This window comes from Dromiciops gliroides, chromosome 1 (assembly GCF_019393635.1).
Source record: "Dromiciops gliroides isolate mDroGli1 chromosome 1, mDroGli1.pri, whole genome shotgun sequence".
Classification (NCBI taxonomy): domain Eukaryota; kingdom Metazoa; phylum Chordata; class Mammalia; order Microbiotheria; family Microbiotheriidae; genus Dromiciops; species Dromiciops gliroides.
The window spans coordinates 260,661,034-260,733,122 of NC_057861.1; the positions used below are offsets into that span (position 1 = coordinate 260,661,034).

The window sequence follows — 72,089 nt, forward strand, 5'->3', positions numbered from 1 at the left end:
TACTAAAATATCCATATACTTTGACCCAGATATTTCATACTAGACTTATAACCCCAAGAAGGCCATTGATAAGAAGAAAGTCTCTATATACACCAAAATATTTATTAGCAGCACTTTTTGTGAAAGCAAACAATTGCATCCAAAGTAGATACCCATCAGTTTGAGAATAACTAAACAAATTATGGCACATGAATGTAATTGAATATTACTGTGTTATAAGAAAGAATTATGTGTGTGATGAATACAGGGAAACATAGAAAAATCCAAATGAGGGAATTAAGCAGAGGAAAAAAAATAGTACACACAATGGCTACAGTAATGTCAATTGAAAGAGCAACCACATACACACAAAAAGAAATCAAAGGTGAATGCAGCAAAATTTTTAAAGATCAAACGTGGCTTGAATGAAGAACTATGAGCAGGCACTCCCTCTCCACCCCTTTTAGAGATGGGAAGTTCACAAATGTTGCACATTACACATATTTTCAGACTTTTTCATTTCATTGAGTGGTTCAGTTGATTTTTTTCTCTTCTCTTTCTTTTGTTGCAGAAAATACTATAGTTATCCTTTCCACATTGCAATTTTCCCATCGTGGTTTTGATATATCACAAGTCAGCATAAGAAATTAAGTGGGAATTTCGGGGGAGTTTTGCAGAAGCCACCGATAACATGCAAAAACCAGAAGATGACAAAGAGCCTATGACCAAATAACCCAAATTTTACAATAAGGTACTATAAACACTCCATAAAAGAAAAAGAAAAAAAAATCAGACTTCTCTGCAGGGAAGGTCAAAAAAAATGTATGTGGTCTTCCAGGCTGCCAGAGTGCTACACCCCTAGCCCCTGTGATATAGAAGAGATAAGTGTAGTTCTTATCTGGGATGGCTCTTTGGGAAAGGTAGTGGTCTTCCATATTACAAGAAATTTTGTATTTGGTGACTATGTATTCCTTCAAGAGATGTTAGAGGCCATTTGTGGTGGGAGCTAGAGGGACCAAGTCTATAACTGTTGAGAAGGGAGCCCAAGTCTGGGAGTGAAGCAGAGTCTCTGGAGTGGAGATGGGGACTGTGAAGGTGAAGAGAGGGAGAATGAAGTATTCGACCAAGAGGGGAAAAGAGCAACATTGATAAGAAGGTTGGGGGAGGTGTTTCCTGTAGGGCTTTCTCCATTGGGCCCTCCTACATTTCCTGGGATCTGAGTATTGAGAGGCCTGGAATAGAGGAAGGAAGAGCATGATAACAGACTTCAAAGACATCTGGGCTTGAAACAGAACCTCAGTAGAGGATTCTCCAGTTTGGGAGGAAGAGGAGGGGAGAAGTGCTCAGAACCCTTTATGATGTATCTTATTTTGTATTTGCTGAAACATTTGTCTCCCTATTATTTTAAGCCCGTCTGACTCAGCAACGGTTACAACAGTGACCAGTGAGGTCATGTCTCTGCTGACAGGCATAATCTATAAAATGAAATTAGTGTTTTCCAAATACTATTTTAGGCCCCAACAAACATTTGGGGATGAATTGTATTATTTGTTTTCCTAATGTAAAATGTCAGTTTTCCTGAACTGTTTTACTGACTCATTGTTTAGGTCTTACTCTCAATTTAAAAGTGCCATTAATTACATTAGACTTTGTTTTTCAGCAAATTACTCACTGGGCATTAAACAGATATGATTTCATCAGTGGGAGCATCTGTGATATCATCAGAATCAAGGATATCCAATGTAAGAACTTTTTTGGGGGGGCGGGGCAATGGGGGTTAAGTGACTTGCCCAGGGTCACACCACAGCTAGTAAGTGCCAAGTGTCTGAGACCGAATTTGAACTCAGGTCCTCCAGAATCCAGGGCTGGTGCTTTATCCACTGTGCCACCTAGCTACCTCCCAATGTAAGAACTTATTCCAGTTCACCAAAACCAACTATCATCTAATAAGTCTTTGACTCAGTCCATAGGTAAATCCGAGTCAAACAGCAGCTCCTTGAAGACAGAGACTTTCTCACTTTTGTATTTGTATCTCCAGCACCTGACATGGTGCTCAGTACAAAGCAGGCACTTCATAAATATTTGCTGATTGATTGGTCTTCATGAGCTGAGGCACACAGAGACTAAGTGACTTTTTCCCTATTACCTTCAGTATTAAATATAAAAGCTTGTTTGGCATCTTTCACAACCTAGTCTCTTCCTACCTTTCCAGTCTTCTAATACTTTACTCTTCCTCACATGGTTTATGATCCAACTGCACTGCCCTACTTGCTTTTCCTTACATAGCACACAATGACCAGACTCTGTGTATCTGCACTGGCTGTCCCTCATAGCTGGAATGCTCTCCCTCCACATCTGACTCCTGGTTTTTCTGATTTCACTCAAGACTTAGCTCAAGGGGGCAGCTAGGGAGCACAGTGGATAAAGCACCAGCCCTGGATTCAGGAGGACCTGAGTTCAAATGTGGCTTCAGACAGTTGACACTTACTAGCTGTGTGACCCTGGGCAAGTCCCTTAACCCTCATTGTCCTGCAAAAAAAAAAAAAAAAAAAAAAAAAAAAGACAGCTCAAACTCCACCTTATTCAGAAGGTCTTTCCTATCCACCTCAACCCACTTCCTCCAGTTCCTGCTCTCTAAAAATAACATTGCATTTTTGGTGTGTGTGGGTGTGTGTAATGTATATAGTTATTTGCATGTTGTCTCCCCCATAACAGTATGAGCTCCATGAGGGAAAGGGTGTGGACCTTTATGCTTTTGTTAGTATCACCATTGCTTAGTATAGTGAGTGGCATAGAGTAAGTGCTTAATAAATGCTTATTAACTGACTGGTGAGGAGAGCTCAGGTCTTCCTGACTCCAGCCTTTTAGTCATTGGCCCTACGGTCTTGGTTAAACAGATATCTAAGTGGAAATGGTGCTAAACCTATGTCACCATACAAAGGAGAGATCTTTCAATCACTGTTTTGGCATCTAAATGAGACTCACTGGCACTAGGGTAATAATAATGATGATGATCACAAAAACCTCTATCTACATAGCACTTAAAGGTTTATAAAGTGCTTTGCCATGCACCAGACACCTTAATTCCCATTGCTTTAATCAGAGCAATTGGAGGGTAGGCTAACTGTTGTAATGTCTCATATTAAGCTGTCTATATAGATAGCTGCTCAGTTATATTAAAGGGATTGTTTGGATAATGTTCCCCCCAAGTGCTCTTTGATTGGCTACAAAAATTTCATTTGGTTTCTTGCCAAGCTTCAAAGATTGGGCCTGGGGAATTTGGTACAGAGCCAAACTATAACATTCTCAGTATGACATATAATCTTATTTCTTGTGTATACATAAGAGCTGGGTCTCAGTAGGCAAGAATTAAGGACTTGGTGGCTATCAAGATAGCATTATTCACTGCTGAATTAATATTTTTATTTGATTTAATCATTTTGGTAAGATGGAAGTTTTACTTCTTAAATATCTTTAATTGTTAAGCAAATCCTTGGTTTTCTAACTAATCAACAGATATTTTAAATATATATTTCATACTGGATAGCAAACTAGGTACTTTAAAGAATAAGTGGGACACAGCCACTACCCTCAAGATGCTTAAATCTTGCCCTTTGGGGGAGAAATGGTGTGATGGAAAAACTGCTGGATTGGAAGGCAGAACATCTGGGCTCAAATACTTATTCCGTATCTCAGTGTCTATGTGAATTTGGTCAAACTACTGTGAGAATCAGAGTGCCCCCCCCCCCGTCCCTGCTGAGAAAGGCATTGTGAGAACCAGGGCAGCGCCACCCTGAGGAGAAAGCATATGACTAGTGTCCAGAAGTGACATCTATTCATAGAACCACCTGTAAGTCATGTCAATCAATGCTACCAACCGATTAGCTTGGAGCTGTGGGGCAGGGAGGTGGGGGGGGGGGACCACACCTGGGCGGTCCTTCAGGGAGCTTTTGCTCTAGGAGAATGGAGGATCTTTCTTTCCATTGGAGGTCTCGGCAGAAAAAGCAGGCCAAGGGAGATAGCCCTTTTCTTAAACTCTCTGAACTCCATGTGTCTTTCCTCTCTCTTTTGCTAACTTCTCATATACTTTAATAAATGCTTAATGCCCAAAGACTGGTGCTATAAGTTTCTAATTTAAGGTGACCACACATTAGATTTCAGTCATAACAGTTAGATTTTAAATATCACACTACTTAATCTCTAGACATTTCAGTTTCTATATCTATAAAATTAAGAGACTATACCAGTTGGTCTTGAAGGATAACTTGGGGGGAAAACTAATTTAGCTAAATTACTTAAGTGACTACTGTTGAATACATGACATGATTTATCTGACTTTATGTACCCTATAGTAAACATTATTGTCCTTACCTATTATTGTTTTTCATAAACATTTTTAAAGTTTTGAGTTCCAAATTATATCCTTCCTTGAGATAGTAAGGAATCACATATAGATAATATATGTGCAATCATGTAAATCAGTACAATATTAAACATTTTATATAAGAAACCTCAAATGCAAGAAAAAATGAAAGAAAGTGGAAAAATAGCGTGTTTCAGTCTGTGTTCAATCAATATCAGTTCTTTCTTTGGAGTGGCTAGAATGTTTCATCATTAGTCCTTTGGGGTTGTCTTGGATCATTGTATTGCTGAGAATAGTTGTCAGTCACAGTTCTTCATCAAACAATATTGCTGTCACTGTGCACAATGTTCTGCTCTCTTCACTATACATAGTTCATACAAGTCTTTCCAGGCCTTTCTGAAATCATCCTGCTCAACATTTCTTACAGCACAATAATATTCAATCACATAGCCCAATAATATTCAATTACAATCATATGCCACAGTTTGTTTAGCCATTCCCCAATTGATGGGCATTCCTTTGATTTCCAATTCTTAGCCACCACAAAAAGAGCTGTTATAAATATTTTTATACAAATAGTTCTTTTTCTCTTGTTTTTGTATGTCTTTGGCATACAACCCCAGCAGCCTCACCTATTATTGTTGTTTAAACTATGAGATTGTTTTTTTCAACAGACAATTAAAATGACCTCTATGCTAAGACTAAGTTAAAATTATACTTCACAAATCTTTTGATCACTTATCTACTCATGAGAAAGAATTTTCTCTTTGGGAACAAATAGTCTTTTATTATCATTGAACATGCTTCATTATATAGTTGAGATTAATAATATAATATCATTTAGTGAATTAAATTATATATAGAGAGAGAGAATTACTATAAAAGAATCCTGATAATTGATTTCAAACACAGAATCTCTAAGTTGGAAGCTATCTTGATGGCCATCGTACTCACACATACAAGAATCCAATTTTACAACATATCTGACATAGACATAGCTTTTACAATGAATACTTCCATCCAGGGAAAACTTATTAACTGCAAAGCAAGTCATTAACTTTTTGGACAGATCTAATGAAATTTTTTTCTAGTCATCAAGCCTAATTATTTTTACAACTTCTACTCTTTACTTTTAGTTGTGCTTTCAGGGGCCAAGTAGAACAATTTTATACCTCTTCTAAAAGACTTAAATATGTGATGAGTTCCCCAAATAATCCTTCATGTTATCTCCCTACCCTCTATCTCACAAAGATTTTACTTCTCCAGGATAAACATTCCCAGTCCTTACAATAAATCTTCATATAGAAAGAACTCAAGGCTCTCAAGATAGTGAATATACTGGTTGCCTTTCTCTTCTCACATTCCATTTTCTCAATGACTTTCCTCAAATGCATCATCTAAAACAGAACACAATAATGCAGATGTGTTTTGAACAGAGCAGATGATTGCATGACTATAATTTTTTTATTCCTGAAAGTGATATCTATCTTAATGCAATCCAAGTTCATATAAGGTTTCTTAGCTACAATATCACACTGTTAACATATTAACATATGTTGGCATATGTAAATCTCTATGCTCTACAGATCTTTGTCAGATTGCTGTTTAATCGTGCTTCTCTTATCTTGTACTTGTGAAGTTGATTTTTGAACCAAAGTGTAAGATTTACATTCATCCCAATTAAATATTTTTAAAGAACATTATTAACAAAATAATGGTGTAGAATGTGAAAAAATAGTATGGGAAACAGTATAGACTAGTAGACTTTGATTCAAAAAGTCCTAAATTCAAATTCTGACTTTGACACTTACTAGCTATATAGTGATAGGTGAATGATTCAAGCTCTCTGAGCTGCAGGAAACACTCTAAGATTATGTTATAAATGTTTTAAAATCTTCCTCAAAGGATGTAGTTTTCATACTGACAAAAATCACAGGATTTTGACATTGTAACAATGTAGTATCTAATTATCTACACTTCATAAGAATTTTTAAAACTAGCTAATCCTCATAGCATACCTTCAGGTTAATAAAATTAATTTCATCATTAATATTTATACCAATAATGAAATACCTGTTGATCATTTCCTGGTTTATTATCAAATTCTCCATCCTATTTATTCCATATTTCTTCATTACAAAATTTTCCCACTAAGGTATTAGTGAAACAACTCTCTGGCACTAAATAGCTTTAAGTAAAAGTTAATTCCAATTTCCATGCAAGCTATCAAACATTATATTAAATAATTTCAAAAGTAAAATCAAGAACCAGAATCTAAAAGCAGGCTTTAAAAAATTCTTTATTTCAACAAAATTTCCAGTCTTTATCATGTATATCATTTGCAATTCTTATCTGTATGCCAGTACAAATGCAACTCATGGTTATCTAAAATAGCTTTGTAAGTATTCCTGAAAGCAAAATGCATTTCTGAACTTTTTATGCAAATTCATATATATATTGGACACATTTGACTATCTGTTAATGGAGGCAATAACTGAAATGGAAAACAGCAATAATTCAAAAGCATGTCTATGTCTTTATAATACCAACATGAACTGTGAAAGAGTGAAAAATATAGCCAATTAGGTAATTTTTCTTTGGTTATAATGGAATTGAGTAGACTGATTTGTTCATTCAATTTACTGTTTGTGTGTGTGTGTGTGTATGTGTGTGTGTGCGTGTGCCTGTCTGTTTTCTGATACTGATTAAACTAAATTTGACGAGGGGGGCATAATCTAGTTTTAGTTGTATATATGGGTGTGCTCAGACAGATATGCACATACATAGTCACACCACATTCCACACATTTTCACCTTCATAAAATAGTACTTCATTCTCCTGCAACAAACACGGGAACAAAATTACCACACTTTTAGCATTAGAGCAACAGCATGAAAGCTAATAGGCAGGGATGGCCCAGGAACATGGCAAATGGGTGCTGGTGCAACATCCACAGAAAGATATATGTCTGGGTGTGCATGGATACTTTATTCACATGCAAGCATCTCATCAAAATTTGCTAATATAAATTAGTAATATAAATATTATTCAATTTAAAAATAAACATCCTAAATTTGAGTAATAATATTATATCTAAAAATAGTGCAAATAAGAAACGTAAGAGCCTGAGAAAAAATATTTAAATAAATTGAAAGAAAGCCACAAATTACAAAAATTAATTCTTACAGGATCATAATAGTGACCAAGTATAATATTGTAAATACTGTTATACAATCCACTCAAATAATTTGCTTTAGTGCTTATATATAATTTAATTTATAAAATTAAATTGCAGATTGAGATAAATATGGAATGTTCCTCAAATAAGAAAATAAAATGTACATAGAAAAAAAAAACAAAATACAAAAAAACAAAAAAAGCCCACATGATGGCCTGGAATTTTTAGAAGACTCCATTTAGAAAGCGGAGGTTAAGGTCTATTTTAATTGACAGCAGTGTGGTATGTATACAAAGATTAAATGAGATAAAAATTTTCATTCTTTAATGCAAGTCAAATAAATTCAAAATTTCCTGCTGTCTTAACCCTATTTAATCATGGAATGAGGCCTTTCATTTTCATTACATCATATACAATTCCAAGGCACTTTTTCTTCAAATTAGGGTCATCTTTTCTGAGACAATCTGTGGGAGGAAAGAAGACAAAAATCCTATTTGACTTGATTTTCATTACTAAAAATAGCATATAAAATTTTAATTCACATATAATTTACTCTTCTTTCACATTTTAGAAAAATCCTTACTATCTTAAATTTAAAGAATTTGTGAAATCATCATCGATTGAGGAAGTAGGGGAGGAAGGAGTATTATCTCTTTTTTTAACTTGAATTTTTAATACAAAGAATAAAAACTAATATTTATTATGTGTTACCCACTCTAAAAGCTACATAATAGAAATAAGAGGGGCAGCTGGTGGCACAGTGGATAGAGCACCAGCCCTGGATTCAGGAGGACCTGAGTTCAAATCTAACTTCAGACACTTGACACTTACTCTAGCTGTGTGACCCTGGGCAAGTAACTTAACCCCAGTTGCCTCACCAAAAAAGAAAAATAAGAAAAGAAATAATAAATCACCCTTTCATGATACAGGGCATCCCAATTAAGGGAAAGATATGTAGAATTCATCATTTGAAAATTTACAAAAGACGTTAAACTAAAACACTAATGGACACTAATAGATCTAACTTAGATTTCTAAATAAGCAATTAGAAGATAGAAGACAACATAAATTCCTTTAGCAAAAAGAGAAAAGGTCTAGTATTTTAAAACAAAATATTTGACACCTCTGTCTTCTAAATGTCTAGCCTTAATAAGATGTAGTTTCATATAAGATTTCAAATTCTAGTAGAGCATATGGATTTTGTGATTTCTTCCAGTTATTTTATTTATAAATTGTTTTCCCTTAAAGCAATTTTATGTTAAAGAAGTTTTTAAAAGTAAATAACAATGGAGCTAATAAAATAATTTTACTATTAATTAATTTGGAGGAGCTTATCAAGTTCATCACAAAATTTGTCCACCTCTGCATCATCAGCAACTACTGCGTACATGTACAATTATCTTCATAGCAGTCTTTTTGTTCATTTTTTCCACAAGCATTACAAGAGAAGGTGACCAAGTAAAAGTGTACAAAGATTAATGAAGACCAATGTGTACAATGAAAGTATATTTCACTAGAAGAACTTGGCTAACAGTGTATATTATATTTTGTGTGAGGAGTAATTTTTATCATCTTTCATTTTATCTATAGGATTATTCACATATAACTAAATTTCATAATGAACCAGATTCAAAAAGTAGCCCTTTATTCTACAAATGGACCAGTTCACTTAAGAATTAACATAGACGGGCAGCTAGGTGGCACAGTGGATAGAGCACCGGCCCTGGAGTCAGGAGTACCTGGGTTCAAATCCGGCCTCAGACACTTAACACTTACTAGCTGTGCGACCCTGGGCAAGTCACTTAACCCCAATTGCCTCACTAAAAAAAAAAAGAAAGAAAGAAAAAAAGAATTAACATAGAACTTTTTTCAAAAAGTAGCCAAAAGCTTGATTTAAGGGTAGTTAGGCAAGAATTTTTATTTTAAAAGCACTTTTTGTTGGATTCAAAACAATAAAGTTAATTTCAGAAAATTTTCATTGTATTTCACCTCTTAATGAGGCCTTTACCTTTACTTGGGTAACTTCTAACTCAGTTTTCAGGATGAAACAACTTTCAAATTGATCATTTATAATAAAAGGGCCATAGAATACTTTGAATGTCTATTATAAATTGGAGTTATCTTTATTGGGATGATCTATAGGGAGGGGATAAAAAGATGCAGTATCATTTTATCTTGATTTTCAAGGTATATAAAGAAAATGAAATTTTAATTAATAAATTATTTTTTATGTACATTTTCCAAGCTTTCAAAGAAACTCTTAATTTTAGGAAGATGACATGCTGTAATATTTTTGGAACTTATAACATTTCTGCTAAAACATTTTAGGGAAGTTAGTCAGTCAAATGCCAGTATACTTGTGTATTTGTGGAAGCTGTATAAGATAAAGGCAGATTTAGTTAGCTCAACTATGTCAGAAATTGAGACTATACGATTTAGGTCCATTCTGATTCATTATACTATAATTCATATCTAAACTTTATAATATTCAGAAAATAAAGAAAAATTAATTTGGCCTGAGCTTTTAAATGTTGCTTACTAATTTTATTAATGTAGTTAATTTTTGCTTTTATATTGATTTGAATAACACCCTAATGTGTCAGCCTAAAGGTTTTCTTTAATGGACTTCTCCATGGTGCTGAAAAGTTCTAAAGACTACTAAAAAGACTATAAATTCAAAAGATCATTGACAAATTAAATATTTTATTATTTGGGAGTTATTTTTCTTGGGTGTACATATTCTATTTTAGGATAGAGCACATTTAAGTTTGCACCAATTTTCAGTAGCTAATTCAGAGTCCTACCTAAATGCAATCTCCTAAGGAAGAAAAGATATACTTTTGGGACCTTTTAAAATATCCTTTTGGATAAATTAAGCCTGCCAGATTTCAAACAGGTAGGCAAAATCTGATTCATCACTTTGCTCATGTCCAAGTGATAGGCTGACATTAAAAGGTCTTCCTTATTTCATTTTAATTTTTTCTACCACTTTTTCCTTCCTCTCAATATAGCTACCCATGTTACCTGAAGCAAATAGGCTTTTTGAGTTTAACTTTAACTTTACAACATATTTTAATAATTTACAATTTTAAATACTATTAAACATATCTGTTTTCATAATGTCTTTCTGGAACTGACCACACAAATGGTCCACATACACATACAATTTCCCAAACATAAGTAGTCTTGTCTTTGTAATGAATACTGAATCCATCTCATTCTCTATCTCTAATACCCACACAGGTGGACTACTTCAAAAGGCTACTCGTCCAACTCTATGTCACATTCTAAAAGATATGCATTCTTTATCTGTTTGTGTTTTTCCCTCTATGTGTGGATAATTAGGCTGAAGCCTTTTAATATTCTGGAGCTTGATGCAATAAATAACACTGCACCCCAAACCAGGAGAATGAAGAATACCTCACTACTCATTAAATGAAATTATATTTTTGTAAAGCATGTTGAAAGATGGCAACGCATTAAATAAATTTGTTTTGTTTTGTTTTATTATTTGTTTTTTTGTTGGACAATGAGGATTAAGTGACTTCCCTAGGGTCACACAGCTATTAAGTGTCAAGTGTCTGAGGCTGGATTTGAATTCATGTCCTCCTGAATCCAGGGCCAGTGCTTTATCCACTGCACCACCTAGCTGCCCCCCTCACTAGATAAATTTGAAGCAGTATTATACGTAGGGAATCTTTTTTTAGTTTGAATTGTGCCCATCCAAATCAAGCATATATCACCCTTTTGTGTCTCATTTCATATATAAATTATAAAATTATCATTATCATCGCCATCTAAAGCAATAATTTGATGATACTCTAAATGTGAAGATTTGACTCCCTTTCCAATGGCCTGTGAGTTGCTATGACACTAAAGGTACCAAACAGTATATCAATCAATAAGAATTTACTAAGCACCTATTCTGTTCTAAGACTAACTGACACACTGGAAACACAAAGATAGAAACAAAAAAGTCCATGTCCTCAAGGACTTTATATTCTACCCAAGAAGAAAATGTACATGTATAAGTAAATAGAATGTGATTTGGGACATGCTAACAACTGAGTGGGATTTGTTAGTAAAAATCCTCATGTAGGAAATGACATTGATCAGATCTTTGAAGGAACTCTGTATTCTAAGGGCAGAGGTGAAGTAGGAGTTAATTCCTAGCAGGGCTAACAGTCTGTGCAAAGGCATTGACATGGAAGATAAAAATGACATACAATTATCAGCAAGTAGACCAGGTTTGACTAGAACATATATTGTAGGAGTAATAGTAGTAAAAATAACTTTGAAAAGACACACTGAAGTGGGATTGTGAAGGGTTTTGAAAGCCAAAGAAAAGAGTCTATATTTTTTCCCAAGAGGCAATAGGAAGCCACGGGAACTTTTGAGATGCACAGTCCGGAAACGAATTAAGAAGCCACTGAAATGTAACGGGCAAAGGGAACAAGGGTTTAAACTATGGAGTCACTATGTGAGTAGATAGAAGAGAACAAATATAAGAGGTTCTTGCTATGAATGAAACCAAAAGATATGGGGAAGTTGTAGCTTAATGGAAGCATAGCCTCCTTGAAGAGGTAAAAAAGGTGCTGGCAGTTAGTTTCACTGTACCTCTACAGGCAACAAAAATATCTTTGCTTGACCTGGGGTCATCTTGTCATGATCAGGATGAAGATATGCAAAAACAAACCCACCTTGAAGAAAAGCATGCCTTATTAACCAGTGTCTTTTGCAGAGGCTGAAAAGATAGAAAAATTCTAGGAAGAGCTTGATAAAATCATACAAGTAAAGTCAATGGATATGTTGATATTTAGTGGCTTCACTGTAAATGTATAAGCAAAAAAGGCTGACATACATATATGTGTATACATATGTATATACACACATAATACATATGTACAGTCGAAAATTTGGTTTGAGGTTAAAAAGTGAAATATGCCAAAGGTTTGTATACTATTCAGGAGTTTGTATGTCATTAACACTTTCTGGGGAAGCTGGGTGGCACAGTTGATAAAGCACTGGCTCTGGATTTAGGAGGACCCGAGTTCAAATCCAGCACCAGACACCTGACACTTACTAGCTATGTGACCCCGGGCAAGTCACTTAATCCTCACTGTCCTGCAAAACAAAACAAAACAAAAAACACTTTCTTGGGGAACAAAAGTGTTACTGGTTTTATGTGATTTGGTCTGTGACTATCAATATCAGCATATGACAATGATTACAGCACTACATACGTTATAGGTAAATTAATTTTCCATTTCTGGCAAATGACAATTTACTTTAGTTCTTAGTTCTCCCTGGTACCAGGCAATAGAATTAGAACATTGTAAGTTAAATGAAAACTACATGTTGGATTAATTAGCTTCATGCTACTATATTAGTCACATCCTGATGATAAGCCAGGAAATGCAGCAGAAGGATGTGACAAAAATAGGTACATACTTACATGCCAGATTTTCTAAGGCTGTGTACACAGCGGGCTCAGTGCTAACCTTGTTAGCAATCTTGCACATCTTTTGTAATCTATACAAAAATAATTAGGAGAAAATGGTTCATTTGAGATAATGTACAACTAGGAAATTCAACAGTAGTTATCATTTTTCATTGTGCATAATCGTTATATTATCATATGCAACTAAATAAAAATAAATACCTTTGAAGGCAAAATGTTTGGTCTTTATTTCTTTTGTATCCCCCATTTGCAATGAATACTTGTTTCACATGTAGTTGGCACTCATCAAATTCTTGCTTAATTAAGTAACTTTGCTTGGCTTTCAAAGTGATTTTATTCATCTACATATATAATGAGCTATTCTAAAGCTGATTTAGTTCTGTAAACAGTTTTTCTTTAAGATAATATTTTATTTTCTTCAACACAAGATTATAGTTTTAGAAAAGAAAACTCTGAGACTTCTAAAAACTGCCTATTATATTACATAATAGTAAGTATGATATTTTAATGTTCATTGAAGTGGTCAACCACCACCTCATGCAGAAACTCCCTCAACAGTATTACAAATAGTAGTCATTCAACCTCTGCTTGAAATATTGGAGAGTTAGGAAATTCTTTACCTCTCAAGACATCCCTTCCCATTTATGGTTACTGAGTCAATTCTTGACAATGTGTAATGTAATATAATATAATTGAGCACAAAAAAAATCATAAAACTCCGCTCCAGTCTTCACAACACACACACAATGAATCCTCCATTTTATATAAGACCCCAAAGGACTTCTTTTGTACAGTAAAGAGAAGACATGACATCCTTTAAAGACTCTATGAGAAACCTTGATATCTATGGTATTTTGAAATCTATGAGAACCTTGATATAAATCATAAAGTGGGGATCAAAAATAAATTAAACATTGTAAGAAGATTGTGGGTGGGGTACTGAGAAGGAACACAAGCACTCAAGGATCACAAATCAAGCAGTTGCTCACAAGCAAGCATGCCTGTAGCACCCTAGCTCTTAGTCCCACAGGGAAGCATAAGTAGTGGTTCAGGCTTATGGTGAGATGAGAAACCCAAGTGAGAACACAGAGCTCTGTGTCCCTACTATTATATCTGTCTGTTGCTGCAAAGCAGATTCACAGGGACTAAGAGAAGTCCTTCAGTGGGTGCTCTGGACTGTGAACCCCTTCCTTGATCAATGGCACATTGGGATTAGAAAAGTGTTAACCTTGCATAGTCTGCATAAAGATGTCTGAACTGGGGCAGCGAGGTGGCAAAGTGAATAGAGCACTGGCCCTGAAGTCAGGAGGACCTGAGTTCAAATCCTGCCTCAGACACTTGACACTTACTAGCTGTGTGACTCTAGGAAAGTCATTTAACCCCAATTGCCTCACCAAAAAATAAAAATAATAAAAAAAAAAAAGATGTCCGAACTGGTCATTATCAGGAAAGTCTTGTATTCCTTGTCTAAACTAAGCTGGCAAAACAAATTATTGGGTACACAGTAATTTTCTGGTACATAGGCTGGCCAACCAGTGTTCAAGCACTTTTGTCAGCTAGGGCCTAGTAATAGGACAATCCTCACAAATATATGTAGTCATTCTTTTCTATTCACTCATTTTATTTTCATCAGAATACATGCTTATATGAAACTATTATATGAAGGAAGATGGAGGATATATATTTAAAATTATATCATCTTAATATTTTACTTGAAAATATCATTACTTTCAGCAACTTAGGTTTCCAGAGGAACATATTCAATATATTTTTAAAATCAGTCTTCATTACTCAGGAGAATATGCAACCATCCATTGTATGTGTGGTTTTATACTAGGAGCTATAATGATACTTCCTTTTGTTTTTCAGTTATTATTTTGTAAGGAATTTTGAACTTTTAATTCAGATAACATTTTATCATCACTTGGATAGAGCATATTTTCCTGCCAGATATTTTAAAAGATGATAAAAGACTTAAAAGCTGATGACAATCCATTTGGGTCTTGATGGAATCTGGATTTTTAAGGTTTGGGTATATTCCCATTTAGAAAATGGTACCAATCAATATATTTACAATAGGATACAGTACTCAAATTTTGTCAGTTGTATAAATAATACCACACAGTATTTAGTCTATTGCCTTTCAAGTGTCAGGAGCATGTGGTTAAAGATAATGTGCATTTATTGTTGGAAAAAGATTACATTTAAAGAAAAAGTACTTTCAGTCTTACTTACAAGCCGGTATAGTGCAATCCCTAGTATTGTGATACAGTCGATGGAAGTGTTTGCTACATTCAGCTGAAAATGTGACTGGTCCTATTTAATAGTAAAAGAATGTTTATTATAAACAGAGAGCCATTATCCAAACTACTTTGCTAGCACTTTATTGACAGGTATAATGTAGCTGCATAGTTCACAACCCTGCATTCCCTTAAAAGAGCTTGACCATTCTCCTATGCCCTTATCCCTCCACTGTGGAAAGAAGCAAATCAAGCCTTATCATAAACTATTAAAAAAAAACAAAACCTTTCCAACTTTGCTGTCCATTATTCATAGCTTACATAATGGAACATCTACTTATTTTCAGGGGGGGCTCGTTAGTATATTGGTGGGGCAAACAGTAGTGGGGCCTAAACAGAACTATACATATTGGGTCTTTATTTTCTTTATGTTTGTTTCCATGGGAATTTCTATTTATAGAAGAGAGTTATATTGTCTAAATCTAGACATTCATATTCTGTTAGGCTTTCAAATTAAGAAATAAAAAAGCAGCAAGAAACTTTAAGGTGTCTCTGGATGAACAATTGTCAAAGTGTGTGAATTTTTTAGGGAGTCTATGAAGTCAAAACAATTTTTAAAACAATACCAAGATGTTTGAATTTCTAATATAGTAAATGTTGATAGATATAGACCACATAAACAAAAGGTCTATGAGAGGTCCTCAATAATTTTTAAAAGGGATGATAAGGATTAAGACCAAAAAGTTTGTGAATCACTGCCAGGTGATTCTCAAACACCCTACTTTCAATAAAGGCCACATCTCAACCTACCATCAAATGATCATCCTTTTTCTTTCAAAAAAAAAAACTCAAAAGGAGATAACACATTTGAATATGCAACTGAATTAGTGCATTGATAAAGCATCACAGTGTTTAATATTATCAGAGAAGTCTTAATTGAACTCTTGCTGCTTTCCCAAACCACTAGTTCTCTCCTACAATTCTGATGGGTTTTTGTTGTTGTTGTTGTTGTTGTTTTGTTTTGTTTTGTTTTGGTGAGGCAATTGGGGTTAAGTGACTTGCCCAGGGTCACACAGCTAGTAAGTGTGTAAAGTGTCTGAGGCCATATTTGAACTCAGGTACTCCCAAATCCAGGGCCAGTGCTCTATCCACTGCGCCACCTAGCTGCCCCAATTCTGATGTTAATTATGTTCTCATTTAAGGTTTAAACCAGAAGATCATGGATTAGATAGGATTCTGATCTTGGAATAAGGAAGAATTACATTCAAATTCCACATCAGTCACTACTATCTGTGCAATCTTCCTCTTTGAGTCTCAGGCTTTCTATTTAAGAGATCCAGATTCAATGACCTCTAAAATTCCTTTTTTTTTTGCTCTAAATTTTTGATCCTATGGGAAGTCTGACATGATAGGAAAAAACAAGAGCTTTACTATTATCTTCCCCAATTTTTATGTGATATATAATGTATTATAAATGATGTTGAATATTACTTTTTGCTTTCTTAAGTTATGACATATTGAAATCTTATGAAGAAAACAAAGTTTTTACCTGTAAAATGCTTTATGAACTTCTCCTTTAAGTTCAAATCCCTTGGAAGTATTTCTACAAAGAAAATGTTATTTTAATTGTTTTAAAATATTTTAAATACTGAAATAAATACACAATTATATTATTAATTTTATGCAAAAATGATTTTATCCACTAAACATGCAAACTGGTGGAAATTTATTCCCACAGTTAGGACTTTTATACTGTAATGTAAATCCAAGTATACACGACCTTATTGAAATTGTTACTGTTGCATTCTTAGCCTTGTGCCTATAGGCTACTTTTTTATTTTATAAACATGTTATGGGCCCAGAGCACCCCAGAAGTTCTCTGGGTCACATCAAAGAACCTTCTCCTTGAGAAACTAATCCAAAGGATAGACACACCTAAAGAGATAAGTGGAACCAAATGGGACTGAGCTAGCTCTGAACCCCCACCCTTCATTCCAGTCTCCCTCACCCCTGGGGAGATAAATTTGGGTGTGGCTGCTGCCTTTGTGTAGAGATGGCTTGAGAGATGTACAGCCACCCCTCAACCAACTCCTCCAGCCACCACCAGTGGGGAATGGTCCTCCCTAAGGGAACTTTCCAGTCAGACAATCACCTCATCAGACCACCATCAGTCCTCTATAAAATTATCTACCTGTCTCCTGCTCAAGGAAATTGGTATCTCAGAGCTATGCTCTGTGCCATGCCTTTCTCCCCATGAAAAGTTCAATGATTTCTCTCTTGGTTTCCCTTCCCTTCCCCATCCCTAAATAAACTACTATCTTATTCTAATTGCTTTTGTGTGCAAGAGGGTATAATTCTTTAAAGAGGAATTCCCAAGGACCCAGACTCCTACCCTTACCCCAAACCCCAAACCCCTATCCCTATCCCAAACCCCCTACCTATTTTCCCCATGTCATATCATTAAAAAAATCTTAATAACAGAGCTATAATACAGAATTTGAGTCATCTTTTGGGTTTTGATTTGAGAATGGTAATTTGCACAAAAAGACCCTAGGACGTGGTAGATAGAAGTGTGAGAACCAAGAAAGCATGAGGTGAGCTTTCTGAGATTTCGAAGGTCAGATTGGAAGTTACCTCTATTCACAGACCGCCTTTAGGTCATGTCAATCAATGGACTTGAATGCGACCAGCCAATTAGCTTGGAGCTGTGTGTGGGGACTGCCACGATTCCTGTTCCACAGAGGACTTCAGGGGAACTGGCTGGAACCCTCTCTCTGACTTGGGAAGCATGAACTACTAGGTGGAGGCAGGTTTTCCTCCCTCTCTCCCATGTAGATCTGGGTTAGGGCTTTTCCATTCTTTCAGAGACATGTGCTCTCTTTCTCTCTTTATCAGCTTCTAAGATACTTTAATAGATGCTTAAAATCCTAAACTGTTGCTGAATTTATAAGTAAACCTTAGGTAGTTCTCCCCCCACACATGGGGGTGGGGGGGTGGCAGGTAAGGACACACACACATTAGATTTTAGTCATCACAGAAAGATGGCTGTGAAATCAGGTTTGGGAGGGGCAGCTAGGTGGTACAGTGGATAAAGCACCAGCCCTGTATTCAGGAGGACCTGAGTTCAAATCCAGACTCAGACACTTAACACTTACTAGCTGTGTGACCCTGGGAAAGTCACTTAACCCTCACTGCCCCTCCAAAAAAAAAAAAGAAAGAAAGAAAGAAAAAGAAAAGAAATCAGGTTTGTGTTCTGCCTCTGACATACACTAGCTCTGTGTGATCATAGACAAGTCACATCTCAGTGACCCAAGTGATTCTCTAAGACTATGAATTACAGATGTGCTATTAATCTTCATTGGTATAAGCAGACTTTGTACCCAGTATTCCTAAAATTTATGAAATCACAAGTCTGGAGGGGGAAAAAAGGAATATCATTTTACTGGACTGGAAATTAGAAAACAAGAGTTCTATTTCTGGAACTACACAGATGTACCATAATATTTCTTCCTGCCTCAAAAACAAACATTATAAAACTCTTTAAGTTCCTTAGAGACAAGCACTATATATACACAGAAACATTAAAATTCAAATTACTCCCATTATTATTATTCACAGAATAGGAAGATCTGGGTTCAAGCCCTACCTTTGACCAATACCAGCAGAGTCCTGCTGAGGAAGTAATTAAACTTCTCAGTATTTTATTTGACCCTCACGGCTCTAAGTTGCAGAGGTGATGACCTGCAATGTTAGAGGGGTTTCCTAACCTAGGAATTCCCTATACCAGTGAAAACATAGGTGTGATGTCCATCCCTATCCCCTAATTCAGTACTATGCAGTTCTTCAATGAGCTCAACTGGAATCCAGTGCATTAGGGTCAATGGGATTCCAGCACTTTTCCTTCCTTAAGGACAAATCAGTGCCATTCCAAAAAGCCCCTGCTTTGGCTGTTATGTTTAGGCAGTCAAGGGGCATGATGAATGAAGGGCTGGATTTAGAATAAGGTACACGTGAATTTGAATCCTCCCTCCCACACAATAACCACAATATCTGTATGACCTTTGGTAAGTCACTGATCTTGTTTCTTCTTGTGGAAAGTGGAAAATAGCACCTACATCACAGAATTGTTGTAAGGATCTAGCTTAGATAACACTTGTAAGGAGCTTTTCAAGCTTTAAAGGGCTATATAAATGCTAGCTTTAATTAGTCACTTCTACCACCAACACCCTAGGCTTTAGGAGAATCTTCTTGTCAGGACAATCTTAGATCTAGTTATGTAAATTAAATGTGTAATAGGAGCAGCTAGGTGGTGCAGTGGATAGAGCACCGGCCCTGGATTCAGGAGGACCTGAGTTCTAAATTGACCTCAGATACTTGACACTTAGTAGCTATGTGACACTGGGCAAGTCACTTAACCCCAATTGCCTCACTAAAAAAAGGGGGAAAAAAAGTGTAATAGCTCTCCTTGCCTCCTTACTCCAAAAGTGATTACTATAATAATGATGAAGATAGCTTGCATGTATATATCGCTCTAAGATATTAAAAGGACATTCTTCACAGCACTGTGTGGAAGGTAGTACAAGCATTATTCCTATTTTACAGATAAGAAAATGGACAGGTCAGAGATACCCTTTCATACAAAACTCTATCTTAATTTAAAATCTAGATTTTTTTACACTATATGTCACTCTGCCACAAACTTGTTACAGAATTACTTCTAGCTACCTAAAAAGGAGGTGCACATACTATACATATAATAGGGAGAGGGATATCTATTACCCATACACATTATTCTGGGCCACCATTCAGTATGGCATTACCCCAGAAGTGGGAATTCTTTCACCCAGAAGTTATTCCTGTCCTGGAGGCCAGTGAATGACAAGGGAGAATGTAGGCATTTACCCATTGTAGACGGTTTAGTAGCAACCAGTCAGCACATCTTCATAAAACAGGTATAGGCTTAACTAAAGGGAATTAATGATAGTCCTTAACTCTATTCCATTAATAATCCAACTAGCAGCTTCACATTATATGCAAGAAAGAATTAGGTTGTCAGAATACTTAGTGATTAAAAAAAACCCCGCATCTTCTTTATGTGAATCTGCTAGTGCTCTCCCATACAACCACAAATTTATTCACTAAAGTCAACCATTCCTTCATAATTCAGAAAGTATTCACAAGTATACACTATGCTACCATACACAGCAAATTGGTCTCTGTGGTGTCAATATTCTATGTGATATTTAGCAAGGTAACCGGAGTGATCCTTTCTGGGAAGCAAGCCAGCTGAATGTAGTATAAGATTTTATAAATACTTTTATTGGCTAAAAGCAATTTGAAAATGTTGTTTGTTCTATAGAAATAAATGTGTCCCACCAATAATTTAATTATATTTTCCTATAATATGATTTTTAAAATTCTGTGCTCCCTTTGACCTAGATATCCCATGTTCATTCCAGGCCCCCAGGAAGGTTTATATATATATATATATATATATATATATATATATATATATATATATATATATATATATATATATATATATATATATATATATATATATATATATATATATATATATATATATCTGTGTGAGGGGGCAGCTAGGTGGCACAGTAGATAAATCACCAGCCCTGGATTCAGGAAGACCTGAGTTCAAATTTGGCCTCAGACACTTGACACTTACTAGCTGTGTGGCCCTGGGCAAGTCACTTAGCCCTTATTGCCCCACAAAACAAAACAAAAAACAAACAATAAAAACCATGTGTGTGTGTGTGTGTGTGTGTGTATGTATGTATATGTGTGTATACATATCTATTAAATCTGTACAGCCAAGTAGTCAATAACTTAGGTCAATTATTTAAATAGTCCTTTGGGTCTGAGATAGGTGGATATTTAAAAAGGTGTGTACATTTTATGTCTTCTTTCTTCTCACCTCCTAGCTTCTAAACTTTTCTCAAGACTTACTGGTTCTCTTTTGATTTTATTGTTCACACTCCTCCCTTCCTCTTCACTTGAATACCTATTGTTCCAATTTAGGCACATTCTAAGATCTGCCTAGCTGATTTTGCCTATAGTCTTTCCCTTCTCAAATCTATCCTTTACATAGATGCCAAAATTATCTTTCTAAAATAAGTCACAAACCTGCTCAAAAAACTTGAGTGATTCTTCATTGACTAGACAAATTCATTAACCTGCCTTTTAAAACCCTTTCTGATAGGGTTTCAATTTACCAGTTCTTCCTTATTTCACTCTCCTTTTACCATGTTATAACAAAACTAGACTTCTGGCTCTTCCTCAATTTCTTTACCACATTGAATCATCATAAGCCATCTCTCCCTTCACCCTTCCACTCATTCTTGAATTATATTCCCTTCACATCTCCACCTGTTGAAATTTTGCCAATTGGGATGTTACCTCCCATGTTTTCTTTGATATGCAGAGTCCAAACTATTTTTAGAAGAGTACACAGGTTTTATAGGATGTGAATTTGGAATGTACAGTATCTGTAACATTTCAGTGCTTTTCAACCACTTAAGTATAAAGAAGACTGTTTAAATATTTGTAAATCATTTTAGTTGGATCATATATAGTCATGTTGAACCATACTCTGCATAGAACTGGGCATTGGAGACATTCAGAATGATTCAGAGTCACGTTTTGCCTTTTACCACATATATCAAAGCAGAAAGATTCAAAATGTCCTCCACAGTCTACAAGGATGTTCACAAAAGAACAAAGTATCTGTAATGAGCTAATGTAGAAAACTAAAGAAATTCTCACTCAGAAGTAGTTGATTTTTAAACAATATTTTCCCCTATTTCTGAAATACATGACAGGAAAGATTTTTTTCCAAACCATTTTTCAAGTTTAACTCCTTCTATTTGAAGATCAGTTTTGTTAAATTTGGGGGTTTTATTCACTTTTTTTTAAATGTAAGATTGACATTTTCAAAGATAAGTATAGGGACTGGGTGTGTTATTTCCTTGGTACAAGTAGCTTCTAGGTAAGAATATGTCCACTACCAAAGTAAGTCATCTCCTTCCACAATACAATACACATTTACTAAGTACTCACTATGTGCTAAGAATTGTGTTAAATGCTTCTCTGAAACTTAGAGTCTAAGAGAGTTGAACGTAATACTGAGAAGTTAAGAGCCTTGCTCCGGTTTATGCAGCTAACATGTATGAGAGGTAGATGAACCTGGGTCTTCCTAGATTTGAGGTCAGCTCTCTATACACTACACCATGCTGCCAGTATCTTATATCCATAGACTGATACTCCATGAAGGCAGCTAAAGGAGGGAGGATAACAGTGTTGCTCTTCTCAAGTTGTTTTAATGGCATTTTTAGGTAAGGGCTGAATGATTATTGTCATCATTTTCTTCATGAAAATACCAGATTCCTGGAGAGAGTAACAAGTGAATAGATCAATGGTAAATAATCCCTTTGCCAAATTATGCTCATATGCAACAAAGGAATAGTAGACGTTTGGTCTAAGTGCTAATATTGGTACCTATGAAATATAAGACCTAAAAGAAGAATTACAGCACATTTGGTAGATCCTGTATGTAGGAGCTAGGGTTGAATAGGGACAAGAACTACATGGGATTGGAAGACATGGACAGTTTATGTAATATACATAGGGAAAAATACACATTTTGATAAGATTATAGCTCTGTTGAAACTAAAAAAAAGATGCAAAAATTAACAACAACTAAAATTTTCCTGCTTCAAGGACTTCGGCTGTTTGTAGTCAACAAGCACTGCTTAATATCTGTTCACCTTTGACAGCTGTGATCATTTTTTTTCCAGAAACAAATAAATCCTTAAAACTTCCCTATTATGTTCAAATCACTGTGCCCCATGAAGATTTTGGTACTTTATTAAGCATGCTAATAATTAATTTGAATTCATCTGACAATAATTTTAATACAAATCATGTCCTTTTCAAGCAACATTTCTATAGCCAAAATTGATTAAGCAGTCTAAAAATAGGTACTTAGAAATAATCACACAGAAGGATAAAATTCTAAGGTAAAAAATAAAAGGTAGGGGAGGAGGAATTTTATGATTCTCAGAAAGAGGAATAGATGACTCCTGACACAAATAGATCTTATGTGAAAATACCCAGATTTTGAATCACTAGGTATGACTTTCATCTTTCTCACTTCAAACTTTTACATGGTCAATACCTTGACCTATGTGCACTGCTTACTAGATGAAGTTCCCAATGAAATACATATAGTAGAAAAGAATGACTGTGTATTTGATGAATAAAAATAAAGGTCTTTTACAGCCCCTATCAGTCAATCAACAAACATTTATTGAACACCTACTACAGGTGAAGAACTAGACTAAGCACAGGGGATACAAATAGAAAAGTTAAAAGACAATCCCCCCCCCAAAAAGACAATCCCTACCCTTAAAGAGATTATGTCTCACAAAGGGGATACTCAAAGATAAGTAAATAGAGGGTATGTAAATAATAAATATATAGTGATGAAGGGGTGAGGAGAGAGAATTAACAATCTAGTAAAAAAAAACACCATCTCAAAGTATGTAGCACTTGAACTGAGCTTTTAAAGGAGCTACAGGTTCCAAGAGGGGGAGGTAAAAAGAGCATTAAAGGCGCTGAGGCAGGAGATTTATTGACTTGTGCAGGGAACAAACAGCAAGCAAGTCAGTTTGACCAGAGCATAATGTACCTGAGAGCAACCAATGCATAGATTAGGCTGGAAAGAATCAGGTTATGGTGGACTTTAAATGCAAAAGAAAGAAATTTTTATTTTATCCTGAAAATTAGGAACTCCTAAAGTTTCCTAGTGAAGACAATGGTCAAACCTATACTTAAGGAACATCCACTTTGCAGTTGTGTGGAACATGTGTTAGAGAGGTTTGAAACTAAATGCAAAGAATCCAGTTAAGAAGCAATTCCAATAGCCATTTCAAGAAGTTATGGCGGGGCAGCTAGGTGGCCCAGTGGATAGAGCACTGACCCTGGAGTCAGGAGTACCTGAATTCAAATCCGGCCTCAGACACTTAACACTTACTAGCTTTGTGACCCTGGGCAAGTCACTTAACCCCAATTCCCTCACTAAAAAAAAAAAGAAGAAGAAGAAGAAGTTATGGGACACTGGGCTGAGGTGGTTGTGGTATGAGTAGAGAAAACAGCATTGATCTCAGTTTCTGAGACAGAATCAATATCACTTGGCAACTTATAGGACATATTTGGTTGAGGAGGGGGAGATAGGTGGTGAATAGAGTAGAGGTTATATACCTAGGTAACTGCAAATATAGTATTTTCCTTGACAGTAAGAAGAAAGTTAGAAAGCAGATTGAGTTTAGTGGGAAAGTTAATGATTTCTATTTTGACCATGTTCCATTTGAGATGCCTTTGAGATATACAGGTAGAGATGCCCAAAAGTCAGTTGCAAATATGGGATGGAGCTAAGGAGGGAGAGAAAGGTCTGATGTATAAATTTGGGAGTCAACTACATAGAGATCATAGTTGAATACATGGAAGTTGATGAGACCATGAAGAGAGACAGATACAGAGAGACAGACAGAGAGAGACAGAGAGACAGACACAGACACAGACACAGAAAAAGAGAAAGAGGCAGACAGAGACAGAGACAGAGTGCTGACAGAGCCCTGAAGTGGAGCTACCATGACCAAAATGTGATACGAATGAAGAACCTGAAAAGGAGATGAAGGAAAAAATGGTTTAATAGGTAGGAAGCCTGAATGTGCTTCAAAGTGTCATTTACTGGACCGAAAGTAAAATTATCTTAAAAATTTCTTCACTACTGTATTCACTACTGTACTTCATTACCAAGATGAGAGAACAGTCTCAAAGAAATAAATACTTGCCCCAAATCACAAAGATAGTAAGCTAAGACTTGGGCCCAAGGCTTCAGACTTTAGATGCAGGACTCTTTAAAGTCAGCCACAATTGCCTCTTCCCTAGAGTAACACTGAAAGTCTAAGCAGTTATCCCAGTGATTCTGCTATTATTCAAAATCTTTTTTGGAATTTCCTCTGTTTCTGGTGCATACAATTAATAAAGTGAATTAGTTACATTGCATTGTAGCACTCTTTACATAAATTATATATAAAAACATTCTTGTTTGTGATATTCATAAGTGATCTTTACTTTGCCTTAAATAATTAAGAATATAACTAAATAGAAATCACTTCTATAAGTATGAACTTTTAATTCTCTGATGCTATCATATATTTTGAGGGTTATGGAAATCATAGTGTCAGATAATTTATCATAATAGAAAAGCATGCAAAGATCATGAAGACACAAATTACTAACAGATTAAAATGGTAGCTACAGATAACATCATAGATAAGAGAGTTTCAAAGTTTAAATGCCTCCCTAAGTAGTTATCAATCAAAATCAATAAACTAATATAGAAACATTTTAGTATCTTATATGTACCAGTATTTGTACAAGTGCAAATGATATAAAAATCCATACTCTCAAGAATATTTACATGCTAATAGAAGAGACAATAAATATGCATATAAGTATGTACAGAATATAAATAATGAAGACAAGGTAGTTTGGGAGACTGGGAACTAGAAGTTGTGGGGATCAGGAAGGCTTCATATAAATATCAGTGTTGGAATTTTGTGTTAAGAAAAGAACCAGTGGGAGCAGCTAGGTGGTACAGTGGATAAAGCACTGGCCCTGGATTCAGGAGGACCTGAATTCAAATCTGACCTCAGACTTGACACTTACTAGCTGTGTGACCCTGAGCAAGTCACTTAACCGTCATTGCCCTGCAAGAAAAGGTAAGGTAAGGTAAGGTAAGGTAAGGTAAGGTAAGGGAAGGGAAGGGAAGGGAAGGGAAGGGAAGGGAAGGGAAGGGAAGGGAAGGGAAGGGAAGGGAAGGGAAGGGAAGGGAAGGGAAGGGAAGGGAAGGGAAGGGAAGGGAAGGGAAGGGAAGGGAAGGGAAGGGAAGGGAAGGGAAGGGAAGGGAAGGGAAGGGAAGGGAAGGGAAGGGAAGGGAAGGGAAGGGAAGGGAAGGGAAGGGAAGGGAAGGGAAGGGAAGGGAAGGGAAGGGAAGGGAAGGGAAGGGAAGGGAAGGGAAGGGAAGGGAAGGGAAGGGAAGGGAAGGGAAGGGAAGGGAAGGGAAGGGAAGGGAAGGGAAGGGAAGGGAAGGGAAGGGAAGGGAAGGGAAGGGAAGGGAAGGGAAGGGAAGGGAAGGGAAGGGAAGGGAAGGGAAGGACCAATAATCTTTAAGGCAAAAGTGAGAAGAGAATGTATGGGGGATAGTAAGTACAGAGGCACTGAGATAGGGGATGGACTGTGATGTATAAAGTACAGAGAGAAAGCTAGTTTTGATAGTTCATGAAGTAGTGGTGGTAGCAATATACAATGAGGTTAGAAAGATAATCTAGGGTCATGTTTTGAGGGGCTTGAAAAATTAAATACTTTATATTTACAATATATTATATAATATATTTGTATTTTATCCTAGAGACAATGAGAGCTACTGGAGTTTATAGAATAGGGGAGGGACATGGCCAGATTTGAGCATAAGGAAAATTATTTTGTCAGTGTGGAAAATGAACTGGACTGGAAAGAAGAGGCATAGAGAATGATTTGAAGGTTGGTATAATAACCTAGGAAAGAGCTGATGAGGGCCTGAACTAAGGACGTGACTATCTGAGTAGTCAGAAGTGGTTAGATGTGAGAGATATTTGAAGCAAACATCCAGTTCAAATTCAGCCTCAGATACTTGACAGGAGCTGTGTGACCCTGGGCAAGTCACTTATCCCTGATTGCCTCACCAAAAAAAGAAAGAAACAAAGAAAGCCATTTTGGGGCAGCTAGATGGTGCAGTGGATAGAGCACCGGCCCTGGATTCAGGAGTACCTGAGTTCAAATCCAGCCTCAGACACTTAATACTTACTGGCTGTGTGACCCTGGGCAAGTCGCTTAACCCCAATTTCCTCACTAAAAAAAACAAACAAACAAACAAACAAAAAAACCATCCAAAACTAATTGACCATGTGAGGTGAGACGGAGTGAAGCTTCAAGGATCACTCCAAAGTTATAAATATAGGAGAAAGGAAGAATTATGATGCCTTTGACAAATATAGGGATGCTTAAAAGTGTTGTCATTTAGGAAAGTTAATGTGCTCTGTTTTAAACATGTCGAGTTTGATGTATCTTGGGGACACCTAGCTTGAGATGCCCAATAAGTAATTGCTGATACAGTATTGAAGCTTTTGAGACTGGGCCTAGGTATATAGATCTGTAAGGCATCTGTAAAGAGGTAATAGTCTTACCTTTGGAATGAAATCAGGCATAAGTATAGTTGCTTTTTATTATATATCAAAATCAGAGCCATAATACAAATCAGTAATGATTACAAGCATACTGAAAATCTGTTCTTTGAATTATGTTTGGAATATTATATCTGCCTTCTAATAACTTTTGCAAAGTAAAGGTCATTATATAAATAGTCCTCTTCATCACAATACACATAAAAGTATATTCTAGCATACATAAATAGAATAATCAATTTACAAATTGCAAATTACAAATGAGACACATGTAAATTGTATTAGAGAAACCTATTTTAAATGAGGAGAACACCAGTCACAAAAATACAATTTTACTAGTTAAATTCAATAAATATTTATTAAGTATAGAGCACTATACTAAGAGAATAGTTATTTTATACCAACTATTCTTACTATGGTACCTTAAGTCCCCTTTCTAAAAACTAAGTCTGAGTGATTAATTGACATCATTAAAAAGTGATGTGAGGAAACATACTGGTGGAATTTTACAAGCTACATCACATTAGAAAAAGCATCCTCAAACCCTCAGGGTTACCCCTAAAACCCTGAGGGAAGATGTAGCATCTTTCCTCTAGGGATCCAACTTGCTGATAAAAATGGAGGTTTGAGACATAGCCTCAGAGATTTATAAATTCTCATATTTCATTTTAATTTACTGATAAATATTACAGATCAATCTCAGTTGAAGACAATAATATATTCCAATCCTTAAGGACTATAAAGGACATTAAAAGAAACAACAGTACAAGGAGTACCTACCTTTTTGCCAAAATGCATTCCCGAAAATTGTATCATAAAACAAACGGTTGTAAATAGAGTCATATTTTCCCATGAGACAATGTTATAACTGGGGAAACAACTCTTTTGAATGCTGAATTTGGAGTCTAAGGATCTAGGTTCAAAGCCCAGCTCTGTCACTTTACTAACTGAGTGAACAAGAGTGGGTGTCACTTACCCTCTCTAGGCTTCAATTCTCTTACTTATAAGATGAGGCTGTTATTCTAAACTTTCTTCAATTCTAAATTTATGATTCTACAAACTCATTTCTGACCAAGAATTTGACATAAGATTAATCACAGAGAAGGACCAAAAGTGCTATTATTATAACGCAGTGAGACATGAGGAGTAATGACTATAGATATAATGACTGTAGATGTATAACCTAGAATTATTTAAAATAGTTAGATTATGATGCAAATTATATAAGATATGGACAAATTTGTTTGTATGTAGATATTAATGTACATATACATATACATACACACACAGGGCCTCAATATACATACTCAAATTCAATTCAATTGCTTCTTAATTTTTATCTAAAAAAGTTAGTTATGATAATCACTACTTAAGCATTTAATTAACATTAATTTCACTTGTTACCTTGGAATTTTAAAAGACTTTTTAAGAAACACTTTGGATGGTCACAAATATCTTTAAAAAGTTTTACAATTTGAAGTTGATGCCATACATGCATACATACATACATACACACACATACATACACATATATATGTACATACACATATATATATACACATTTTTAATAGATTTTGTAATGTGGTTACAGGGCTAGTCTTCGAGACTCAAAAACTTGGATTCAAGTCCTGCCACTGATACCTACTAGCTTATGACCTTAGTTCAAGGTTATATTACTTAATTTCTTAGCAGGCCAAGCAACTTTTTAAGATTGAAATTACAGTCTTGTTATCTACCTTCATTAGTGGATGGACTTTTCACACCAGGAGTTCCCTACATTCATGACATCATAGACCTAGAACATCGAACAAATAAAAATTACCCATAATAAGCAGAAGCATTAAAAAGTATTCATCTTATACCTAATAACTACCTTAAAAGCTTAAAACTAATCTCAAAAATTAGATGTTTAAGAACTGTTTATTGGCAAGAGTAGTATTTTTTCCATTGAAGGGCTGTTTGTTTTTGTTTTGTTCTTTTGAAAATTTTAAACTCTAACACCAAATAATATGGATAGTTTCATATATAAAGTAGAAAAGAAAAGAAAGAGTATTTTACATGACTCCTCAGCTCTCTATTGTATACACTCTGCTTTTCTTTTTAAAGGTACAATCAATTCAACATGTAAGTTTCAAAGTTCATCAGTTTGCCTGTTTCCTTCTAGACTTTTTGAAAGGCTTTTAAAAAATGAGAGCTAACCCACAACATTTCCCTATCATATTTTATAAATCACTTCATTTTATTCAAAGCTACAAGAATAGCAGTTCAGTATTAAGCTGTAGCTGTTTTTTAATAATGTTATTACTCTTTGTAATTCTTCTCTGACACAGACAATTCTAAATATATAGTTCTCTGTCTGGCCTGCAGAAGAATGTTTGGACACACCCCATACATTCCCTTCAGAAGATGATCTGACTTATAACTCTCAAAGAAATCTAAGCCCAAAACCCATCTAACCTTTCCTCATCTGTTTTGCATCCTTTCCTACAAAATAAAATTGTCAGATAGCTTTTTAACATACCAAACGTGTCTTCTGCAATGTTGCTAGAAACAGAATGATCCAAATGAATAATACAATGTGCAACTAAAACAAATTATTTGTTCTACAAATACCTATTTTATAAATGTTGTATGTACTTCTTTGATGAAGCCTATGAATCCTTCTTCAGAGAATTTTTAAATAAAGAAAATGTATGAAACTACAAAAGAAGCAGTTATATTGAAGCACAATTATTAAAATTAAAACAAAACAAAAAACAAGTTCACACACCACAAGTTCAGAACCCTTTCACTACAGAATTGCTAATACAAACATAAAAGTGTGCTTGCTGTTGTGTCAACAGTCTTTAGCAGAAAGAGCAGAATGATTGGGTAAAGGTGTTGAGAAATGCAACATACAACATCAAATAAATGGATTGGTGAAATGATAAGTGACAAAAATTGGGGACTTCCTACATAAAACCCTTTGTATAATTGGGAGGAATACTTTAATTTTTTAAATCTAATTTATAGAATGTTTTTAAAGAAGCCATGGTTATTTTCTAGTTTTTAACAATACAGTAAACTAAATTTTAACAAAGTACTGTAGTACCAATTAGATATCCTATTTTAATGAAAAGATGCTTAAATTATAATAAGCATATTGCTTGAGACCAGATATACAGAAAGTATATGAAGCTAACTTAGGAGGAATACTAAACTGGGCAGAGACATGAGACAATTTTTCATTCATCAACATCTTGTGGTCTTTCATCAAAAGTATGATTGCCTGACATTCTGACATGTCTCCATCTATTCTGCCTTATTATCCAACCCCATAATGATATCACCCATTCCTTTTACTTCCTAATTCTTGCTGACTCCCCCTTCACCATGTCCTACTAAACCCTTTCTTTATCATTATGTGGATAACTGGCCCAACCACTGATTTATTACTCTTGACTTAGCCCTCTGAATTTGTGGATATTAGTGAACTCTTCATCTTCGCATAGCATTCAAGCAACTCTTTCTAATCATAGATTGTTTAAAAAATACATTGCGGTGGGGGGAACCAGCTAGGTGGGACAGTAGATAAAGCACCAACCCTGGATTCAGGAGGATCTGAGTTCAAATCTGCTCTGGTACACTTGACACTTACTAGCTGTATGACCTTGGGCAAGTCACTTAACCCTCATTGCCCCTCACCAAAAAAAAAAAAAAAACAGATATGGAGGAGTTTCCCTTTCCCCTTCTCCCCTCTGGCCTGTTATTTGTGCTTAATTAATAGCATCCATTGACCCCATCCAAAAAGGCAGCTGCATATTAAGCCAACTCTTTCTTTATAGATAGTGCAAAGGTAAGCATTCGCTCAGAACAAATCCGCTTATCAGAAATTAATTCTAAATTATGAAGACTAAATTAAGAAGGTTTTATTGTGCTATATACTCTCCTAATGAAAGTTGGTTCTGTTTATCAAAATATAAGCTCCTTGAGGACAGGAACTGTCTTTTCCTTTTTATTTCTATCCCATTAACACATTGTTTAGAATATATATAGTAAACATTTAATAAATGCTTTTTGATTCATTTATTCATTGCGTTTCTAAAAGCATACTTATCTGTATTGGAATTTGCTCTGTAAATTTTTGTAACTAAGTATATTTTGTAATTAAGTATACAGGCTCTGAAGACCTTCTCATCATCTTCATAAGACTGACCCAATTTTCTCACCTTTAAGAAATGCCAGAAGTGTGTACCTTTAGTGATAAATGTTACAGCCTAATTCTATCCCTAGAAATTTCTACTTGCAATTTATTACCTTACATATGTTTCATATAATTTACTGGCTCTACACCAAAAAAGGTGGTGAGATATTAAAGTGATTCAATAATGTTTTTTTTTTAAAAAAAAACTTCATTTTTCTCTCTGTAAGTTCCTTTAAAGTAATTCATTCCTCAGAAATGGAGAAAAAATAAATTCTTCTGTCCTAAACATGTGAATTAATATGAACAGTGCTCTCTCTCTTTCCCTCAATTTTTTCTAATATCTAACTCAGAGCATTCTGAACTCTTACTGAAAAAAAAAAATCTTTTGAAATGTCAGACCTTCCTTCTAAATTAGATGTTGCCTAAAAACTCAAGAAAACATATTCACTTCTATACGGACACATCACAGAATTGCAGAATGCAGAACCTAAGCAACAACCTAGTCCAATCCATACTAGAAAAAGAAGTCCTACTATAATGTACTTCATAAGTCATCATCTAGCCTTGTCTTGGCGATCACCGAGAGGGAATGGACCACCTCCTTTAGAACAGCTCTGTTTCTGAGCTAATGTTTTCCTCCTATCAAGGATAAATCTGTCTCTGCAAGTTCTGCCCATTGCTCTTGCACTCTCGGATCAAATAGGTTGCTTCCTCCAAAAGAATGCAAGTTACTTTCAGTCAAGAACTGGTTTGCTTTGTCTTCATGTCACCAACACCTAGCACAATGCCTGGCGTGTGTGTGTGTGTGTGTGTGTGTGTGTGTGTGTGTGTGTGTGTGTGTGTGTGTGTAGCAGACCTCTATTTCAATTGTATAATTCCCAGAGGGGAAACTTCCTCTACTAATGCATATCAGCAACTATTCAGCAACTGAGAATTCTCAGAGTTGCTGGGCAAGGGGAGGGAGGAGGGTTGGGACTTAGAGGTTAAGTGGACCTGCCCAAGGCCACAGAGTCAGAGTCAGAGATGGAACTTGAACCCAGCTGTTGTAAGGTCAGTTGTCTAAGCTGTTTCTCACTACCCTGAAAGTGATGTTTAATAAATGCTCTTTCATTAAGGCTAACAATGACAATTATCTGTCATATCCAGACTCTGTCATTTCTATTGCATAACAGTCAGGCAAGCTTTATTAAGCACCGACGACAGGCTAAGCAATGTGCTAAGCAATGGGGATGTAAAGAAAGGCAAAGCACAGTCCCTGGACCTGCTCTCAAGTATCTCACAGTCTAATGAGTTGTTGGGGGAGGGGTGGTAACAGAAGGCAAATGGTTATGTATAAACAAGATATTTACAGGAGAAAATGGAGACAATCAAAAGAGAGAAGGTATTAACATTATGGTGGAAAGGGAAAGCCTTCTTAAAGATGCTAGGATTTTAACTGAGACTAAAAGAAAGACAGGAAAGCCAGAAGGTGGAACTGAGGAAGGAGAACATTCTAGGCATGGAGGGCAGCCAGGGAAAAGACCCAGCTTTGGGAGTTGGAATATTTTGTTTGAATAATAGCAAGGACACCAATGTCACTGAATTATAGCATACATGAGGAGGCAGTGAAGTATAAGACTGTAAAAATAGGAGGCCAGGTTATGAAGCCCTTTTAATGCCAACAGCTTCTATTTTTTATCATGGAGATGATAGGGATCCCCTGGAGTTTATTGAATTGGTGGGCGTAGGTGGGAAAGTCAGATATGCACTTTAAGAAGATTAATTTGACAGCTGAGTAGAAGATAAACTGCAGTGGGGAGACTTGAGATGGGAAGACCCACCAACAGGTCATTGCAATAGTCCAGGCATGACATGATAAAGGCCTGCACCAGGTAGCAGTGTGAGAGGAGAGGAGACATGTATGAGAGATGCTGTGAAGGTAAAACCAAGAGGACTTGGCAACAGATTGGATATGGGGGAGTGAGAAATAGTGAAGAGTCGAAGATGACACCTAAGTTGTGAGCCTGAGAGAGTGGGAAGATTATGGTGCCTCAATAATAATAGAAAAGTTTGGAAGGGGAAAGGGTTTGGGGAAAACAATGATGCATTCAGTTTTGGAGTTTAAAAGTTTTGAGTTTAAGATGTTTGTAGGACATCCAGTTTTAAGTGACTAATAGGCAGGTGGAGATGCAAGTCTGATAGTTAGAAGAGAGTTTAAGGCTGGAAAAGTAGATCTGGGAAACATCAGCATGGAAATGATTGTTGAATCCATGGGAGCTGATGAGATCAGTAAGTGAAACAGTATAGAAGGAGAAGAGAAAAGGGTCCAGGACAGAATCCTGAGGAACATTCCCCCAGTGTGGGAGGGGTTCAGTGATCTGGATGAAGACCCAGCAAAGGAAACTCAATGACACAGGAAGAAGAAAAACGAGGATAGAGTAAAAAACTATTATATATATTACCAGATTTCATGATAAATCCTAGTAAATAAAAATAATGATTAAAGCTTACAATGTGTACAAAGTCCCATGACTCCTGACATAGATGCTATGAGATGGTATGATTCAATAGGTGCAGTCAAATTAGAGTTATCAGTGACCTTGTGACCCAGATACATCACATCCAAATTTTTTTGAATATTCTTTGTGTCCTAAATCCCATTGGCATGGCCTGACATATAATTCATCCTCTCCCACCCCAGAGAATACTCACAGAACAGGAAAAAATATACTCTCTAACACAGATGCTAAGAACACCCAATCCTTGCAGCTAAGTTAAGAAACTTCCAGGTTCTTTCCCTCTCCTTCCTCCAAACCTTCTAAGATCTGATCACACAGTGTGCTAGAGACTGGCTTCCAAACACCTGCAGTAATGTTTAAATTGTAATTGTTTACCGGCAGAACACTGAGCAAGAGAGTGTGGTAGACTACTCAGAGCTATTGACTGTAACTGTTGCCACTTCCATCCCCGCCCCTCCCCCCAGCTCAACTGAACAACCTTCCTATCTATACTAACAGTAAGACCCTACAATTGATAAATCATCTTTTTACATATATCATTTCAGTTGATCCACGCAACAATTCTGTAAGACAAATAGGGCAGGCATTAGCATATCCACTTTACAGATGAGGTAAATGAGGCTTTTTGTTTAGTTACTTTACGGGTAATGTCCAAAGTTTTCAGAAACAATAAAACACAGATCACTTCAAAAACATACAAGAGACTGAAATAATTCTAATTAAATTACATTTCGAGAATATACTATACACCCTCAGAAGAGGATAGTAACATCAGGGCTCCTACATCCAAAGCTTCCAAGAAAAATATGAATTGGTCTCAGGCCATAGGGATGTTCAAAAAGGACTCTGAAGATAAAGTAAGAGACATAGAGGAAAAAATGGAAAGAGAAATGAGAGTGAAGTTGGAGAGTCATGGAAAAAAGTCAACAGCTTGAAAAGCCAAAGTGGCTAAATGGAAAAAGAGGTACAAAAGCTCTCTAGATAATATACTATATCTGATTAAGGTTTTAAAAGACGATGAACATATACATATACATGAATGTTTATGGAAATTATAAGATGCCATGAATACCTGGCACATGTATATGTGCCAAAATATACTAGCATATGGCTAATTCACACATGTCTAACTCTCTTAACAACTACCATAAGTTTGTGAGGAGAAAAATAAATTGTGACTCCTTCATCTCTCCCTATAGCAATCAAGAACCATTTTCAGTGCCTTCTCTTCTCCCTCCCCCCCACAAAAGCTATAAGATCTAAAATTCTAAGGATTAATTCTTAAGTGTTTCTATAGTTGTATCTAGCAATAGAATTAAAAGTCAGAATTTGAATATGAAAGGGGCTTCATGGTAGAGGCTAGAGAGCCAGAATCAGGTTTGGAAGATCTGGATTCAGGTTTTGCTTCTGTCTGTGTCACTTGGGCAAGTCACTTAACCTCTGAGTGTCCCAGGCATTTTTCTAAGACTTTGAATTGTAGAACAGTTTTAGATATCCATTGGCAGAGGGAATTTTATCACCTGAAAGTCTCTATAACAATGAAGTCATTGTTCCAGAACAAAAAGAAAAAAATAATAGCATATAGGTTTACACAGCAGGTCAACGATAGATGAAGGAAGGCTTCTCAATTCAGCTGATAAAAAATGTATACTCAGGGGCATCTAGGTGGCACAGCAAAAAGAGCACCAGCCCTGGATTCAGGAGGACCTGAGTTGTTCAAATCTGGCCTCAGAGACTTAACATTTACTAGCTGTGTGCCCTGGGCAAGTCACAACCCCAATTGCCTCACCAAAAAAAAAAAAAAAAAAAGTATACTCACAGAATCACAGAATTTGAAAGCTGGAAGAAACTAATCTCCATTATAACATTTCTAGAAGTGGCTGTCCAGCCTCTGGCTAAAGACCTCCAAGTATGGGGAACTGTAATTGCTGGGGAGTTAACATCATGCCTAAACTGCCCTCTTTGCAATTTCCATTCATTGCTCCTGTTTCTACCGTCTGGCCTCAAACAGAACAAGATCAATCCCTTTTCCACATGACAGCCCTTGATATGCTTGAAGACAGTTATACTGTCCCCCTGGGCTTTCTCTTCTCTAAGCTAAATATGCCCAGTTCTTTCAACCAGTTTTCATATGACATGATCTCAAGGTTCTTCATCATCTTGGCTGCCTTCCTTACAGACACTCTCTAGTTTATCAATGTCCCTCTTAAATCATGTGCCCAGAAGTAAAAAGAATATTTCAAAAGAACACAGTGGGATTCTGCCCTCACCTTCCTAAAAGCTAGAATTTACTTGAAGCTTCCCAAGATCAAATTAATTTTTTTGGCTACCACATTATACTGTTAACTTGTATTAATATTGTCCATTAATCCCACCTACACACACACACACCCTTTTCCTTTACAGAAAAAGTGCTTTCTAACCAGATTTCCTCCATCTTATATTTGTGGTGCTGAATTTTTTGTACCCAAATGTTAAGACTTACATTTATCACTACTGAATTTCATTTTATTTAATTCAACTTATTTGATTCAATTCAATTATTTAATTTAGTCCAGTGTTCTAGCAGCCTATCAAGATCCTTTTGGATCCTAAATTTATCTTTCCATATATTAGCTATCTCTCCCAGCTTCATGTCCTCAACAAAATAAGCCTGCCATCTATGACTTTATCCAAGTAATTGATAAAAATTTTAAATAGCCCAGGATCCTGAGGTACTACACTAGAGTTATACTCCTGCAATGTCATTGTTCTATTAACAATTACTCTTTGAAACTGGACCTTCAACTGGTTGTAAATCCATCTAATGGTATTATCATCCACTCTATACTTTCCCATCTCCTACCCAAAAATAGAATAAGATTTTCATCCAAAGCTTTGCTAAAATCTAAGTAAACTATATCCATAACATTCTTCTCATCTACCAGTTTAAGGAACTCTATCAAAAAGGGAAATGAGGCTAGGCTGGCATGACCTGGTCTTGATGAAACCATGCTACCCCTTTGTAATTACTTTTCCCTTTCTAAATGTTTACTTACCATCATATAAATGATTCTTCTAGAATTTTCCCAGGAATCAAAGTTAATCTTACTTACCAATTAGCCAATTATCTTCCTTTAAAAAAAAATCAGAACTCTACCTTCTACAACTTTTTTGTACCTCATTTTTTCATGATCTTTCAAATATATCAGATGGTAGTCCATCTGTCATGTCTTTCAGTTTTTCCAATACAAAAAAATTTCATTCATTTGGGACAAAGAACGTGTATGTGGGTTATATCCTATACTCAATTAAATTCAACAAATATTTATTAAAGTTGAAAGAACATATTACTCAATGGAAATACAAAGACATAAATCCTTCAAGCCACTTGCTATTAGGAGAAGAATAAGATATGTACACAGAGAAGTAAACACAAAAGCAATGTGAAATAATTTCAAGAGGAAAAGCCCCCTATATGGGTCAGTAACTGAACTGTGCTTTGAAGCAAAATTTCTTAAACTGTGGGTTGCAACACCAAATGGGGCTGCATAACTGAATGTGGGGGTTGAGAAAAATTTGGCAACAGTAAAAGGTTCTGTGGACCTATTTTATATACCTATATACCTGGGGTCATGTAAAAATTTCTCAGGTGAAAAGGAGTTGCAAGTGGAAAAAGTTTTAGAACCCCTGCTTTGAAGAAAGCTAGGAATTCTATAAGGAAGAGAAGAAATTATATTACATAAATACATCTGTGCAAAAGCACATAGCCACATAGGGGATGGAATGTTGTATGTGATGAACTGCTAATGGGCCAATTTGATTGAAATAGGGAGTGTACATAGGGTAACAATATAAAATAAGAGCAGAAAAGCAAATGGGACCCATAATTGTGAAGAAGCAATAGGGAGCCACTGAATATTTTTAGTAGGGCAGTGATATGATAAGATTTATGTCTTAGGAATATCAATTAATAATAGCTATGTGGAAGGTGGCCTAGAAAAGGGGGAAAACTTAAACATCTTTACATCCCATATAGAAAATTTTCTTTCTTAGCTACAATTTGGATTGGGCTAAAAATATATTAAAATCAGTTTATATGAATGAAGCACTCAAAGCATCATACTTTTGGTCTACCTAAAACTTTCTCTCTCTCTGGGCAGTGAGGGTTAAGTGACTTGCCCAGGGTCACACAGCTAGTAAGTGTTAAGTGTCTGAGACTGGATTTGAACTCAGGTCCTCCTGACTCCAGGGCCAGTACTCTACCTAGCTGCCCTCTTTCTGCTTAATTCTTGATCAGGAGAGCATTATGTCAGGAGCCCTGCTATAGATAGGACATAGTAACAGGGAATCATATTATGTTTATTTTATGGGGCAAGACTGATGGCAAGAAAGAAAGAAAGAAAGAAAGAAAGAAAGAAAGAAAGAAAGAAAGAAAGAAAGAAAGAAAGAAAGAAAGAAAGAAAGAAAGAAAGAAAGAGAAAGAAAGAAAGAAAGAAAGAGAAAGAAAGAAAGAAGGAGAAAGAAAGGAAGGAAGGAAGGAAGAAAGAAGGAAGGAAGGAAGGAAGGAAGGAAGGAAGGAAGGAAGGAAGGAAGGAAGGAAAGAAAGAAAGAAAGAAAGAAAGAAAGAAAGAAAGAAAGAAAGAAAGAAAGAAAGAAAGAAAGAAAGAAAGAAAGAAAGAAAGAAAGAAGGAAAGAAAGAAGGAAGGAAAGAAAGAAAGAAAGGAAAAGAACTGCCCTGAGGAAGAGGTAGTCTGCATACAGATATTGGGTGTAAGTGGAAACAACTACACTTTCTTTACACTTTGGGCCTGTGACTATATTACCTAGCCATCCAGGGAATGGGTTTCTTAAAGCTAGGAGAAGAGCAAGGAATATCATCACTTTGGCTTTACATAGGACACTGCATGTAGTGCAATACAAAGTGTACTTGATTGGCAGCCAAAAGAGCTGGGTTCAAATCCTTGTTCTGTTATTTAAGGTTAGGCATCATAGATGTAGAGCTAGAAGAGACTTTGAGTCCAACCCCTCTTTTTTATATATGGGGAACATATGAGGAAGCATCTAGGTGGTAAAATGGAAAGCATGCCAGGCCTGGAGTCAATAAGATTCATCTTTCTGAGTTCAAATCTGGCTTTATATACTTACTAGTGTTGTAACCCTGGACAAGTCATTTAACCTTGTTTGCCTCAGTTTCCTCATCTGTAAAATGAGCTGGAGAAGGAAATGGCAAACCACTCCAGTATCTTTTCCAAGAAAACCCCAAATGGGGTCACAAAGAGTAGGACACACCTGTAAACTCTTAAACAACAAGAAAAACAGAGGTGTTGAGTTTCCTACAGGCACACAAACAGTAAGAAACAGAGCTAGATCCCTCCAGTTTTAAATGTATGATCATGTGGCTCTACACAGATGCAAAAAAAAAAAAAAAACCTACATTAATATAGGAACAATGAGGAAAGAGGAAAATCCATGAAAGTTAACAACTACCTCTTCCAATATTTTATTTATTCGGGTTTCCAAGGGCATTTTGCAAGGTTCACATAGCAGTAATACAGCAGAAAGGGCACTGGCCGTGTAATCAGAAGATCTGCATTCTAGCTCTGATTCAGCCATGGAACTTCAGTGAAGTTATTTGACTGTCCTTGGTTTCTTCAACTGTAAAACTGTATCATCAGTACTTTGTCATTGGCTGAAGAGGTAGGTGGGGGAAGAGGAAAATAATAGCTTGTCCGGTGTCCAGGAACCAAGTGAATAATATATGTGGACATGCTTTATGATATATATGTAAATATCATCTCCTCTTTCCTCTATAATTTTATAGTTCATCTAATTTCTGTCCTTTTCATTCTAGCCTATATCTTCATCCTTCTCTCACCTTCCTCCCCACCCATTTTCTCCATTACCAGTCTTTTCTCCTCTCTCACTGTCCACCACTAGCAATTTGCTCCCCACAGAAGACTGGGGGAATTCTGTCTCTTTCCAGAACCTTCTATATTTTAAAAGACCTAGGGGGCAGCTAGGTGGCGCAGTGGATAAATCACCGGCCCTGGATTCAGGAGTACCTGAGTTCAAATGCGGACTCAAACACTTGACACTTACTAGCTGTGTGACCCTGGGCAAGTCACTTAACCCCCATTGCCCTGAAAAAAAAAAGACCTAGAGAAGTTGATTAGCTGATGGGAAATTAGATCATAGGAAAATAAATTTCAAGCTAGAAGGAATCTTAGATGCCCAGAGAGTTTTCGACTTGCCCAAGGTCACTCAGGTTATAAATAGCAGAGCCCTCATTGGAACACAGGTCCTCGGCTCCAAATCCAATTCTAAATAATTTACATTTCTGTAGTGCTTATTCTCAATCCAGCAATCTTTGCACTCTACCCCCTCTGTCTTTAATAATAACGAAAATCAACTTGTGTGGCCAGCTGGGAGGAAATGTAAACCTCTCACTGTTTGTCCTCAAATGAAGCCAAAGCCCAAACTCGTGGAGTAGTTTAACGTTGCTTCTTTCCATGACTGAGACTTCCATTCGCCTTAGCATAATATACTCCCTTTCTTCCCCCTTGCATCTCCGAACATACCCTTCCCCTCCCGTCTCTTCTCAAAGTTCCCGGACCAAACTACCAATCACAGGGGCAGGCTTTAGAATGGAAAGCTTCAGAGAGTGTGTAAATTTGGGTTTTGATTTAAACAAGACTGGGATTTCTGGCATGAGATAAGAGGCTCTCTCAAGCCCTAGTCTGTTCCAACATCCAGAAGCTGGATGCAGGGCAGGTACGCCGAGCAGGTAGTAAAGGAAAGAAGTGGATCTTGGAATTGGCTCTTACCTGAGATCCTGGGTGAGCTGAGGAGCCAGGAGCCATCTGGTTCAGAGGAGGAGGAGGCAGAAAAGAGCAGTGCCCGCTCGCGGTCCCTCGGGGGTTCGGAGAAGGAGGCGGAGGAGGAAGGGGAGGAAGAGGAGGTGGCGGCATACACCACGCGCTCCCTCTGGCTGGAGGAGCGCACCCTACCCGCCCTGTGCTGCTGCGGGACTTGGGCGCTACTGGAAGCCGCGGGCGCTGGAATGAGATGGATAAGCTTCTCTTTGTCGTCCTGCGCCCCAGCTTCTCGATGGCCCCGGGGGCTTCCTTGGCTCTCTTGGGAGGCCAAAGCAAGAAATAAGAGGAAAAGGGCAGGCAGTTTAGGCCACTCACTAACTGTCCGCATCTTCCGTGAGTCTGAAAAGAAAGAAGTAAAGAGAAAAAGAAAACAGCAACATTTAAATCCTCCCGGGATCATGCTCAGCACGTGCTTGGGGCGAGTTCCTAACCTGGTCTGGGAAGGGACCCAGATGTCTAGGGAAAGAAACTCGGTAAAGGATATTGGAGACGGCTGGGGAACGGTTTAAAAAAAAAAAAAGCAAGTGAGGGTCTAGTTTGGGACTAAAAAGTAGTTTTTCATCAACCCTTCTCTCTGGCCCCCAGAACCTGACTACCCGTTTAGCCTCTAGGATCCCCCCCACCCCCGCCCCGCCGGGCATTAGCACTGCCCGGAGGTCCGGCACAAGTACCCCTCACCGATCCATCAGCCCCTGCCTTAGTCCTTGCAGCTCAAATTCCCGAAAAGCCGTGCATGGGGAAGCGGGCAACAGCCCAAGAGGCGCTCAAGAAGATGGAGAACTTTTTCAGAGGTGGGCGGGAGGGGAGGAGTGGTGTGATAGGGGAGAGGATAAGGGATAGGGGAGAGGAAAAGATGGGTTTAGCCCGATTCCCCAGGATGTTATGTATTATCTGACACGAATCAACTTCAGAAGCTCAAAAAAAAAGAAGCCACTCGTGAGCAATTTGTGAAGTTCTAGCGGTCCATCAGCTACCCAGTGCCACTCAGGCGTCTGGGAGATGCACCCAGGGCCAGACTGGCCAGCGAGCCAGCCACGCGCTTAACGCTTCCTAATAGTCTAGTGGCACTAGCGCACAATCACTATAGAGATTCCCCTATAAGTACAGGGAGAGGAAAGGGGAGAAAGGAGGACGGGGCGGGGGGAGGAATTAGATGGGCTTTGCAGGACTTTTCTATGCTCTGGCAAACCTGAGGGGACAGAAAAGCCTGCTGCCCCCATGCTCAGGATACTTTTCCTGGGGTCCTCTCTACTCCATCAAACAAAGCCTCCTTCCTTCCTTCCTTCCTTCCTTCCTTCCTTCCTTCCTTCCTTCCTTCCTTCCTTCCTTCCTTCCTTCCTTCCTTTCCCTCCTTTCCTTCATTTCATTCTTGCCTTCCTCCCATTCCTACCTTCATTCTTCCTTTCTTCTTGCCTTCCTTCCTTGCTCCTTCCCTTCCTCCCTCCTTCCCTTTCTTTCTAGATAAATAAATAAATAAAACGGGTCTGTTTTAAATTTCACTCGCCCTCAATCAAGGGGATGTATAAAATCTAATTAACTTTTTAGAGGAAAAAATAATTCCATTCTTAAGACATTTTAAATGCAATCCTTCTCTAGACTATGATTTTACATCTTTACAGGGAATTCCCTCCTCCTTCCCCCTACTTCCTGGGAGCTGCCCATACTAATCTCTGGGGAATAATATTGTTTCATTCCTTCCGTGGTTACTAAAACCAGCAACAACTAAACCTGGCCAAAAGTTTTACCACCCAAGAAACTACCCCTCTGCTGGATACTAAAGAGAGTAGCTTCCCGATTACAGAGTAAAGGGGAAGGAGTGCCTTTCTTTGAGATGCTCTTTGTAGTAAGGGGAGTTTACCTTATGCAGATGAATAAATCCTCCTCCACTAACAAAATGCAAAAGCTTTGTCTTCTCTTGCCCTCTAGTTCTTGCTTATGGCGGTGGACTCCCTCTGACTGGAGCAAGTGTGGCTCTCACACCCGCTCACGAGACAGTGAGTGAGTGCCCCTCTGGAGTCCATTCCTCTGTTTTATATGAGCATGTTCAATTGAGCACTAGTAGGCTTTGGGTGGGTGGCAGATGCTGAGGACATTTTAGGTAATCTTTTCTTCAGTTCATCCTGGCTATTCATGTCAAACTTCTATTGCTTCCTTTTCCCCTCTGTGGGCTGCACTCAAAGGAAGAGTCATCCACAAGAGTGCCTCAGATCTCTTTCTGAAATCTAATTTCTCTGTAAATCAGCAATGCTTACCAAAGGACTCAAAGGATGACAGCATTTTTAAATTTCAAAAAATCCCTATTCAAAAATTGCAAGTGCTCCCAGAAGAAAAATGAGATGAAATTCTTTAGTGCTAAGTAAAATGAGTGGGAAAGACAAACATAAGTAAATATTGATGAATCAGATAATTACAGTAGATTTTTTTGTTATTGATTATAGGTGTATACTTTTTTTTTTACTTTTTATGTTTAACTGAAGAGACAATAGTGGGTGTAAGATTGAAGCAAGGATCTGGATTCAAATTCAGTCTCACATTCATTAGTTCTGAGACTATAGGCAAATGTATTAATGCACTTTATGCCTCATGATACTCCTTCAAGTTTGTTAACCCAACTACTGTCATATAACAGCTTCCTATCCTTTTATCTCCCCTCTTTCTTCTTTGACACTTTTTTTGCCCTTATTATGCTCTTTGTTGTCTTGCCCCATCTCAATTCTCCCAGTTTATTCTCCCAAATTGGGCTTCTTTTGCCTTCATATTTAACCATGACTCCCTATCTCAAGTCACATAGCAAGTATTGCAAATTTTTTCTGCTGCCATCTCACTCCCACCTTCCATGATCATAGCAGATCCAATCTCCTCCACTGAGAAGACTGGAAACCAACCACTGTGAGATCCCTAAGCTCCAATTCTCCACTACTGAATTTCTAAACATTAAAATCATTCCCTACTCCTTACTAAGAATTATCTCTTTACTTGTGATCTTCAGCCCATTCTTACTATATCCTATAGGACTTTGTCCCAGAAGTCATCCCCTCTCTTATATAAGAACTCTATATCCCCTATATCTAGGACAGTGTCTTAGACATAGTAGGCACTTAATAAATATTTGTTATGCTGCATTGTATTGTACTGTACTGTACTGCATGATATTGAGTACATCTTCAGTATATCTTTCTCCTCGTGAATTTCTTGTAATTTGTCTATTCCCCAATCCTATAAAAGCAAATTGAACAAAAAATCCAAACACCTCTTCAGTTTCACCCTTTTTAGTTTATTTTCTCTTTTTCTACTACTAAGCTTGCTGGGGAAAGTTATTAATACTAGACATCTATATTTCCTCACCATCTACTTTGTAATTTGGTTCTCCCTATCACTACTACTACCAACAATACTGGCCAGCGACATCCTAACCACCAAAGCCAACGATTCCTTTTTACTTTTTATTTTCTTTAACCCTTTTCAGCTTTTGATAGTGTTGATCACCCTTTCTGCTGAACCAACCTTCTCTCTTGGTTTTAAAAACACTGAATTCTCTCAGTTTGTCACTATCTCCTACTTTTCTGTTGCCCTTCCCTATTTCCTTCATATTGTTTTACTTCTCCCCAATGTGGGTATTTTCCATATTTCTGCCCTTGGCCCTCTTCTTTCTCTTCTTTTTCTCAATTGACAATGTTTTTCTTTCCCATAGCCTCATGTACCACCTCTATATAAATAATTCCTAAAATCTAGATCTGCAGTCCTAATCTTTCATGATTTATACACCCACATCACCAAGTACCTACTATGTATATCCCACGTGTACCTATACTAAAATCTCAAATTCAACATTTTCAAAACCAAACGTCATCTTTTGCTTCAAGCATGGCCATATTTCTGATTTCACTATTTATGTCTGTGACACCATCATACACACTGTTGTCCCATATTTGTAAGCTTGAATTATCTTTGAATATTCCCTTTTCCTCACCTTTCACTTCCAGTCAATTGCCATATCCTATCAATTCCACCTCCATAAACTCCTTTATGCCATCAACTCCTTCCTAGTCTCACAACAGCCATACTAGTACATACAATTCCACATTACTCCCCACATAGGGTATGATAAAATCTTAATGGACAATTTTACTTACATAAAATTCAAAAGTTTTTCATAAACAAAACAAAGCAGATAAAATGAGAAGAGAAGCACAAAAAGGGGCAGATTGCAAGAAGTTTCTCTGAAAAAGGTCGTATTTCATTTTGTTCTTTTTAAAAATTTCAATAGTTTATTTCCCCCAATTACATGTAAAAATTTTTGATATTTGATTTTTTTAAAAGTTTGGAATTCCAAATTCTATTCCTCCCTCTCTCTCTTCCTTCTTCCCTGAGATGGTAAGCAATCTGATATAGGTTATACATGTGCAATCAGGTAAAACATTTCCATATTAGCCATTTTGTGGAAGAAAACTTGAACAAAAAAAAAAAGAGAGAAAGAAAGAAAGTGAACTTAACCCCAATTGCCTTACCAAAAAAAAAAAAAAAGAGAGAGAGAAAATGAGAAAGGCCCCTAGGATGTTGGGTAGATCCCAATGGCAAACATGGAATGATACAGATAATAACAAGGATAGACATGAATGAATGGCCTATAATGTGTCTATTAGAAGGCTCAGGGGCAGCTAGGTGGCACAGTGGGTAGAGCACTGGCCCTGGAATCAGGAGTTTAAGTTCAAATCTGGCCTCAGACACTTACACGTACTAGCTGTGTGACCCTAGGCAAGTCACTTAACCCCAATTGCCTCACTAAAAAAACAAAACAAAACAAAACAAAACAAAACAAAAAAGAAGGCTCATAGGATCATAAATTTAGTGCTAGAAAGGACCTTAGAGGTCATCTTATCCAACCTCTTCATTTTATGCATAAGGAAGCAGGCTTAGTGAGGTCAAATGGCTTGTTCAGAGTCATATAAGACAGGACAGTATGTGACAACATCCACTTCTTCTGGTTCTAAGACTAGCAATATACTGTCTTTTAAAATTTTTTATTGTTGTAGTGTGTGTGTGTGTGTGTGTGTGTGTGTGTGTGTGTGTGTGTGTGTGTGTGTGTGTGTGTGTGTACTATCCAGGTAGATTAAATATGACCACATGTAATATCTAAATTCAACTTATGGAGTGATAGTCATCAATTTCTCTAGAATCTTGCCTCTCCTCTCTAAGGGAGACTACCATTCCTGCCCTGAAGGAAGCAGTAAAAAGGGTAACTAGGCTGACTGCTCTGTTCTCTGAGAGAGGAGATACTGAACAAGAATTATATGTATTTGCTTCCCTAAATATTGCTGGCCTAGTGGTATAATGGTTCAAAAACAAAGCCACTGCCTTCCTTGGTTGCAATTCCTTAAAGCAGAAGGTATCCTCAACTTATACCCATTGGTGTGGCCTCTTCCCACCAACTGCTAGTTTTACAAAAGACCATCACAAATAGTGAACAGTGAGTGAATCTCTTTATCCAAGCAATAGAAGGCAGATTTTGGAGAAGTTATACAGATTAGAATATACCAGAAAACACACAAGAGAAAATGATCTCTTTAGAAGACAATGAGGGGGCAGTTAGGTGGCACAGTGGATAGAGCACCGGCCCTGGAGTCAGGAGGACCTGAGTTCAAATCCGGCCTCAGACACTTAACACTTACTAGCTGTGTGACCCTGGGCAAGTCACTTAACCCTCATTGCCTCACTAAAAAATTAAATTAAATTAAATTGTAAAAAAGACAATGAGATGAAATCTTGATCAACTGAGACTGCTCTCACCCAAGGGAAAATTTCCCTTAAGTTTCTAGGGAGTCAGGTTGGAAATCAGAGACAGATTGGTGATTCCACTCCCTTTACATGTATCCTACTTCCATGGTCTATCTCTCTTTCTGAGAGCAGTTCAAAAATGAAACAGACTGCCTCAGGAAATGAGTTCCTTATACCATGTCTTCAAGCAAAGACTATGATTGTTACTTGTTGGGGGAATTTTAGAGTAGATTCCTGATCAGATACAGGTTACTTTGAAATAACTTTTGAGTTTCCTTCTATAACCAGGGTTTAACTGTTCTACTATCAGTCAGTGTGGGTTCTCTCAAACTAGTCACTATCCTGAGAAGCCTCCCAATAACCTTAAATCTATCTCTAAGTGGAATAGGCTACTTCAGATAGTAATGTTTCCCTTACTAGTTTATAACTACTTGGGATGACCTAGGTGGGATTCCTTTTTAAATACAAAGGTCATTGATTGGTCCTAGTATGTGGGCTTTTGATTTTGTGACTAATATCAGACCATCTTGCAGGTTGTAGTAGCATGGGACAGTAGAAAAACACAGGCTGTTCAGCAGAGAATCTTGGTTCAAAGCTGATGCTTCCCACTTAATCTCCATTTGTCTCAGTTTTCTCATCTACAAAATTATGGTATTGGATAGACAACCTAGCCTCTGAGGTCCCTTCTTTCTCCAGCTTTAGTTTTAGGTTAAGGTTAAGTGAAAAGTCATTTTGCAATTTTTTTTCTGTCTTTAAGTGTTGCTATTCAAAATCTCCCCCCTAGTTCTTGATATGGTATCCCCATATATATTCTAATTCCTCATCTTTACTAATTTTACTAGTAAATTAATGACAAAATACTATTAAAGTGATTCAATTAGATGAAGCAAAGGTCACATTTTAAAGCATTTAATTAATAGTATGTTTTATGACTTTTGTGTCTCATCCTGAAAAGGTCATGGAGAGGAAAAGGGAGGAGGGAGAGTGAAAAGAACAAAGAAAACTGAGGAGAAAGGAAGGAGAATGAGAAAAAGAAAAAGAAGATGGACAAAGAAAAGGAGGAGGAGGAACAGGGGAAGGGGAAAGGGAAGAAGGAGAAGAAGAACTATGGCTAGGTCCCTATCTTCAAGGAACTTGTACTCTCTCGTTAGGGAGACAAAACAAACATGATACAGAACAATCTAACACCACGTACTTAAGTTAAAAAAATATGTATAGCACAGAGAATTAAAATCCGAATTTAAAGCAAGGATTGCTTCTTATTGTTTAATATATTCAAGATGAAGGATCTTTCAAGTACAAGACTATTTTTTCATACATGATAAATAAATCCATAGAATAAATGGAAAATAGTGGTTTGTTGATTTCATGAGTTCTCAAGTATTTCCCTAAAGTAAAATTCTAAATTAAAAAACATTCTTCTAAAATAAACTATGTGATTTGGGGAAAAGGAAGAGAACCTTATGTTCTAAAATATTTATAGTAAATCTCTTTGTGCTGGCAAACATATGGAAATTGCAGGGATACCCATCAACTGGGGAATGGCTGATGACAGGGTATATGATTGTGATGGAATACTATTGGGCTAGAATAAATCATGATCTCAGTGGTCTTAGAAAAACATGGATAGATTTGCATAAAATTATGGAGAATGAAATGAGAACCAAGAGAACATTGTATATAGTAACAGCAATATTGTTTTTGTTGTTGTTGTTGTTGGGTGTTTTTTTGTGTGTGTGTGTGTGAGGCAATTGGGGTTAAGTGACTTGCCCAGGGTCACACAGCTAGTAAGTGTTGAGTGTCTGAGGCCGGATTTGAACTCAGGTCCTCCTGAATCCAGGGCTGGTGCTCTATCCACTGCACCACCTATCTGCCCCCTTGAATAAAGTTGTCTTAAAACAATATTGTTGGGGCAGCTAGGTGGTGCAGTGGATAGAGCACCAGCCCTGGATTCAGGAGGACCCGAGTTCAAATCCAGCCTCAGACACTCAACACTTACTAGCTGTGTGACCCTGGACAAGTCACTTAACTCTCATTGCCCTGCAAAAAACAAACAAAAATAAACCAAGAAAACTTTATGCAAAAAAGTCACTTTGACTATTATAAATATCCAAGTTAACTAGAAAGGACATATGAAAGAAAGGCATAGTGGGGAATTTTACATAATAACTTTATTATATATTTAAAAGGAATTTGCAGTTTTATGTAAAATAATCTTTTTTGGTAGGTGGAGCCAAGATGGTGGAGAAAAGGCAGTGACTTCCCTAACCTCTCTCCAAACCCCCTGAAAATACCTTCAAATAATGCCATAGGACAATTGTTGGAGCAGCAGAACCCAAAAAAGGACAGGGTAAAATAATTTTCCAGCCAAAGACAGCTTGGAGGGTTGCCAGCAAAGGTCTGTTATATTGGGGTGAGAGTGAAGCATATGGAGTGGACCCAGACGCAGCCCCAGAGAACCGGACCTTTAGAACTTCTGACTCAACTATGGCAGCAGGTGCTTCTGGAACTCAGCCCAAGGAAGGAGAGAGGAACTTGGCACGCACCCAGCCAGGGACAGACAGTGCTTCCAGGGCTTCTGAGTCTTCAGCGCCAGCAGCTTCTTCTGAGGCTTGGCTCACAGATGGGTGAGGGGGTTTGGTGGTTGGCCAGGGTGAAGTGATTGTGGCCTCTGCTGGAGTTGGGGAGAAGCTCCCAGGTTCTGATCCAGTGGGTCGACTCTAGTGGTGGAGGCCCAGTGGTGGAAGGGCACAGGTATGCCAAGCTTCCAACCATAGAGAACCAGATTTCAATCAGACATCTGCTTCCAGGTTGAAATGAGCAGGCAAAGAAAGCAGCAGACTATAGAAAGCTTTTTTTTTGGGGGGGGGGGGGGTGGAGTAGACCAGAATACACCCTCAGAAGAAGATAATAACAAAGTCAAAGCTCCAACATCCAAAACTTCCACTAAAAATATGAATTGGTCTCAGGCCATCGAAGCACTCAAAAGGGATTTGGAAGAGAAAGTAGCAGAGATAGAAGAAAGATTTAGAGAGGTAGAGGAAATAATTGAAAGAGAAACGAGAGCAATGAAGAGGGTCATGAAAAGAAATCAACAGCTTGAAAAGCCAAATGGAAAAGGAGATACAAAAGCTCTCTGAAGAAAATAATTGCTTAAGAATTAGGATTTAACAAATGGAAGCTAGAAACTAAGACACAGTAAAGCAAATCCAATCGAATAAAAAAAAATAGAGGGCAATATGAAATATCTCCTTGGAAAAACAGCTGACCTGGAAAATAGAACTAGGAGAGATAATTTGAAAATCATTGGACTACTTGAAAACCATGATCAAAATAAGAGTTTAGACATCATCTTCCAAGAAATTGTCAGGGAAAATTGCCCTGATTTTCTAGAAGTAGAAGGCAAAATAGAAATTGAAAGAATCCACCAATCACCTCCTGAAAGAGATCCTAAAAAGAAAACTTCCAGGAATATTGTAGCCAAATTCCAGAGATCCCAGGTCAAGGAGAAAATATTGTAAGCAGCTAGAAAAAAGGAATTCAAATACTGTGGAGCTACAGTAAGGATAATACAAGATCTAGCAGCATCTACATTAAAGGATCAGAGGGCATGGAATATCATATTCTAGAGGGCAAAGGAACTGGGACCACAGCCAAGAATCACCTACCCAGAAAAACTGAATATAATCTTTCAGGGGAAAAAATGGGATTTCAATAAAAAAGAGGACTTTCAGGCATTTGTTATGAAAAGATCTGAACTCAACAGAAATTTTGACTTTCAAATACAAGACCCTAGAGAAGCATGAAAAGGTAAACAGGAAAAAGAAATCATGAGGGATATTAAAAGGTTAAACTGTTTGCATTCCTACATGGTAAGATGCCATTTCTCACTCATGAGAACTTTCTCAGTATAAGGGCAGCTGAAAAGAATATACTTAGACAGAGGGCACAGGTGTGAATTGAATATGAAGGGATGATATTTGTAAAGCATTTCTTTTTTGGTTATCCTTTTTTTGTGGGGCAGTGGGGAAGGCAGGGTGGGGTGGCTTATATCTGGGGCCGGATTTGGGCTCAGGGCCTCCTGGGTCCAGGGCTGGTGCTTTGTCCACTGTGTCACCTAGTTGACCCGTGATGACATCTTTAAAATAAAGTTAAGGAGTAAGAGGAATGCATTGGAAGAAAGGGAAAGGGAAAGGTGGACTGGGGAAAAGAAACTCACATAAAAGAAACAAAAAAAAAGCTTATGGAGTGGAGGAGAAGATGGGGAAGGAGTGGGGGAGTGGGAGAACCTTACTCTCATCAGAATTGGCTCAAAGAGGGAATAACATACACATTCAAGTGGATATAGTAATATATTTTGCCCTGAGGGAAAGTGGGAGAAGAAGGAAGTAGGGAGTGGGGGGAGGGGTGAGAGAAGGAAGGGCAGATTGGGGGAGAGAGCAGTAAAAAGCAAAACACTTTTGAGGAGAAATAGGATGAAGGAAGTTAGAAAATAGAGTAAATATCAAGGGGAGGGAATAAGATGGAGGGTAATACAGTTAGCAATAGTAACTGTGAAAGAAATGATGAGCAGGATGATATCAGAAGGACATGTAAAAAATGCAAACCATCAACAAAGGAAGAACTGATGTTATCTGAATACAAATTGAAGTATAGTTTTATTTGTTAGCTCATCTTTCTAAAGATATTTTGTCTGTTTTCTTTTACAACCTGACTAATGACAAGATGTTTTGCATAACTGCACATGTATGACTTCTATTGAATTGCTAGATTTCATAGGGAGGGTTGAGGAGGGAAGGAGGAAGAAAATTTAGAACACAAAGTTTTAAAATGTCAATGTGAAAAAAAATTGTTTTTTTTTACATGTAACTTGGGGGAAATTCTAAATAAAATGAAAATAAAAAACCTAAAAAAATTAATCTTTTTCATTATACTATGTTATGGAAATATTTGTTTTATTTAACAAATTAATATATAATCAATATTTTTTTTAAAATAAAATAAATTATGTGACACTTTTTTTAAACCCACCATTAACAAAACCCTTGAAAGCTTTAAGAAATACTTGGTTTCAGGGCAGCTAGATGGTGCAATGGATAAAGTACTGGCCCTGGATTCAGGAGTACCTGAGTTCAAATCCGACTTCAGACACTTGACACTTACTAGCTGTGTGAACCTGGGCAAGTCACTTAACCCCCATTGTCTGCAAAAAAAAAAAAAAAAAGAAATACTGGGTTTCTTTTTAAAAATACATATAATTCCTAGCTCATTATCCACAACTATTATTAATGTGAAAATATTCTTTTACATTATAATTTATCTTTATCATTTATCATTTATCATTTGCTTTATCCAGGTTATTATTTCTAATGAAAATAATTAGTATGAATCCTAAAACTTAGGTTTTATCTACAAATTCAGCATATATTCCAAAATAAAAATGAAATAAATCCAACATATATACATTTAAGAATTGGAAAGATCTCTCAAATGAATAAATGAATGCATCCTCTGTTTCCAAGTTAAATTGCAAATGTTTATCTTCTTTAAATGTTCAAAAGAAAAGAAGGATATACTTCTCTTTCTAGTTCTGCCAGAGGATAATGTGCAAATTTAAATTTAAGTTTGGGTATTATTTATGTAATATGAAAATAGGCCATATTTTCATTAGACATGCAGCTATTGTGGATTTATTCCAACTTCTATAATGTGCTTTAAAAGGCTATAAAGTTAACCTGATAAGAGCTGTCACCTAAAATCAATGCCTTGATAGTGATAAAGTCATACAGCAAAAAGTAAATAGCACATAACACTGAATCTAGCAATTAGCTTAATTGATGTATTGAGGGGATTCCTGCTTCAATTGTAGATTTGACTATGACCTCTGAGGTCCCTTCTAGCTCTAAGAATTTATGACTAGGAGCATGTTCCATTGTATAGATTCAAAGTTCTGCTGCTATCTAGTGTTTCTCAATGAAAATCAAAATTTCTAACATATTTGGTTTCTGGAAATAGGCAGTCACAATAGAATTTAGAAATCACTTACATTTCATTCTCCCTAAAAAGGACCTCAGCAAATGTTGATATGAAGCATATTTTGTCCCTTTGTCCTTGTGATATTTCCATGAGATTAGAATAAAAATAAATATTACTTACCCATTTTTCACATATATACATTAAGATACCTAAAAATTATTGGTGTGCAAACTTCTAGGTATAGTCAATCTGGGTTTCCTAATTTCTGTCAGTATTGTTTCCATTCTTTCTACATACTATGTAAAAACAATTAAGTAGATTTATTGCTTTATTTTAACTCATCCAGGAATATTGTTAAAATATTAAAATCATCTCAGCAAAAATAAAATAATTTAAATGAATTATAAAATTAAGCTAGCTTAATCTCAATTCAAGTTTTGACTATCACTTCTTAACTAATCATAGATGAATTATTTTCGTTCTTGTTCTCAATTTACTTAACTAAAATAGAGGTATTGTTTTTGCCAGTAGCTATAAATAATTATAATTAATTAATAGTATCAGTAATTAGAATACATTCGTTATTCTATATATGTTGCTAAGAATGGGCTGATGCAGTAATGGCTTTAACTGGAGTGGTTGCAATGGGATTGTCGGGAGGAGACAAATGTCAAATAAAAAATGGACAAAACTTATTGATTGATAATATATGGGAGGCAGGAAAGAGGGAGGGAGTAAAGGAAAGAAATCAAAGATGACTTCACATTTTTGTAGCATTACATCTTTTACCAAAATGTAAAGGAAGTGAAGGAAGGGAATAAGCATGCAGATAGTGACTACTATCTCCCTCAGCACTATAGTGTACTTGCTTTACAATTATTATCTCATTTGGAGAAAATAAAAGAAATGGAAATAAACAAACCATGGGGGGGAGAGCTGCTTTTGGTGGGGGGAAAAATGGAGTAATTGAAGAAGAATAAAAATAGTTGGAGACACAAGACTAGTGTTTGGCAAAGAAATCAGGGCTAAAATACTTGACTATCATGTAGTCAACAAACATTTATTTAGTGCCTCCTGTGAGCTGTGATGGGCACAAATGGGAATACAAAAATGAATAATAGTATGAGATATCTCCTCTACTACAGCTTGCAGTTTACAAAGGGACATAAAATATATTACAAATAACTGACGTACTACATAGAGTGTGAGTTATCAGAGAGGTACAAAGGGTTGTAAGAGGCCAGAAAAAGCTGAAACTACTTCTAGTGATGCTGATCATTCCTCTCTGGGTTGCATTCTGGGCCTTCTCCACTACTCTCTAGAAACAAGTTCAGTCAGCACTGGAATTCACATATTGGAAGTACCCCCAACATACACATCTAGGCCTCTCTCTCTCTGATTAGATGGCTCCTTCTAAAACCTTTAAGTAGCATGGCCAGGCCAACCACGCTTTCATTCCTCTCCAGGCTGCACTCTAGACTTTCTCTACCATAACTTCCTCTATCTCCCATCTTTTTGCAGCTTCTTTTTATTTGTAATCTCCCCCCTATTAGAATGTTAGCTCCTCAAGGTCAGGCACTAACTTTCTTTCTGCTTGTATTTGTATTCCCAGCATTGATCATGGAGGCTGGCATTTAGTAAGTGCTTGTTGACCGACTAACTAATGAGGGAAGTCTCCCTGGTTGAAGTGGCATAGTAGTACCATTTGAACTAAGCCTGGATGGATAGGTAATATTTCAACTGCTGGAGTTGTTGAAATGGAATGGGGGAGGGAATTTCAGTTGCCTTTTTTTTTTTGGGGGGGGGGAATTTCAAGCAGAAGGAACAGCATAAGCAAAGTCATAGAGGTGGGACAGTGGGGAATGTTGAAAACATTAATTTAGTTTGATTGGACCATTGAAGTAGGTCAAAGGAAGTGATGTGAGATAAGGAAAGATAGGTTGAGATCATGACTACCAGAATAATGAATTTAGACTCCATTCAACAGGAAATGGAGAAACCATGAGGTTTTGGAAAGTGGCATGGTTAAAATTGTAAAATAGGAAGATCATTCAAGCAACATTCTAGAGGCAAGGTATTGAAGGCAATTGAGATGAGACTCAATGAGGCGCTGAGCTAGTGTGGGAACAGTGAGAATGCAAAAGAGGGGACAGATGCAATAAATTATGGAATTGTAATTGCTAGGTTTTAGTGAGTGAATAGATATAGAGATGAGCCAGAAGGATTGAAAAAAAAAGTCTAGGCCTTGGGGTTTGAATGACAGGAATAATATTAACACAAATAACACCCTACCTCAAAAGAAGGTGTATGTGGGGGGACACATCATCCACACAGAGGTAACATATGTCTCCTTTTGTTCTAGTTCCTCTCTTCTTTAGGTTAAGAATCTTCAGTTCAGTCAAATGATCCTCAAATAGTATGATTTTGAACACCCCTCCATTCCAAATTCCTTTCTTGGTGTACATTCCAGAGGCCTAGAATCTAGTACCCAGAACAGAACCTCATAATCCATATATAGTCCACGCAGGCGACTTCCATCTTTGTGGATGCAATGCTTCTTTTAATGATACCTAAAGTAGCACTGATGATTTTATAAGCCATGCCATACTATTAACTAGCATTAACTGTGATTTACATTTCTCTTATTAAATTTTATTAGATTTTGTCTATCATATTATCCTTTAGGAATCATTAGATCATAGTGATCATCAAATATATTAGTGACCCCACCATTCCATCATACCCAAATAGTGGAAGCCAGATGATAAGGTTTGAGAACTGAGTGAAAAGTGAGTAGAGGAAATAAATGTAGGTAGTTTGACAGCAAAAGGGAGGGGAAATATAGTACAGTAGCTTGAGGAGATGCTAGGGTCAAGTGATGAGCATGACTTGGGCATATTTGCAGACAGCAGAGAAGGAGCTCAAATTATTCAGGGAAACTGGAGTTAAGATCCTGTGCTTAGAGGTAGGGAGGAAGTGGTAGTATCGATCAAAGCTTCTCAAACTGTGGGTCACATAACTGAATGTGAGGGTCTCAAAAAATTTGGCAATAGTAAAAGGTTATGTATAACTAATTTATATACCTATATACCCCGGGGTCGCATAAAAATTTCCCAGGCAAGAAGGGGTTGTGAATGGAAAGTTTAAGAAACCTTTGCAAAAAACAAAACAAAACAAAACAAAAAAACGAAAAAACAAACAAAAAAGGAGCCCTTTCATAGATGGCTTGAGAAGATAAGAGATTTAGAAAAGCAACTTTGGGAGTTTGAAGTTGGTTTATAATTACTTTTTAACTACTTTTGTTTGATAGTATGTTTCCTATTGTGTAGATCATTCCTGTTGAAAAGAAAACAACAAAATGGAAATTAGGTTGTACTACTTCCCATTCATTGTCCTTTATAATTGTCCAGTAGTCCTATCTTTTTTAAATGTCCCCCTTGGTCTCATTACTACTTTTTAAAAGGCTTTTTTGTTTGTTTCTTTAGCATTCATTGTAAGACTTAGCTTATCCTGGGACATAGAGCTCCTGACCTTATCAATTACATGGATTTGTTTCCTCCATCTGTAGACAGCCTTTTAAAAATAGGGTTGATGATGTCTCTGTGCAGCTACTACCCCTCTGTTTCCTTTTCATGGATTGCCTCATTCTTCTTGCTCAAGGGAAGTGTCCTCAAAGGCTCTGGTCTACTTTTGTCTCTGACTTTCTACTTTCTCAAATCTTCAATTGCTGTGTCTCTGTAGGTGACCCCTAACGTCATATCTCAAGCTCTGTCCTCTCTAACAACCTACACTGATCTGACTTTTCTTAAAACTCATATTCTAGGGGGCAGCTAGATGGCCCAGTGGATAAAACACCGGCCCTGGATTCAGGAGGACCTGAGTTCAAATCCGGCCTCAGGCTGTGTGATCCTGGGCAAGTCACTTTACTTTCATTGCCCTCCCCCCGCCCCCCCCAAAAAACCTCATATTCTAGTCAATGCCATACTAGTAGGCTTCCACCAGTCGCGGATGACCATGGATCAGTGCCTTGAAGAGCCACAGGCCACGGTGTGGCTGTGCAGTCTGATACGGGAGCCGCAGCTCCTGCCACAAGGAGGACATTGGAAAACTGCGCTTTCTGTTGCCTGTCAGTTCTTGCGTCTCATTTGTTTTTCTTCCTCCCGAGCTTGAAGGCCCATCTCAGCTGTGCGCAAGCTGCTCCTGAGTACTGAACTCCATCGGGTATGGTCCTTGGCCATCTCCTCCCAGCTGCCAGTGTCTATTCCCAGAGCCCTCAAGTCTCGCTTGCATACATCTCTGTAGCAAAGCTGGGGGCATCCAGCAGGTCTTTGGCCTGAGGCTAACTCACCATAGAGTAGGTCTTTAGGAATTCGCCCATCTTGCATGCGGTGCACATGACCGAGCCAGCGTAGCAGTCTTTGTTTCAGTAGCATGTGGATGCTCAGAAGTTGCGCACGTTGGAGCACTTCTGTGTTGGTGATCCTATCTGACCAAGATATGCCAAGGATGCGCTGAAGGCAGCACATGTGGAAGCCGTTAAGCTTCTTCTCTTGTCTAGTATACATAGTCCATGTTTCGCTGCCATACAGTAAGGTACTCAGGACACATGCTCTATAGACAGCAAATTCGGTTCATCTTGTCAGTTTACTGTTTGCCCAGACATGCTTGGCAAGCTTAGCCATGGTTGAAGTAGCTTTCCCAATCCTCTGATTGATCTCAGAATCAAGTGACAAATTGTCACTGACAATAGAGCCAAGATATGAGAATTGGTTTACGACATCCAAGTGGTAGCTACCGATGTGTATCAATGGAGGCGACATAACACTCTGACACACAACTTTCATCTTTTTAAGATTTATGATTAGGCCAAAGTCCGTGCAAGCTTGGGAGAAGCAATCCATCAAGGTCTGCAATTCACACTCTGAGTGACAGGCAAGTGTGGCATCATCGGCAAAAAGCAGGTCCCTAAGGGTGCTACCTCTCACTCTGGTTTTAGATCTCAAACATGAAATGTTGAACAGGCATCCATCCAACCGGGAATGCAGATAGATGCCATCGGTTGATGAACCAAAAGCATGACGCAACAGCATGGAAAAGAAAATTCCAAACAGCGTGGGAGCAAGCACAGCCCTTGCTTGACTCCGCTGTTTATACTGAATGCTTCAGAGGTGTTGCCTTAGAACTGTACAACACCCTGCATGTTGCAATGAAAGGAGAGAATGAGGCTATGGAGTTTAGGAGGGCAAAAAATTCTTGAGAGAATTTTGAAAAGACCTTGTCTGTTAACCATATCAAATGCTTTGGTCAGGTCTATGAAGGCAATGAAGAGGGGTTTTCTTTGTTCTCTGCACTTTTCTTGCAATTGGTGAAGTGAAAAAATCATATCGATAGTTGACCTCCCTGCTCGAAAGCCACATTGCGATTCTGGGTAAACACAGTTGCCAAGTTTACGCAATCTTAGCAAGATGACCTTGGCAAACATTTTCCCAACGACACTGAGAAGTGAAATTCCTCTGTAGTTGATACAGTCACTCCTGTCTCCACTGTTCTTATAAAGAGTAACTATACGGGCATCAAGCATATCCTGTGGCACTTCACCTTCTTTCCAACACAGGCACAACAATTCATGCAGGGGCTTTAATAGGACGTTTTTAGAGCATCTGATCAATTCAGCTGTGATACCGTCTACACCCGGAGCTTTTCTACATCTTAGGGAGCTAATTGCATTCTCAAGTTCCTCAAGTGTGGGTACATTGTCCAACTCCTGTAGTACAGGGAAGGACTCCATGATGTTTAAAGCTGATTCTGAGATAGAATTTCTGACAGTGTACAACTTAAAAAAGTGCTCTACCCATCTTTCCATTTGCTTAAGTCTGTCCGTAATGTACTCTCCAGTGCTGCACTTGAGGGGAGTTGTCTTGCTCTGAGTAGGTCCGCAAGCTTTCTTGATGCCTCCATACATTCCTCTGACACTTTGGCCCTAAATTGTGTGTATGTGAATTTTGTTTCCCTAGGTAGGTGGTAAGCTTCTTGCATCAAAGCCCAAATTCTATATCTATACTATCTTTATCTTTATCTCTAGCTCTAGCTATACACATAAGATCTGTTTACTTCTATCTATCAATATCTACCTATATCAATATAAAATCTTCCTAGCCCAGTGCTAGGAATATAAAAAGTCATCAATATATTTTTGTCGATTCCTTTATAACAACATGAAATAACCCAAATTACTATTTATTGTTCCTCTAATTGTGCAAAATGCTCTTTTTAAAATACACATGTATAAGCATGCACCAGTATGCATCTATAACCTTGTATGCAAAGTCCATCTAGGATATCTTTTGTTCACCAACAGGTGGCAGTGGCTACTTAGTTTCCTAGTCTCGTTGTAATAATACTTTAAAAAGCTGAACTTCCACTTATGCCTAATTTTAATGTTAAAAAAAAAAACTTTGGGGCAGCTAGATGGCGCAGTGGTTAAAGCACCGGCCCTGGAATCAGGAGGACCTGAGTGCAAATCTGGCCTCAGACACTTGACACTTACTAGCTGTGTGACCCTGGGCAAGTCACTTAACCCCCACTGCCTAAAAAAAAAAAACAACCCAACTTTAGATACATAAAATATCTAGAATTTCTTTGATACTGAAATATGTGAACATCATAGATTAGTGTACAGTCTTTAAAGTAAGTTTTTCAAAACCCAGAAAGTTCACTTGCAAGATATAGCAAATTTCCATTGCATGAAACCTACAAAATGCTTACCTCCCAACAAAATATAATATTCCTCTCCACCATGTTTAAGAGATGCAGACTCTAGATCCAATATAATTGGCTTTAATTAGTTAGAAATTTAGGTATCCCCAGATCCAGACTAGATTAATTGTGAAACTTACATAGTTAAAGCCTATTCTCCCTGGCTCTTGGAGCATACCTTAGAAGGTAGCCCTTTGTTCACCCATATTCAACAAAGAGCCAAAAAACAAAAGATTGAATCACTAGACTATGTGCCTGCACTATAGACATAATGTTCTTTCTTTCAGAGTCATAGAATCTGAGCTGGAAAGGAACTCAGAGGCAATCTGGTCCAAACTATCCCCTCTACAAAATTCTCATCAAATAGTCTTCCAGCCATTGCTTGGAAATACCTAAAGACAAAAGACACTACTTTCTGGGACAGCTTATTTCATTTTTGGATTGCTCTAGAGTTACTTGGAAGTTTTAATTATATCAAGGCTTTATCTGCCTCTACAATCTGATCCCTCTTCCAAAACACAGTCCTTCAAATGCTTGAAGACAATTATCAAGTGTGTCCTAAATTAACCATCCTCATGTTCTCCAAACAACTTCCTGTGTCATATTCTTGAGGCCTGTCACCATTTTGATCCCCTCCCCCTGGACATTTTTCAGTTTATAACTGTCTTTTCTAAAATGAGTCATCCGGAACTGAACAAAATGTTCCATGTATAATCTGACCAACGCAGAATACAAGGGGACTTGTTGTCTCCTTCCCCTTGGGCACTGTGCCGCTGATTCCAGCCAAAGATCTCACTAACTTTCTTGGCTGCCATATCACAATTGATATGTTGTAGACAACCAAATCCCCAAGTCTTTTTCAGACAAACTGCAATAATCATGTCTCAACTATCTTGTACTAATGAAGTAGATTTTTGAAATTTTGTGTTTTTATTAAAATTTTTTAAAGTTAAACATCAAAAAAGCATTTCCATACACAAAGCAGAACACACCCAAAAAATATACTATATGAAACCTCAAATCTCTGTTTCATACCATTTACTTTTTTTAAAAATGTATACAATAAATTCTAAAAGTTACTTTAAAAACCATCCTGCTTGTCTGTCCTTCTTTCTGAACCTCCTTATTTTCTTGAAGTGGATTTTCCCCTTAAAATATAAGAATTTGAATTTGTCTTTTTGATTTCCTCTTACTAGATTTAACCAATTGGGGGGGGGGGGCGGGCAATGAGGGTTAAGTGACTTTCCCAGGGTCACACAACTAGTAAATGTCAAGGGTCTGACAGGGTCAGATCTGAACTCAAGTCCTCCTGAATCCAGGGCCAGTGCTTTATCTACTGTACCACCTAGCTGCCCCATAGCCCAATGTTCTTCCTGGTAGAGATCTTTTAGAATCTTGTTTTTATCATCAAATGTGTTAGCCGTCCCTCCCAACTTTGTGTCATCTGCATATTTAATAAGTATGACATATGTTCAATTATCCAATTCATTGATAGAACATTAAATAGTGCAGGGCCAATAAAATATATTTCATTAAAAATATACTCCAAATTTGGGGCAGCTAGGTGGCAGTGGATAAAGCACCAGCCCTGGATTCAGGAGTACCTGAGTTCAAATCTGGCTTCAGATACTTGACACTTACTAGCTGTGTGACCCTGGGCAAGTCACTTAACCCCCGCCCCCCACATAGCCCCACAAAAAAAAAAATGTGTGTATATATATATACATATACATATACATATACATATACATACACATATATGTGTGTGTGTATGTATATGTATATGTATATGTGTATATACATATATATACATATATATATATATATACATACTCCAAATTGACATTGAGTAATTTGAAAGGTAGACATGGCACAGTAGACAGAGAACTCAACTTATAGTCAAAAGATCTTGATTCAAATCTCTTCTGCAACATTAATTTTATGATCACAGGCAAGTCATAACTTCTATGAGCTTTGGTTTCCTTATCTGTATGGTGGGGATAATATCTCTTATTACCTACCTCACAGAACTATTTGGAGGTATACAAATTTTGAAAACTTAAAAACTCTCTATAAAAGTCAACTTCTTTCTATTTTTTTTCCAATTTTTTGGGCCAGTCAGTAAATAAGCATTTATTAAGCACTTACTATGTGTCAGGCACTATGCTAAGTGCTGGGAATACAAATCCAAGCAGAAAGAAATATAGTCCATGCCTTCAAAGAGTTTATATTCAAAAGAGGGAAGATGACGCAAAAAGGGATGAAGGGAAAGGAAGATGAAAGTACCTGGCATAGTAAACAAAGTCCTGTGGAGATGAATCAATCACAAGTCTACCCTGGAGAAGAATGGAAATGCAGCTTTTTGGAGAAGTTCCAAATCTATCTAACTATACCATTATCTGTAATACATCTTTCCATCTTGTTCACAGAGCCAACAGGTGAGATTTTGTCGCATGTTTCACGGAAATTAAGGTATCCTTTTCTATCTCATTACATTAATCCACCATCAGAAGAAGAAATGAGTTTCATCAGGCATAATCTGTTCATGATGAAATCATACATTCTCTCTGTCACCACAACTTTTGTTTGTAATTTGTTCTGTTCATAACTTTTCTGATTATAATACTTTAATAATACATTTGAGAATTTTGCCAAGAATTATAATTCAGCTCCTATGTATTATTATCTCTAAGCTAATGATTCTTAAATTTACTTACCCAACCCTAACCTCTCTCATAACCTCCAGATTCACATTTCCAACTGCCTATTAGATATCTCAAACTGGATGTCTTGCATGCATCTTAAGCTCAATGTGTCCAAAATAAGTCATCTTTCTCCTCAATAGATTATAAAGAGCTAAAATAGTTTTATAATAATCTCAAATTTGAAAACAATATATACTTAATAGTTGGCAGTATACATTTGTCTTTTTTATATTTCAGATAAGTCAAGAGAAAGTATATGCTATTTTTGCTACATTATTTGGAGAAAAGATTCAGGTATACAAAATATGGAAGCAAAGGTATATAACCAATGAAGAAGATGAAGGGACAACATGAACTTGTAAAAAGAGTATCCAAGGTTAAGGTCAAAAAATGAGGTGAGTCACATGAAAACTTATCCTAAGAATAAAAAATCCTTTGAATATTATATTTAGATTTTTAAAAAGCAAAGGAAAGTCTGTTGCTTGTGATAGATAGTATAATGTCAATTGATGACAAAAAGAAAATAAGACTTTTAAAGTCCTATTTTGTTCCCATATCATCTGTCAAAAAGACAAGTGGAAATGTAGGTATGAACACAAACAAAATTCTCTGTCAAAAAGAATGTTTTTCAAAATGTAAAGGGACTACTAACATAAATATATGCTTCTGCATTTTCCAGGGAGGGAAATGGTATTTTCTGGTCTGATAAATGTAACAAATTGTTTTAATATGATTGGAGCAAAGAGAAAGATGACTTTGGGGCAGCTAATGATGTGGATCATCATTTTTTTGACCTTTCTTGGGTGTGGGGTTTTAATAAAACATTATAAAAAGAAAAATAAAAGTTTAGCTATAATCAAAATTATGACAAATGTAATTTGAGTATATATCTAGGGATTTTAATTCACTTTAAAGTTCACAACATTTAAAGATATTGGTATCCTGGTGACTCATTTTTTGTAAATTGATAATGATGTTTCAGAGTAGATGAGTTAATCCTTGACTCAAAAGGATTGACATGTTGGAACAGAACAAACTAGTAATCCCACTAGGAAAACCTCCAAAATGTCATGCCTGGTAAGCCTACTATAAAGTACATGCAACTTTTCCCCTTTAGTCTTTTTAAATTGTCTTGAATATGAAAAAAAAATCCTTTGAGGGTAAAAAAGAACATATGTCTTCATTAATAGTCTTACATGTCTTTGAGGTGGATTAATATGATTATTTAATCCAAACCTCTCCAAAAGGATTTTAGAAGTATAATTTAGTTATTTTAATTTCCTTCAGTGCTTTTTAAAAGACTATTTAAAGTAGCTCTGTGGTGTATCTCAGGAGCTTTCCTTTCTCAGCTTTTAATCCCTTGACAAATCCTACCACTGTCTGTTCCTCCACATTAATACAATTAAAAGCTTAATTTCAGTTGAGGTCATTTACCTGGGACTGCTCTCTTAACATTGACCTCCCCTTTAACTGTTCTTCTTTTGTCAAACTAAAATAGTCTCATTAAATAACCACTTGGTTGTCACTTAAGCCATGTCATTCTTGAAACCCTTAAAGGAATCTCTATAATTCTTTATCATCAAGCAAGTATTCATTAAGTACCTACTACATGCCATGATTAAGATAATAATTTGAGGTTCAAAAATCATCTATCTATCTCAAACTACTTAACCTTTCAGTTAAATCATTGTATCACACAAGCCTGCCAAGATAATATAGCTGATAAATTACTAGTCTAGAGCACTGGTCACCAAAATGGGGCTGTGAAATCCTCAGAGCTCATGATATAATCCCACAGGGGTGTGTGTGCAACCAATCAATACAAGGGTAAGAAAATGGGTGCCATCTTGGATAGCTAAACATGGGCTTGTCTCCAACACAACCACACCCTTCACCCAACATTTGTTCAACATTTGGAATGTTAGTCCCTCAGAGAAGTTAAAATTTAACTCCAACCTAGACACCCATAGCAGCAACATCAGCAAAATTCTCTACCCCTTACCTGAGCTTCCCCACACAGTGGTCTGCACCCCATCATGTTGTAACTAATGCAAGTACTGGACACTGTGTTCTGTGTTCTGGGGAAGTGATAAATAAAAAGCTCCTCATTGCCCCCTTTCATTTTCAGTGGGGCAGAATTAGTCACACTGAGTAATCAAGCATGGATAGGTTGAAATCTATATAAAATATCTCATTACATTATCTTTATCCCCAAACTCACTCTTCTTCCAAATTTGCCTTATTGATGAGGGCAACACTATCCCTCTAGTCATTTAGGTTCACACATTCTATGTAATCTTCAACTTTTCACTGTCCCTCACCTTTCTGACTCCAAATTAGTTACCAGATCTTGTCCTTTCTTTCTCCATAACATCTCTTGAATATGTTCTCTTTTCTCTACCACTCTAGGTCTTTCATCACCTATTGCTTGGACTATTACAATAGTCTCTTTTTTTGTGGGGCAATAAGGGTTAAGAGCCTTGCCCAGGGTCACACAGCTAGTTAGTGTCAAGTGTCTGAAACCGAATTTGAACTCAGGTACTCCTGAATCCACAGCCAGTGCTTTATCCACTGTGCCACCTAGCTGCCCCACAATAGTCTCTTAACTGATTCTCCTGCCTTGAATCTCTCTCATCTCCAATCTAGTCTCTGCCCATATTTCAAAGTGATTTTCCAAAAAGCTGTCTGACCATGTCATTCCTCTATTCAATTAGTTAGAGTAGCTCCTTACTGAATCCAAGATCAAATCTTATTTGGGGCATCTAGGTGGCACAGTGGATAGAGTGCTGGACCTGGAGTCAGAAAGACCTGAGTTCAAATTTAGCCTCATACACTTAGTAGCTGGGTGACTGTGGGCAAGTCACTTAACCTCAACCTGACTTAGTTTCTTCATCTGTAAAATGGAGATAATATCACCTACTTCCCAGGATTGTTGTGAAGAGGAAATGAGATAATATTTTAAAGTGCTTAGCACAGTGCATGTAGAAAGTATGATATTAATGTCAGCAATTATTTCACCTTTGTTTCATCCTTTTAAATGTCTATTTTGTATAAGCTTCACAATATATGAAAGTATTTGTACAGTAGTATATGTGTAAGTTTATAAATAAAAATATATACTATGTATATTCTCTGAATTTTTTTTTAATTGATGGGATATACAATCAAGAGTTTAGAGATCACTGGTGTAGAGCATTTAGTTACTTCAATGCTTCAGGGGCTACTCATTTCCTCCGTATGAGTCCTCCTTCCAGTGATGCAGATTGTAGCCCCTCATATGCCTTAGTTGACCACTTTTGAAAATTTCTGTGCCTGAAAAATTCTTTACTCTCTGAAGTGCCTCTATGAAATTAGTTACACTGGTCTTCATATGACAAATATAACATTAGTCCTTCATCACACCCATGCTCCTTTTCATTTTTGCCAAAGTTTATGCTCTCCCAATAATTGCCAACCAGAAACCTGGGTTACCTTCACACACACACACACACACACACACACACACACACACACACACACACGAGACATTTAGTAAAGGAGAACAATTAGAGAAATTACTTAAATTCAAGACTTTGCTCTGGTGCCCAAAATCTAACAGATGTTATTTCCATAATCCTTCTAACTTTTGGAAAAGGATGTTGCTGGTGTTTGGCTTTTGTTTTTATTTTGTTTTGGTTTTTGCATTTGGTCTTTCAGCTGATAATGAGGATTTAGCATAAATACTAAAATGTTATCAATATTAAAATGTCAGAAGCAAGTCTCCAAGTCAAAGATTAATTTAAGAAATGATTTTTATAACAAAATTGATTCAACATAAAATAAAGTAGAAAATACAAGGGAATAACCTAATATTAGATTTCATTATAGCTAAATTGGCATCATTTGTTATTTCATGTTTTCCAGGTTAAAAGAAAATTCCCTCTTCTTATCAGCATCCAGTAAATGGTTCTTGCTTATTAAAGTTTCCTGTCAGTATCTGAGACTGATATTTAGTTAGAAAACACTCTCCTGTGAAATTTGCTGTGATAACCAAGCTCAAAGCAAATATCATATTTGACTGCAGTATCCAAAAGATAACCCATTTATTTGTAATTCAATTGAATTACCCCAGGGACACAACTTCAATAGTCAGTGACTCACTGAGATTGGAATCAAAATTTTTTTTCCAGTAACATATTGCAGAGCAAGGAAAGGAAGGAAGGAAGGAAGGAAGGAAGGAAGGAAGGAAGGAAGGAAGGAAGGAAGGAAGGAAGGAAGGAAGGAAGGAAGGAAGGAAGGAAGGAAGGAAGGAAGGAAGGAAGGAAGGAAGGAAGGAAGGAAGGAAGGAAGGAAGTATAAAGAATTAATTGTGATTTAGAAGCCCCAGAACATGCCCCAGCCGGGGTGCCACACCTCTGTGACGGCACAGTGCTCCACCAACCTCGTACTGATGCCTATGTGGGCCTGGCCAAATTATAATAATGGGAAGCTGGGTGAGGGCAGTCAGGTGACCTTCAGCGTACAGAAACTGGGAGGCTGGCAGTTCTACAACTGTCTGTTAATTCTGTCGATCAGGGCTGCTAGCAAATTAGCTTCGGGCTGTGTGTGGCGGCCCTGTTTCCTGTGAGGGAGGGGGTTGCTGGTAAGGAGAAGGGAGGAGATTCACCATTCTGGTGTATGAGCTGGAGAGAGACAGGACACAGCTGTGTGCTCTGCTGAGCCCCAGGCGGTGGTGTGATCACTGGTAGTATAATTTTCCTTTCCCCATTCCCTTTTTCCCCTTGTCCTTAATTCTACTAATCTTACTTGTGTTTTAAGCTTGTTCTTGTTAATAAACCCTGTTCTGTTTTTGAAAGAGGCTGTTAATCTCCTTCCTTGTCCCAATATTGTGGCCAGCTGCCTAATTAACACTCCCCAATTAAAATTTGGCCCCTACAGATGGAAGAAAGGAAGGAAGGGATGGAGAGAGGGAGGAAGGAAGTGAAAGAGGGAGAGAAAGAGAAAAAGAAAGAAGGAAAGAAGGAAAGAAAAAAGAGAAAGAAAACAGTGAATATGAGTTGAAATAGCTATAATATACCAGGTTTCATGAAAAATAAAGGCAAAAAAGTCAAATGCTAGAAGCTTACAAATAATGAAAATAGATAATTGCATTTTTTCTATTATATAAAGTTCTAAACATAAAATTTTACAAGTAGAATGGTAGAGATGTTTTTATTGGTTATGAATTGGGGTTTATAAAATAGTTATGCCCCAGTAATTGTCATAGAAAAGGTAAAAATCTCTTCATTTTGCAAGAAATTGGTAAGGTATCAATAGACATCAAAAGCTGCATCAAAAGAATAGGTTTCCTGTCTTCACGTTCTCAGACATACATAGGAGTTCTGCAGCAAATCTTTCCCCATAGTTTGGTACTTAGTTGAACTAAGTTTTGGGTAGTTTTCAAAAGCCACGAACAATCTGCAGCAGTGCTGCTCCCAGTTAACAATGCCTTGCCATCCACTTAGGATTTTCGAACTCAGTTAAGTCATGGATTTAAGGACCTGAGTACAGCCAATGCCTTCAGAACTTACTGACCAATATGGATTTTCCAAGTAAGCTCTGTGTATGTAGGTGCTGGGGAAGGGCAGTGGGAAGAAGAAAAGGGTAGAGAAGGTCTAATTCCTCAGAGTAAGTAGTCCAGTGGTTGTTTTCATGACTAGCCTACCTTTAATTTTCCTGTCATTACATACTTCTCACAAAAGTGGTTGCTGCTATGTACTTGAAAACTTTCTGCCTTGATCTCTGCTTCATGATTTTTAAGTGCTTACTAGGTACAACCTGTGGAACTGGATGATGAGAATACAAAAACAGAAGTAAGAAAGTCCCTAAGAGAATGTGCCTATATATGTGGGTATATGGAGCAGCGAGGTGGCATAGCAGATAGAATGCCAGGCCTGAAGTCAGGAAGACTCATCTTCTTGAGTTCAAATCTGGCCCCAGACACTTACTAGCTTATGCAATCCTGGGCAAGTCACTTAACCCTGTCTGCCTCAGTTTCCTCATCTGTAAAATGAGCTGGAAAAGGAAATGGCAAACCACTCCAGTATCTTTGCCAAGAAAACCCCAAATAGGATTTGAAGAGTCAGACAACTGAAAAATAACGGAACAACATATAGTTACAAGCAAAACAAAAACAAAATAGGTATTGTACAAGGTGATCTTAAGAGGTTAACCGCTACCAGCTGAGGAAATCAAGAAAAATCTCATGTAGAAAGTGGAGCTTAAATTGGGTCTTCAAGAAAGCTATGGCTTCTTAGAACAAGTGGTGAGAAGTGAGTTAATTCCAGGTGTGGTTGGGGACAGCCACTACAAAGGCATGGAGACGGGAGAAAAAGTGTTGTGTGTGAGGAACAGCAAAAAGGCAAGTATGTTTGGAAGAGTGATGTTTTACCAAGGCTGTAAAGGTAGGATGGAGCCAAGTTGTAAAATGCTTTAAAGGTCAAACAGGGAGTTTACATTTGATCCTAGAAGTAATAAGGAGCTAATGGAGTTTTTTGAGCAGGGGATGTGCTTTAGAAAAATCATTGTGATGACTGTGTAGAGGATGGATTGGAGTGTGTAGAGAATTGAGTCTATCATAGTCCAGGAATGAAGCAATCAGATCCTGCACAAGGGTGGTGACTGTGTGAGTGGAGGAAAAGGACATCTATGGAAGATGTTATGAAGGTGGAAGTGACAAGATTAGGCAACTGATTGGATAGGTGTGCTGAACAAAAATGATGACACAGGTTTTGAATCTGGATGACTAGAAAGATGATGATACCCTCCGACATAATAGGAAAGCTTGGGAAAGTGGTGGATTTGGGAGAAAATATGACTTCTGTTTTTGTCACATTGAATTTGAGATGCTTTTGGAGCATATAGGTCAATAGGTGGGATAATGCAAGATTGGAACTCAAGCAAGAAATTAAAATTGGATATATAGATTTAGATATGGAGGTCTTCTTCATAAAAGTAATGATTAAACCCAGGAGATGTTACTGTTAAGGCTAAAATTCTAGCTAGTCTGTCTAAAATATCTAATGAGTGGTCACCAATAAATTATAAGCTTTAGCAAGAGTTAGACTTTTAAGTATTTATTAAGGAGAATAAGAATTTGGTAAAGAGAAAGAGAAAGGCCTAGCTTCATCTATCTATCAAAGGGAGAGAGCATTTCTAGCTCTGCTCTCTGCCAGAGTCCACAGGAAAGAGAGTGAATCAGAGCTCCAGGCTCCCCCTTCTTCTTCCCACCAGAAAACATCACTTCCTGACGCCAAAGAAAAGACACATGGTCTTGCCCTCAAAGACCTTTACCTCATGGTGGAGCTTTTCTACAGTAAGTATCCAGCAGGTGGCGTCATTCCAATCATTATATTACCAGATGAGTGAGTGTAGAGTAAAAAGAGAAAGGAGTCCAGGACAGAACCTTGAGATACACTATAATTGAGTGGCGTTATATAAATGATGATGCAATGGACAAGACTAAGAATAGCTAGACAAATAGGAGGACCAAGAGAGAACATTGTCATGAAAACTCAAAAGTAAGCAAACATAGTCAACTTTGTCAAATATGGCAGTTGAGAAATCATTGATAACTTTGTATCTAGATCAGTTTCAATTGATTTTTGATGGTGAAAACCAGATTACAAAAGATTAATGATTGAATTAGAGGAGAGAATAAGGTGATGAGTATAGACAACTTTTTCAAGGGGGTTAGCAGAGAAAGGGAGGAGAGATCTAAAAGTATAGCTTACAGGGGCAGCTAGGTGGCTCAGTGGATAGAGCACCGGTCCTAGAGTCAGGAGTAACTGAGTTCAAATCCAGCCTCAGACACTTAACAACAACTAGCTGTGTGACCCTGGGAAAGTCACTTAACTCCAATTGCCTCACTAAAAAAAAAAAAAAAGTATAGCTTACAGAGATAGTCATCAACAACTTGTTTGCAAAAGACACCTGAAGCCCCATTTCACCTGATTCTAAAACTAATCATCTCCTAACCACAGAAGTTCTCTTGATATTACCTGATATATGATTTGTGAAATAATATCTTCAAAGAGTGGAGGTTTTGGCTCTACTAAGCATTTAGGTACAATTCTGTATCAAATTGATTAGTAAAGCATTAAGCAATTCACTAAGAAATCACCTATTTCTTAACACATCCTTATAGAAAATGAGCCATACAACTTCTATTGATACTTTTTTAGAGTTTGACTGAGGATATGAAGACAAATGAAATGTTCATGCTCACATCACTGAATCCGGTAGCTAGGTAGTGTAGTGGATAGAATTACAGAAGAGTTAGGAAGACCTAAGTTTGAATCCTGCCTCAGATACCATCTATGTGACCCTAGATAAATCACTTCATCTCACCCAATCTCACTTTTCTTATGTGTAAAATGGAGACAATACTAATAGTAGTATAATAGTAATATCTAATAGGGTTGTTAAGAGAGGATCCTGGTAAAAGCAAATATAAAGTGTTATTCAAACCTCAAAACACTTTCAATTCTAATGATCATTATTATTAACATTATCTCAGATCAGCTCCTAGAAGGGTACAAGATATCAACACATTAGGTAGGGGGAAAAAATTCATTTTGCTATTCACCTTGACTCATCTAGCTTATTTTTAAAGTAAAATAATCTCTTTAAAAGTGGATTATGAGGGTGAATTAAGCAATTTATTGTTAACATGATTTGGGACTTTAATGAAAAAGCCTAAATTCTTCACACAAAAATCATTTGTAAATTTGAAAATCCTTTGCTTGTTACAAATGAAAAAACTATCCATTGTAAAATTAGATGAGTGATCACATGTTATAGTAATATAGATTACATGACTAGAATCTGCTTGATTGGGGGTACTTAATGTCACCATCTTGGTGGTTTGTAGGGGGAGGTGGAGAGAAAAGATGGCACAGTGTGTTTGGAGGAGGGACTCAGGATCCCTATGCAAATATAACTTAACTATTATATAATCTTGAGAAAACAAGCTTTCTTGTTTTTTTGGCTCATAATGATTAAAGCAATTACAGTTTTCATTACCTCTTCTCCCGGGTATTAAGTTGAAGAAATAAAGTAGGATATCATAAACTTGATTACCAATGATTGAATCCCCATCATTACTTTAGTAAGACAATTATGATTGTCTTCATTGGGACTATACAAGGGAAATGGTGAGATTTTTGCCTAGTCTCACCTTCTGCCACTAGGAAACATATCCAGACATATATTAGATGAGCAGATGGGCAGTGATAATCTGTTATTCCCAAGTAGATCAATTGAAGGCTAAATGCCTTTGCATTTGTTTTGCATCATACTACAAAAATAAGAATTTTGGGGGTTCCTTAACACTGACATAAAAAGATATGTAGGTGCTGCTGGTTTCTGGGCTTATTAAAATTAACAAGCTTCTCTGGTTTTTAAGACAGTTCTGTATGACCAATCCCCCCCCCAAAAGAAACCCCCAAAACCAAGCTCTGAGTTATTTTCCCATCATTATCAGACCAATTGCATGAAACCTTGAATTGGGTTCTGTGTAATTTGTTGTGTTTTCAGTCTTTCATCTTTTTTCCTCCAAGTTTTTGTTGCTAACAGATATGTAAGTAAAGATAGGGGCTTTTGATCAGACCTAGGAGACCACCTAACCTGATAGTTTTAATTCAATCCAGGTAATAGTACTCTTTGCAAGACATTCTCCTAAGTATGGAGAAAGAGGGGGAAAGGAGCAGCATAGCAGGTCCTTTCCTTTCAGGAAATCACAATCTAGAACAAGGAGTTTTTCATCTCTTCTGTGTCTTGGAATCTTTGGGCAGA

General features: G+C 37.1%; 1 protein-coding gene across 1 annotated transcript; it reads right to left on the reverse strand.

Moving 5' to 3' along the window:
* Nucleotides 1-7,728: 7,728 nt before the first annotated feature.
* Nucleotides 7,729-43,029, reverse strand: ALKAL1 (ALK and LTK ligand 1). Its single transcript, XM_044004727.1, has 6 exons — nt 42,923-43,029; nt 41,014-41,403; nt 16,771-16,824; nt 15,217-15,297; nt 12,976-13,052; nt 7,729-7,984 (listed from the first exon to the last, which is right to left on the reverse strand). The coding sequence occupies exons 2-5, from the start codon at nt 41,390-41,392 to the stop codon at nt 12,988-12,990; spliced, it is 579 nt and encodes a 192-aa protein (XP_043860662.1). The 5' UTR covers nt 41,393-41,403; nt 42,923-43,029; the 3' UTR covers nt 7,729-7,984; nt 12,976-12,987.
* Nucleotides 43,030-72,089: the final 29,060 nt, after the last annotated feature.

Coding starts and splice junctions, on each gene's coding strand:
- ALKAL1 (XM_044004727.1), bottom strand. CDS start 41,392: ATGCGGACAGTTAGTGAGTGGCCTAAACTGCCTGCCCTTTTCCTCTTA. Junction 16,825..41,013: donor CAGCTCACCCAGGATCTCAG/GTAAGAGCCAAT, acceptor TTTTCTTTGTAG/AAATACTTCCAAGGGATTTG. Junction 15,298..16,770: donor GTTCATAAAGCATTTTACAG/GTAAAAACTTTG, acceptor ACTATTAAATAG/GACCAGTCACATTTTCAGCT.